Source organism: Solanum pennellii, chromosome 1 (genome assembly GCF_001406875.1).
Source record: "Solanum pennellii chromosome 1, SPENNV200".
NCBI lineage: Eukaryota > Viridiplantae > Streptophyta > Magnoliopsida > Solanales > Solanaceae > Solanum > Solanum pennellii.
The window spans coordinates 38,486,583-38,558,671 of NC_028637.1; the positions used below are offsets into that span (position 1 = coordinate 38,486,583).

Here is a 72,089-nt window from a genome sequence, read left to right on the forward strand (position 1 = left end):
TTAGTGGGACGGGTGTCACGAACCGACACGTAGATGTAGGGGATCGGAGTGTCACGTTCCGACACATAGTAGTAGGGGATCGGAGTGTCACGTATCGACACAAGAGGAATAAAGATAATGAATCTTGAAAAATGCTAATATACTCAATCTAAAGAACATGTATCCCAAATGAGTATGGTATGGAGGCTTGAGTCCTCACAGATATGTTTGGTGATGCTATAAATGATGTTTATACTTGTTGTTATCACATGTTAAGAATATTAGTTGATTTTATGATGTTATCTGAGATATATTGCTTTCTATTTTGAGTTGGCCGATGATACCTACTCAGTAGTTGTGGTTGTACTGACCCCCTACTTTTATGTTTTCTTCTTGTATATTGTGGAATGCAGCAAACGTGCCGTCATCTTCGACTCAATAGTAATTCTAGAAATAAAATTTGCTGCTCAAAACGACTAAACAGGTCGTTACACTAACTCTACTAACTTAACTCTTCAACAATTAACTAAAATTGAAAACTCTACTCACCAAGAAATCAACCCTGCTTATTGTTATTATTATCTCTAACTCACTCTCTCAATTTTAAAAATAACTCCTAAACACTGATTCAAAGATGAAACACTGCAAACTAAACTTCATAAAGAAATCCTAACTCTAGTTATTCTTTCTTTTCCCCTTTTTGATCTCTGAAATTGCTCTGCCTTTGCTAGAAAAATTCTCTTGATTTGTGATTGCAGAAGCCCGTCTTCTCTTCTTTGACTTTGTCTTTTATCGAAGTTGATTAAACCTTGGTAAAATCTTACAAGGAAATCAATTATTTATTCTTAGAAATATAGTCCTTTTCCTCATAGAATTTGTTTGTCTCTTTCCTTTTCCGCAGGGAAGTCACCTGCCATTTTTTTCCCTTGTTTGTCAAGGATTATTGTTTAAAATAGTAGAGAAGTATCTTGAGTGGAGTTGGTTTCTGAAGGCTAGTAGACAAAATTCTCCCAAATGTGTACTACTAAAGGTAGATTTTGCGACTATGATATATGAACAGTGGGTGGAAAGAAACAACAAGAGTTAAAAACAATAGGAGCACAGGGAAGAAGAAGTTGGTGCATAACATTAAACTACCCTTTGTATTAGAGTTAGAGATAATAACAAACTCTTTGATTATATTTGTAAGTTATAATATGCTTGCTATTCAGAATGAGAAGGAGGTAGATAGGTTTTTCATTAGATGAACATTTAAAGGCATATTTTCTTGATCTGTATTTGCTTACTTGGTGATTGATAAAATGTAAAAGTTAATTGCCAACAAAGGATTATTATTTAAAACATCTTTTCCTATTTTAAATCTAAATGAGAAATCTCTTTCCGCCTTTTAATATTACGTCTAGTATATGCTTGGAAATTTGGTTCATGTTGTCATCATCAAAGGTTATTTGAGATTTTGGTCAAGTCATCAATTTCTTCCTTTTTGATGGTGACAAATATACTCCTTTTCCTGCGCCTGTTTCAACAAAACACTCCAAAACACTCTTCCCCTTTTTGACACATGAAAAAGAGAGAAACATTAAAAAAATAGAAGATCATAACAAACTCGAAGCCACATGGGCAACACTCAGCCAAGGAAAACAGATGAACGAATAAAATCTAAAGATATTAGCCATCCAATCAAATTACAAAGAAATAAACCCAGGTAAAGATAGATGATTAACCAAGACATGATGAACAATGTTAAATCTCAGTAGGAGCTCCAAATATCAACTAGACTTCTTGCCACATCTGTGTTTTGGAAGGATGCGGCACACACATGCCTGACGACATTTCTGAAGAGTCTGAGCATCAGAGATTGTATTGTTTTGATTGTTTTCCATGTATATGTGTATGGTGTACAAAGTTATTTGACATACATACGTGCCTGTTAGTGAACTAATTCTACATGTTATGTACTGCCTTTGAGAACATATACCATGTTCGTACTAGCCACACTTCACTAAACAACCAAGCATGGTTTGAACAGTTCAGGAAGAAAACTTCCAACTCTTTCTTGTGATATCAGATTACCCGATTTAACTTCACAATGAATTGATCAATATCCCCTTCACTAAAAAAAGTCATAATATGAAGCACGACGTAGACATATCAACTTCTAGATTTTAAAACGAACTCAGGAAGAAGTATGGAATATTCATATCATTCAATTTCTGTTATGATGTCACAAGACGAAATTGGAGAAAATTAGAAATTAATGGGCTTCCTAAGTGTATAGATGTAGAACAATCAAAGGTAACGGAACTCATTCATATTCTTTTTGTCATTAACGTAAATCCAATGAGTTAAAACAAGCTAGCTTCTCTCAACTCGAGATAAATTCACACATTGCTCTCTGAACTTGTCTCTCTCTATGTAAAAGAATCCCTCTTTGAAATGTTTGCTGCCTTTAATAGACTAGTCATTCGAATGGGAAATAACTGTAAATAAGATAATACCAAGAATTACTATTTTCATCAACTCAGTAGAACTGATGCACAAGATAAATTTTCATTGATCCAAAAATGGGAATTAATGCGTTTTAAGTGCAAAATTGTGCTTTAGCCGCCAGCCTCAATTCCTTAAAGAAATTCAACATTCACAACAAATATACAAGATGAGTTTTGGAGAAAGAGAAGCGTCAATTCCTCAAGAATTAATATTTGAATTTTTTTTCATGGCTTCCTGCTAAGTCGTTAATGCGTTTTAAGTGTGTTTCCCGACTAAGTAATTCAATTGTATCAGAGTCCAATTGTTTGTTAGCATGATGGAAATCTAAATTATTGTATATATTAGTGTTATTAGATAGTGATATAAATTAGCATGATCATATAGATTTGTTGTAGAATTAAAGGAATAAATATTGAGATAGAATAGCGGATTTGGAGGGATTGAATAGCAGATTTGTAAAGATAGAATAGATGATCTTTAGGCATAGAAATCAGATTTTTAGAGATAGAATCGTTGATCTTTAGGGATAGAAATGACGGATCTTTACCGATGTGTATTCTTTATTCTCACTATATTGTGGAAAGACTCTCACTTTGAGAGACATTCAGCAGAAAATTTAGATGGTATCATAGCCTTCTCTTGACTGTCTTGTTTCATAGAGTCTCTGTGGTTCCTTCTAATTATTTATTTTTTGAAAATCTTGGTTTTTGTTGACTTTTTGTGATCAATCAGTCCTACCAACTAGGACTTTTGCTCTTTTTCTTTCTAGTTGCTTTTGTGAGACTCTGTAGTTTTCATAGCTACTCAAAAACATGAATTCACATCACTTTGAATCCTTTAGTGATTGTTTCACTGGAAAAAATTATTTTTCTTCGGAGTTTCAGTTTCAGTTATTTGTCACCGGCAAAGAACTATGGGGACATATAGATGGAAGCGATCCTGCTCCTATTGATACAACAAAACTACGTGAATGGAAGATTAAAGATGCTCGGGTGATGACATGGATTTTAGGGTCAATTGACCCTCTTATTGTTCTTAATCTCACGCCCTATAAGACAGCTAAGACCATGTGGGATTACATAGAAAAGGTTTATTACCAAGATAATAGCGCAAGACGCTTTTAGTTAGAGTATGAAATTGCTAATTACTCTCAAGAAGGTCTTTCTGTTCAAGATTATTTTTTTGGATTTCAGAACTTATGGGCTGAATTCATGGATATTGTCTATGCCAATATACCTACTGAATCTTTATCACTGATTCAGGGAGTTAATGAGCAAAGCAAGCTAGACCAATTTATGATGAAATTATGCTCTGACATTGAGATTGTTCGCTCTAACTTGATGAATCATAACCCGTCTCCCTCTTTCGATATTTTCTTTAGGGAATTACTTCGTGAAAAGCAACGTCTTGTCACACAAAATGGTTTCAAGAAGGAAAATGACGTCACTGTTGCATTTGCTGCTCAAGTTAAAGGAAAGGGCAGGGATATGAGTAGAACTTAATGCTGCAGTTGGAAGGAATATGGGCATATTGCTAGCAATTGTAACAAGAAGTTCTATAATTATTGTAAACAACAAGGACACATTATCAAAGAGTGTCCCATGCTCCCGCAAAATCGTCCGATCAACACTTTTCAAGCTGGGATAAATGGTTCCACTAGTGATAACTCATCTTCAGGACAAGTTCTTACTTGAAATGTTTTAACAAATGATTGTGTCGGCCTTTTAATCATTGGGATTACAAGGTAATGATGTTACACCTAATTTTTGGATTGTTGATTCAGGTGCTTCGAATCATATGAACAACTCAACGAGCATCCTAAAAAATGTTCGTAAGTATCAAGGTCCATCACAAATACAGATTGCCAATGGTAGTAATTTACCCATTACCAAGGTTGGGGATATTACTCCAACTTTCAAGAATGTTTTTGTTTCACCAAAGCTCTCAACTAGTCTTATTTCAGTTGGACAATTGGTAGATAACAATTGTGATATGATTTTTTCTCCTAATGGTTGTCTTGTGTAGGATCAGTGTCCGGGACAATAATCACAAAGGGGGCTAAAGTTGGATTATTGTTTCCTATACACTTTTATATTCGTTCTGCTCTATGTTTTGCTTGTACTTCTACTGCTAGTAAGACTGAGATTTGACATAAGCGTCTAGGACATCCAAATTCTGTTGTGTTGTCTCATTTATCAAATCTGGTTTATTGGGAAACAAAAACGAATTTTCAGTTGCTTCCATTGATGGTTCTACTTTTAAATTAGGCAAAAGTAGAACTCCGCCTTTTTTCAAATTTTGAAAGTCGTGCTACAAAGTGTTTTTATGTCATTCCTAGTGATGTTTGGGGCATCATACCAATTATTTCTCATGCTCATTTCAAATACTTTGTGACATTCATAGATGATTATAGTCAGTTTACGTGGGTGCATATTCTTCGATCCAAATCTGAGGTATTGTCCATGTTCAAGACATTTTTGGCTTACATTGAGACTCAATTTTTTACGTGCATCAAATTATTAAGATCTGATTCTGGTGGAGAATATATGTCTTATTTATTCAAAAAAATATTACTTGACAAAGGAATTGTCTCACAACGCTCCTGTCCATATACACCACAACAAAATGAAGTTGCTGAACCTAAAAATTGCAATCTTTTAGATGTCACTCGTACTCTGTTGATTGAGTCCTCTGTACCATCTAAATATTGGGTGGAAGCTTTGTCTAATGCTGTCTATTTAATTAATAGATTGTCATCTAAAGTGCTAAATCTTGAGTCTCCATATTTTCGTCTTTATAACCAAAATCTTAACTATAATGAGTTTTATGCATTTGGTTGTGTTTGTTTTGTGCATTTGCCACCTTTGCAGCGCAATAAACATTCTTTACAATCTACTAAATGTGCTTTTACGGGTTATAGTACTTCACAAAAAGGTTTTATTTGCTATGATCCATGTTCTCACAAATTTTGTATTTGTAGAAATGTTGTTTTCTTTGAGAATCAGTATTTCTTTCCGAAGATTGTCAATTCATCTTCTACTTCTCCTGTTCTTCCTACTTTAGAAGATACCTGGATTTGTGTATGAACGACGTCGTGCAACTTTATCCTATCCCGACGCTGATCCGCTGCCTGAAACTGTACAACAACTAGAAATTAAGAATTCTTCAAGATCTGGTCCTCTTGAGCCTACTTGTCGCTCTACCAAAGTATCGCGTACTCCCGATTGGTATGGATTTTCCTCTACTTTATCTAACATTTCTGTTCCAATTTGTTACTCACAAGCTTCCAAGCATGACTGTTGGCAGAAAGCGATGGAGGAAGAACTTTTGGCTCTTAAAGAAAATGACACATGGAACATTGTTTCATGTCCTTCAAATGTCCTCCTATTGGATATAAATGGGTTTATTCATTCAAACTCCATTCTGATGGAACTCTTGATTGATACAAAGCTAGATTGGTTGTTCTTGGTAACAAACAAGAGTATGGTGTGGACTATGAGGAGACTTTTGCACCCATAGCAAAAATGACTATGGTGCGAACTGTTATTTCCCTTGCTGCTTCACAAAAATGGTCTCTTTATCAAATGGATGTCAAAAATGTTTTTCTCCATGGTGATCTCAAAGAAGATATTTACATAAAACCTCCACATGGTTTGTTCTTATCGCCTACATTAGATGTATGCAAGTTAAAGCGGTCTTTGTATGGATTAAAACAAGCTCCAATAGCTTGGTTTGATAAGTTCCGATCTACTTTGCTATAGTTTTCTTTTGAGCAGAGCAAATATGACTCATCTTTGTTTCTTCGAAAAGCATCTGCAGGTTGTGTTCTTCATTTGGTGTATGTAGATGATATTATTATCACAGGAACCGATTCTTCACTAATCAATAGCGTCCAACAACAACTTAAAGATTTTTTTCATATGAAAGATCTTGGTACTCTTACATATTTTTTGGGTTTGGAAGTTCATAATGTTGCTTCAGGTGTGTTTCAAAACCATCACAAATATGCTTAGGATTTGATTTCTTTGGCTGGTCTTCAAGATTCCTCCTCCGTACATACTCCATTGGAATTGAGTGTGAAGTATCGTCAGGAGGAAGGCAATATTCTTCCTGATCCAACTATGTTCCGACAATTAGTTGGGAATCTAAAATACGTTACTATTACTCGGCCTGATATCTCTTTTGCAGTTCAACAAGTTAGTAAGCTTATGCAAGATCCCCGTCATCTCCATTTGTTGGCTGTTCGTCGCATCATTCGGTATCTTCTAGGAACATCTTGGATTATTCTTTTCAAGTGGTTCCTCTACTGGTCTTAATGCTTTTAGTGATTCTGAGTGGGCGGGATGTCCTGATACTCGTCATTCAGTCACTGGTTGGTGCGTGTTTCTTGGAGAGTCATTGTATCTTGGAAGAGTAAAAAGCAAGATCGTGTGTCAAAATCTTCAACAGAGGCTGAATATCGATCCATGTCTACTGCTTGCTCTGAGGTTGTATGGCTTCATGGATTACTTGCTGAGATTGGATTTTCTCAATCTCATCCTACTCCTCTCCATGCTGATAATACAAGTTCTATTCAAATTTCTACTTATCTTGTTTTTTATGAGAAGACCAAACACATAGAAGTAGATTGTCATTATATACGAGAAGATGTAGACAGAGGAGTCATTACTCTTTCACATGTATCCAGTGATCTTCAAATAGCTGTTGCGTTTACAAAATCTATGGCACGACAATGCCATCAGATTATAGTAGGCAAATTGATGCTTCTTGATCCACCGGCATCAATTTGAGGGGGGATGTTACAATGATGGAAATCTAAATAATTGTATATATTAATATATTTAGATAGTGATATAAATTAGCATGATTATATATATTTGTTATGGAATCAAAGGAATAAATATTGTGATAGAATAGCGGATTTGGAGGGATTGAATAACAGATTTGTAGAGATAGAATAACTAATCATTAGGGAAAGAAATCAGATTTCTAGAGATATAATATCTGATCTTTAGGGATAGAAATGATGGATCTTTAGGGATGTGTAATATTTATTCTCACTATATAATGGAAAGACTCTCACTTTGAGAGACATTCTGCAAAAAATTGACAGTGGATTTCCATACTTTACTGTTATGCTTCAACTTTCTCGCAATCCAAGGAAAAGTTTGATCAGTGGTATCAGCTGAAATGCTCTTATTGGTTCAAGTAAATATTTGTCGATCCAAAAAAGTAGACAAGATAAGGAAAGTGGAACCCGTTAGACAATCAAACACCAACACTCGTTTCAGTTGTATGCAACTTCTGTGACTCCAAATGATGAAAGTGAGACTAGCAGATTTTTAAGGAGAATGTTGATTCTGTTCTTAGTAATATGGTGATGATGAAGACGATGCAAACTACTTGAAAACAGAGTATTTCTCATTGAGTTATTTCATTGGTTCCATGTGAAGAAGGGAGGCAGAGGCAGAGTGACTTTCTTGCTCAATTACTATTAGTAAGGTAACCAGCTCAAAATAATGCTACAATATGAAAAATATGGGCAAACAGATGGAACGTAATGTTCAAAGCCAAAACACACAATTGAGTAATAGAACTACCACTGATTGAAAATGTAATATATGGTTCCATGTGGAGGGAAAGCCAATGATATTACCTGTTTTCTGTAATATATGACCTCTAATTTAGCCTTCACCTGTATCAACTCGTAAAAGTACATTGACTCATGAGATTCATTCCACAATGCAATAGTTTCGGATATATCAATCAGTTTTTTTAGTTTGAATTGCATTGGTCAAGTTATTGATTTTGTTTCAGATTTTTCAACTATACACCATTAATAAACTGATAGATAACTCCACTAACTGAATCTGTATGGATGGTTTCAATACCTTCTCTATGCACAAATCTTGTTGATCTCAAAAGTTTGTTGTTATGGTTCACTGGTTTTAAATTACAAAGGGAGCATCGTATTTAATTCAGATGCATACGAGGAACTCTATTGTTTTTTCCATAGGGTTGTTATCCAAATCAAAGAAAAGAAACAAACTAGTTAAACATGGAGTAACAATAATGTGAGCTTGAGTGCACAAATGTATGTATAAAGGTATTTGACATAACAACAAAGGTTATGTAGGTGCTTTACCATTTTACACACGAACTCATATATTTATTTCCTGTTAAAGATTCGATATATACCTTCCAACTCTTTCTTTTGACATCATAACACCCGGATTTAAGAGATCAATATATTCATTACTATTCAAATAAGGGGTATATCAATTCTAAATCGCAAAATTGAAGGGTATATTTGGCTTTTACCCTTGTTTAATAGAAATAATTGAAAAATAAGATATATCGATACATGTAGAGACAAATTCCAAAAGGCAAATGGCTCTATCAGCTCGTCTCTCTTATAAAAGAACCCATCTATCAAATGTTGCTGCCTTTAACAAGAATAGTCAGCTCTAATAGGAAATAAAAAAAATACACAATATTTTCACTTCAAAGACTTGCAATATTTAGAATATAATCTCTTATGCCACAACATTGTTTTTTCATAGCATTACTACATGAATGAACAAAATCTTATCGTAAAATGAAACAGTTGTTGAAAGGTCATCAACAAGATATTTGACATACAAACACTCATGAATACCTTCCATTTTCAACAAACATACCCAGAGGGAAAAAGACTTTCAACATAACTATAAATGCCTTTGATGTCTTTTTGCTTAGGAGGCTCCTTGATTTTCAATTTTCTCCAACTCTTTCTTGTGAAATCATAACACAAACAACATAAATCACCTGAGTTCACGACGAATACAATCTCCTCATCGAAGAATGATGCAAATCTAGGCTCTCTAGTGTTCCGTATCGAGGGAAACCCAATAATATGTCTCTCCCGTTCTCTTTTTGTAGTCTTCTTTAAAATCCATAAGTCAAAGTATCCGCTTACCCATTTTCTGTAATCTATGACCCTAGTTTACCCTTCACCTCGATCAATTGGTAATTGTACATGAACTCAATTGCATCCCAGAATGCAATATTTTCAATTTTTTTAGATTTAACATAAAATGCAACTATAGATATATAATCGTCCATATCAAATTGATAGATAACTCCACTAATTCAAACACTGGGAATACAATACGGAATACAAGGAAAAATTTTGTGAGTGTCTCTCCATGATTTTTCTATGCCTAAAGTGAAAACTCAGTACTTTGTGCGCCTTTCTCGAGGATGATATGTTGTCTAGAGAACTTTGTACTTGTTTTCTTTTGACTCAAAACCTAATGAAAATTTATTCAAGCATTTTCCTTCTTCTGGGTTGTGCAGAAATCTTACTTTATCTTACTTGTTTTGTGCTGGGATTGCAAATTGCAGCAGGTTGCATACACATGATTCCCAAGCACAAAATAAACCATTAACATAATTCAAATGAGAATATGCAGGGTTAGAGTTGTAAAGATTGTCAAGTTGATGAACAAAGGCAGAGACTTTTCCATAATGTTGCCGGAAGAACTCATAACGTTGAAGGCTGACTGGCGGCTAAAGTTGTTTTTTCCTTCTAGCCTCTTATGTTCCCTTTGCCTCTCTGTTTCCTGGTAGGACTCTATTTCATTTTATATTCTTTGTAGTACATTACAACTAGGACTGCCTAAAATTTGAAATTTATTTTATTTTAGTTTAAAATTGTAAAAAAAAAATATTATTGCAACGGAACTGAAATTATTATTTTTTAAAAACCCAATTTTAATGCTGCAAAGTCATACGACCGTAGGAACAGTAAGTATGGTAATACAACGGAGCTTGTGTTTTTTGTTCACAATTAATGTAAGTTTGAGTTATATATACTTCTTAAGCCCAAAATTTAATTGAACGATATGTGAGGAAATTCAAGCCCAAAACACAGTCTTGAATTTGTTCACGTCAAAATAATTTGGGAAATCTGCAGTTACCGAGTTTGAAAATATTTTTGTTTAGACTCCTCATGATGGTCTTTCATCAAAAGATGGAAGAAACGAGGAAACCATGGACCAAAGTTACGGTAATCTCGGCCTAATGGATGGTTTGAGAATGCAGCAAAATGGAGTTCAGTCTATACAATAATCTATGCTTGAGTGCACAAATGTATTTGACATAACAGCAGAGGTTATATATACCTGTCTGTCTGTTAATGGACTAATTCTACATGTTATGTAGGTGCTTTACCATTCATATATGTATTTCCGATTAAAGATGAGATATATACTGTTCCCTCCCCTAGCGAGATTTTACTAAATAGCCAATACTTTTTCAATGGCTATGTCTTTTACCTTATTTTTGAGGCAACTGAAGAAGAGTTAGAAAATAGCCAACTGGAAAAGCCAAAACTTGAATCTTTAGATCATTCAATTGAACGATATGTGAAGGAATTGAAGTCTAAAATACAGTCTTGAATTTAATTAAGACAAAATCATTTGCGAAATCTGCAGTTACCGAGTTTGAAAATATTTTTGTACAGGCCATCTGATGGAAGATTCAAGTTTTGGTATCTGAAATGAGGATCTACCGATCCATAACTCAGAAAATCCAGTATCCAACAGGCCCGAACCAACAGGATCATCTGCCAAAACTTTTTTTTCAATGACTGCTCCAGTTTCTCCTTTCTCCTCTGCTTAGGAGAATTTTTGTCCAAGATGGAAGTTTGATCACTAGGGGTCAGTGGTTTCACCTGAACTGCTCTTATTTTCGATCTGAAAATAGTAGGCAGGTTCAAGTAGATACTCTTATTGGTATATGTCAAAAGAGAATGTCACCTTCATGAAACTACATCACTCTTAAAAGGGCCTTCGGATGAATACATTTAAACAAAACAAACTACAGCAGTCTTAAAAGGGCCAAAAATGCCTCTTGACTCTCATAGAAGGTCTCTATTATATCCTTCATTTATGTATTTTGCTAAAAATTGCCCCAAAGTGTACGAAATAAACTGTAGCTCCAAAGCGCATACAAAATCTGTACATGCTGAACAGCTCTCATTGGTTCAGAAAGAGCTTGACCGATTGTTCTATTTTATTGTCAATACAGCAGTGCATATATGCCTCCATCACCTACTTCTGGTTTTGGACGGGGAGTCACTGAAACCAATTTTCTTGCTCTACATCAGTTAAGGTTGAAAAAGTTAATTTTATGATACTGAGGCTAAGGAGACACAAGTTGAGATCAGTGAAGCAGTTGTTGATGGGGAGAGTCCCATGATTACATTTTGTGCTCTCACTCGCTATATATAATGATAAGCAACTAATCCAGATCCTTTTACATGGAGGGTAGATTCACAATTTCATTGATGTGGAGACAGGAGTACCTACTAAGGTCGGATATGTGACTTTGGGTAATAACACCTTAGAAACCACATCTGAAATAGTCAAGGATTTCTTGCCGCATCCGTGTTGGATTCTCCACAATGCACTACTTTTGAAGGATCCGACACATACATTTTTTAAGAGTTCGGGCATTAGAAATTGTCTGGACTTCATAGCTTTCCCCGTGGAGAAGTATGATGTGGTTTTTGAAAACAATATATACAGTTAGCATGGACTTTACTGAGCTTACTAGCACTTTCAACTTCGAAGAAAAGCAACATTTATTAAAGGGGTCTCTGGAGTAGTTCAATTTAGTACTCGTATTTCCATTCTTAGTTGTAATTGTTCAAAGTTATTAATATAAATCAGAATATTGTCCCAAAAAAAGATATTGTTTTATTTTATTCTTAGTTCAGATCTTGATTCGTAGGGTTTACATTAATGGAATTCTTTATAAGTTTGTTATCCATAAAAGAATTGTTGCAGCTTCATTTGATGTTACAACAAAAAATAGAGGTGAAGGGTCAAGTAGCCGTCATTGAATATGAAACAGGACATAGACATATCCACTTATGAATTTTAGAACAAACTCAGGAAGAAGAAGTATAGAATATTTATATCATTCACTTTCCTTCAATATTATCATGCACTTCTTGCGATGGGAAGATTTAATTCATGGTGAACTTAAGGTTGGCTGCTTTATGTTTCTGTGGAGAAAATTAGAAATTAATGGGCTTTGTAAGTGTTAGTTCGAAGGTGAGCTGAACATGTTTGCTCGAATTTTATATGAAGTTTTGATGATTTAACGAACTTATCCATCTAACAAGGAACAATATTCTTGTTATTAGAATTGCCGACAGTGAGATGAATGATAAACTCAGTGTGAGGTATATTTGTGTGCTATCATCAAAAAGGGGGAAAATGTTATATTCTATGTGTTTTGATGATCCTCACAAATGCGGGGACCTGGTCCTTGTTAGAGTGCTCTCGTCCAAATACAAATGGGGTACATCCGTAAAAGCTGTCATGTTAGGTGGTAGGTGAAAAGTGTAATATCCTACACAAATAAGAAGAGCGGACGAGATTGTATGTTTCAGTATTTCACAAATGCAGGGACCCTGTCCCAGGCAAAGTGTCCTCCATCAGATGCATAATTTGTTACAACTGTAAAGTTGTCACGTCAGAGGTTTGTGAGGCGTCAGCGTACCACACCAATCAGAATAGAGCAGAGTGTTTGTCCAACGGGTAATAACTCTTTATGTTTGATATTTTTAGCATGACAAAAATCATATTAAATTAATTTATCTAAAGAAGGAAGTCAGCCAGCAAGCCTTTTAAAGAACTCACAAAGAATTCTTTAAGGGACCTGGTCCCCGTAAGACTGCAACATGAAAATGTGATGAGACAGCTGTCAGAAAAGCTGCTACCTCTGATGCGGCAGGTGCACATCTTTTCTGAACTCCAGGCCTTCATCCAATGGGATTGTCTCAACGATTTTGTGGTGATTTATATTATCTCTTTCCAACGAACACAAATTCAAGATTTGACAAACTAAACTTGGATTTTCTCTCAAAATTCATAAGCATGAAAAGTGAAGGTCATCTTCAAGGAAGAACACTGCTCAACAACAAGGAACCAGATGGAGTGCTAAAGAGTCTTGTTTTATTTAGAGCTTAGTGTCTTATGTGTTTACATTGTAAATTTATTCCTAATCTATAAAGGATTCAGATATTTGTTTCGAGTTTGTAAGATTCTAAATCAGTCAAGGTTAAGTGATTTAGTGGGCAACATTGTTTTGCTTCTTAGTCAAATTCTAAGTCATCTAGAGTTAGGTTATTTAGTGGGCGGTGTGGTATCCGCTTAGCAAATTCTATGTTATCTAGGGGTATAGCTTAGTGGGTGGTGTTGTATCCGCGTATGCAACAAGTCGTGGTTCTACTCCCTTGAGCGAGGAGGTTTCCACGTAAATTGCCTGTGTTGTGTCCTCCGTGTTGTTTGCTCTTCTGCACTATTTTGGATGTGTCAAGGGACCTGGTCCGTTGACTTGTAGTGAGCACACACATTGCAGCAAGTGTTATCAGAGCAGGTGGTCTCTATCTGGTAAACCCCAAGAGAGAAGTTCATGCGAAAAATAGCGTCACTACTTAATAAGCAAAGAAATCAATCTCCCACAAGACCTCCTCTTTTTTATACTAAGCTTTATAAATATTTGAAGATTCAGATGACAGACTATCTCATGACTGAGGAAAGTGAAGTATGGGACGTCATATGTGAATGTCGTTATGTGCCAACTATGGAGGTTAATGATGGAGAGGTCACAAGAGTCATTCCCAAAACTAGAAAATAATATAATGACTCTGACAGACTATTAGTTTAGAAAAATCATAAAGCAAGGAAGCTACTGATGTGTGGCCTTAGTATAAATGAATATGAACTGATTTCATCTTGTGAATAAGCCAAGGAAATCTATGATCTATTGAAAACAACTTATGAGGGCAATGAGGAAATAAGGAAATCTAAGCTAGATATATGTACTGTTTAGTTTGAAGGTTTCACCATGAATGAAGGTGAACTCATTCATGTAATGCGCACCCAATTCTCCAACATCACAGATGAGCTCATGTTCTTTGAAGAACCTATTCCTATTGTCAAGCAAGTCTCTAAGATACTGGAAATTCTTCCTAGATCATGCACAAATGATTTTGTGAATGGAAATAAGACAAGAGAATCTGATGTAATTACGATGCATAAACTATTTGAGCATCTGCAAGTTCAATAGATGCACAGAATAAATGAGGGTCTCTTTCTCAAGGAAAAATACAAAAGGACAGATCTGGTTGATGAGGCCGATCCTAAGAAAGAAAATCATGACAAGGATATAAGCTTAAGTGAAGTGTGTGGCAAGAGTTATCTTCCTAGTCATTACATTGGAAACTTTCTTGTGCATAAAGATGACCCCATGAAATTTGTCAAGACTGCAAAAGGTAAAGACAGAGAGTGGGACCAGGTCCTTCCCAAAATAAGCAGAAGAGGAGTCTTCTTTGGGGCAGTAAATAGGGATATGGATGCATGGGAGAAGTCCTCAAGTGATTCAAATGATTCTGAAAACACAGATAATGGTTTCATGGCAAATTTGGACGAGGAAGATGCTGATGAAAATGTAACCCTATCTTATTTCAAGCAAAACTCGAATACCTTTTCTACTAGCAAGTTGAGAAATCTAGCAGTTGTATTACTTGATTTGATAAGTGAGCTTACAAGTGAGAAGGATCCCATAAAAAACAGTCTAGACATCTCTCAAGATGGAAAAATTGCATTAGTTGCCCAAATATCTTATATTGAAAGTCAAATGGTTGTTCTAGAAGCTGAAAATCTAGAATTGAAGAAAGAGATGAAAGGGGTAACTAATACAGTTTTTAGAGGAAAGAACAAGGCAAGCAGCTTACAGCTGGAGCTTGAGAATAAGTTGCGCACTAGTGAAATGAAGACCAAAATTGCATTAGAAAGGAAACGTGAGTTAGAGAGGGACCTGGTCAATGTAAAAGAGGAACTGGAAAAATCCCTCAAATGGAAAAATTCCTCTAAGTTTCTTACAAATCCAATTGGTCAAGGCAAAAACAGTAGAAGAGGGCTGGTATGATAAGATAGATCCCGCAAACAATCGTCACCAGAAATCTGTTTCTGATGCTGATGATCAGTTGTTTGTGTATGGTGGTCGAGATGGACATCTTAAGAGAGACTGTCCTGTGTTTAAAAACTGTGGAGAAAATTCATCAAACTATTCCAAACTACGGAATAGACAGAAGAAGAAACATGTTCATGCGTATGATCAACAGAAGAAATTGCAAAAGAAGGGACCTGGTAGTACTGGTCAACAGAAAAATTTTCGAATAAGGGACCTGGTCGTGCTTCTGTTCCTAAGTTGAACAAAATCAGTTTACCTCACTGGACAAAGATTTCTCTTATCACTCCTTTAACTGCTTGCTGGGAACTCAAACTAAAGTGGGTTCCCAAAGCTAACAAGTGATATGGTATTCATGTGAGAAGAAGTAGCAGCAATCAGTGTTGGTTCGTGAATAGCGGATGCTCAAATCACGTGACAGGAAACTGAAAACTTCTTCTCTCTCTCAAAGCACTTCAAGGTGGAAGTGTCTCATTCGGCAATGGTAGAAAAGGTGTTTTTTTTGGTAAATTCATGGTTTGAAAATCTATGAGATATACTATTGAGGATGTGTACCACATCAATGGCGGAAGTACAATTTTTAAATGTTTCATTGATTTGTGATGAATGAAATAAAGTTCAGTGCTTGTCGAAAAATGGGTTGTCACAATATTGCTCTTTCGGATGATCTTGATAGAAAAGAGATGCAGAACATGTGTACTGCTTATCAGATTACTATTCATTGTGACACTCTCATTTAACTTGGTGCTGCTGGGGTATGACAAGAGATACATGTTCTGTTTAACGTTTCTCTACTGCATAAACTTGTGTCAAGGGACCTGGTACCCAATATGCACAAAATGAAATTTGCAGATGCCTAAGGTTGTGGTGTTGGTGTTAAAGTGAAGCACATCAGGCCATCCTTCAAGTAGAATAAGCAGGCTCTTAGTCTTCCAAATATCTTCCGACAAAAGTCTTGAATACTACATGTTTTGTGACAAAAAATGATGATATTAAGAAGTTTGATCTTAATATTGATGAAAGAATAATTGTGGTACACTCTTCCTCAAGCAAGGTTTATCAAGGGTGTAAAAAAAATATATGGTCATGTGTTTGTGGATGAGTGTGGAAGAGTTTAGAATTTGCAACAAAAATAAGATTTTAAGATGGAAGGGTTGCTTCGGGATAGAGAGATGGTCTATATAGTGAGCTTGCTGAAGAACATTCTCTTCATTAATCCAGCAATCTCAAGGAAGCTGATGCAGATTATGAACCAGGATGCAGTTCAAACTAATAATGTGAATTCTGAAGGTTAGAATAAAAAAGCAGATCAAGCTTGGTTTGAAAGATTCAAAGTATGACAGTCGGTTCTCAGACAAGCTGATCGCTTGTACAAGTTGCTCCTCAATAATAGCTTCACCATAGTGAGTGTTAAAATGAGAATGATGGAAGAATCAAATCTCTTCTTGGAGTTATAGATCAAGAAAACCTCAAAAGGTACCTTTGGTTGTCATGAAAAGAACATTTCTGAGCTACTCAATTGGCTTAACATGCTTAAAGTCAAGATAATGAGAAAGAAGGATGATGCCATCTTGAAGTTTTCTAAAATGAAAGATCAAGTGGATGATATATTCACTAATGCCCTAATCTAGGACAAATTTTATACTCGAATGGGAACCTAGCTACAGGGAAGAAGATGACATAACGTTCATGGTAATTGACGTCTGATCGAAGTCGGGGACCTAGTACCAATTCAGAGAAGCTGAAGCAACTGAAAAAAGTTTCATGTTATGACTGCCTAAAATAATTCTACTCTCATAGCAACTAACTTGGAGCTAGATGTTGATGAACCTGGTTTAGAGATTCTATTCTTGTACAAAGGAATTACATTTGAAAGCTGATGAGAAAATCTTGAGACATTTGAAGAAAACAGGGACCTGGTTCCATTTTGTGCATCAGGCGACTTTTTGATTTAAAGTACATGGTGATGCTTATTATGCTGGGTATCAAATTAATGAAGAAGTACCTCAGGAGTAGCTGATATTACAACAAGTGAAGCTTGATGGACTCAACTTTTGCAGACAAACCAGCAACCTGAAGCTCTTAGAAATCTTGCTGAAATAATCAAGCTGATGATGGAAATGCTAGAACTTTCTTGAATGGATCCTACCTGAAGCAATCAACTCTTTCATGACTATGCAAAGGGAGCAGGTATCCTTGCTTTTCAGTTATTTATGTTTTAGCAAGTTCAATTTCATACCTTTTGTAGGTATACATACATGGAAAAAGGGCTGAAGAAATAGAGAGGTCAGGACAGACCTAGGCAATGACATTCATACTACAGAGAGGGAGCTGGTCCTCTCTTGAAGGTTAGCACTCTTAACATGGGCTGAAGAAATAGAGAGGTCAGGACAGACCTAGGCAATGACATTCATACTACAGAGAGGGAGTTGGTCCTCTCTTGAAGGTTAGCACTCTTAACATTGCAGTTTGAGTTATGCATGAGAACCTTGAAATTGCCACATGTCTGTCAGTCAGGTATCTGATTGTTGTCCCATCTTTTGAGTGCCAAAATGCTACCTCATTTTCTACTTCTTTATATTCCATATTTCTTTTTATTTCCAAAAAAAATCAAGTTACCTTCCAAATATTAGGGTGTTTCAAAATTCTCTTTTTTCTTCTTTCTAAACACACATCAAATTGTTAACCACTTTATTCTTGCTGGAGAATTCTCTGATGAAAATGTTTTAAGTGTGAAAAGGGATCTGGTCCTCTATGAAAAATGACGAAGTGGAAAAGATGATGTTCAAAAAAAGGAGAAGTTGATACTCTGAGAACTCAAAGTTTTCTGAAGAGGTTCATCTCGGAGGCCTTGAGTTGTTTGTTTTACAAATCTTTCTATTATGAGAAACTCAGGCTGGTGTTGGAAGCTTCGACAGTTCTTCGTGTTAATTAGAATACTGAAATGGGTTGTCTAAAAGTCCAACTTCTGAAAGAACACTATCAGAGGGACTAGGTGCTAAAAAAAAGGAAAATTGGCAGCACTGAAGGTTCAACATACAGGTTGAGCTACAGAGTATGTTGTACGTTAAGAGAAGCTTCTTGACATCTTATGCTAAGGGATATGAACTATTAATTATATTCTTTCAATCCCTTGACTCTAAGTAATCCCTTTTCTTCCTATCTCTCTATGTTAGTCCTTATTACTCGTTTTGGGCATTGTTCTGGTTTTCATTTGTAATCATATTTGGAATGCTTTGATGGCTGATCTTTTGTTTATGGATGAAAAATGTCTAGTTTCTACTGAGTTGTCTCATTATTTTATGCCATTTCACTCATGCTCAGTGTTGTCCAAGAGGCCATGAATTTGCTTGAACTGTATTTCTGTCAACTTGGTTTACTGCTTTAACCATTTTTTATGATGTCAAAAATGGGAAAGTTGTTAAGGTAAGGTATAAGATAATTGGTTTTATAACTTCTTGAAGAAGTATGAAATCAATGGTGTTACCACTGTTGGATGAAGACATGGGTCATTCCGATAGGGGGAATTAATGCTAGCTACTTGAAGAGGAAATGGTTTTGCCAACAGGGGAATCAATGCTAGCTACCTGAAGAGTTCTAGCTACCTGAAGAGTACCTGGTCCTTTCTTCAGGGGGAAGAAGTTGAACAAGTTTGTCATCATCAAAAAGGGGGAAAACGCTATGTTGTTGTTTTGATTAGTTGACAAACTTTGGGATGATTCGACTCCAGTTACCCTAAGAATTCTTTTTGATAGGGGAAGGCGGTGAATAAGTATGCCATCATCAAAAAGGGAGAAAATGCTATGTTGATGTTTTGATGATTTGATAAACTTTTTGGATGATTCAACTCCAGTTACACCAAGAATTATTGTTGATAGGGGGAACTGGTGAGTAAGTATGTTATCATCAAAAAGGGGGGAAATATTAGTTCGAAGTTGAGTTGAAGATGTTAGATCGAACATGGCATGATGTTTTGATGATTTAACAAACTTATCAATCTAACAAGGAACCATATCCTTGTTATTGGAACTGCTGACAGTTTGATGAATGATAAACTCAATGTGAGGTATATTTGTGTGCTATCATCAAAAAGGGGGGAAATGTTATATTCTATGTGTTTTTATGATCCTCACAAATGCGGGGACCTGGTCCCTGTCAGAGTGCTCTTGTCCAAATACAAACAGGGTACAACCGTAAAAGCTGTCATGTTAGGTGGTAGGTCAAAAGTGCGGTGTCCTATACCAATAGGAAGAGCGGACGAGATTGTATGTTTCAGTATCTCACAAATGCAGGGACCTGGTCCTAGGTAGAGTTTCCTCCATCAGATGCATAATTGGTTACAATTGTAAAGCTGTCACGCCAAAGGTTGGTGAGGCGTTAGCGTACTACAGAAGTAAGAATGGAGCAGGGTGTTTGTCCAACGGGTAATAACTCTTTATGTTTGATATTTTTAGCATGAAAAACACCATATTAATTCACTAATCTAAAGAAGGAAGTCAGCCAACAAGACTTTTCAAGAACTCACAAAGAAGTCTTTAAGGGACTTGGTCCCCGCAAGACTGCAACGTGAAAAGGTGATGAGACAGCTACCAAAAGCTCTCACCTCTGATGCGGCAGGTGCACAATTTTTCTGAACTCCAGGCCTTTAGCCTATGGGATTGTCTCAATGAATTTGTGGTGATTAATATTATCACTTTCCAACAAACACAAATTCAAAATCTGGCAAACTAAACTTGGATTTTCTCTCAAAATTCATAAGCTTTAAAGTGAAGGTCATCTTCAAGGAAGAATACTGCTCATCAACAAGGAACCAGATGGAGTGCTAAAGAGTCTTGTTGTATTTAGACCTTAGTGTGTTATGTGCTTACATTGTAAATATGTTTATAATCTATAAAGGATACACATATTTGTTTCGAGTTTATAAAATTCTAAATCAGTTAAGGTTAACTAATTTAGTGGGCAACATTGTTTTGTTGCTTAGTCAAATTCTAAGTAATCTAGAGTTAGGTGGTTTAGTGGACGGTGTGGTATCCGCTTAGTAAATTCTAAGTTATCTAGGAGTGATAGCTTTGTGGGCGGTGTTGTATCCGCGTAGGCTCTTCAAGTAATACGTAGATTACTTGATCGTGAGATTAATAACCTTTTCTCACATTGGTTGTAACCGGGTTTCACTTTTGCTTGAGAAGATTAGTGAAGACGGTTGAAAATCCTGTGCAACAGGTCGTAATTTTACTCCTTTTAGCAAGGAGGTTTCCACGTAAACTGCCTGTGCATGTTCTCCGTGTTGTTTACTCTTCTGCACTGTTTTTGCTGTGTCAAGGGACCATGTCCGTTGACTAGTAGTGGACGCACATATTTCAACACGAATTGTATAGATATAAAACAATCAAAAGGTAACAGGACTCATTCATATGCTTTTTGTCTTTAACTGAAATCCAATGAGTTAAAATAAGCTAATTTGTCTCAACTCGAGAAAAATCTTCTCATTGCTCTCTCAACTCGTCTCTTTCAATATTAAAAGAAAAAATCCCTATTTCAAATGTTTGCTGCCTTTAACAAGACTAATCAGTTCGAATGAGAAACATAAGTAAATAAGACAATACCAAGAACTGCTATTTTTATCAACTCTATAGAACTGATGCACAATACATATATATTTGCATTGATCCAAATTTGGGAATTAATGTTTTACATGTACAATAAACTAAAATAGTAATTAATTTAAAGAGCATGACTTGGAGAGGGCATATTAGACAAAATATATTAATTTTTCATTAGTAATAAGTATAATAAAATAGTTACAAAAAGATTAAAATAAGAAAGGTAGCCTATATTTTGTGTGTAGTGTTTTTAAATGAACTCTAGCCGCCAGCCTCAATTCCTCAAAGAAATTCAACATTCACAACAAGATGAGTTTTGGACAAAGAGAATCGTCAATTCCTCAAGAGTTAATATTTGAAATTTTCTCATGGCTTCCTGCTAAGTCGTTAGTGTGTTTCAAATGCATTTCCCGATTAAGTAATTCAATTGTATCCCAGTCAGATTTTGTGGATATCCATAGTTGTCGTCCGGTGGAACAAAGTTCTTTCTCCACTGAATGCATTTTACGCGGTTAAGCAAAAGAAACATGGAAATATCTTTAACTCCCTTTTTCAAACGGAGAGATTTGATGGACTCTATAGTTGTTTATATTCTTTGTTGGATTTAGTTAATGGTTTATTTTGTATTTGGGAACCATCATTTATGCAACTTGCTGCCATTTTAAATCCCATGACAAGGAACACAAGATTTCTTTCCTACCCAAATAAATATATTTCTTGGTATAAGTATTCATTAGGTTTTGAGCCACAAAAGAAGAAACACAAAGTGTTTGTCAGCAACACTACCACAAGGGTATAGAAAATAATGGGTTTTAACTTTAGGCACACATGAATCATGGAGAGAGACTCAAAGCATTCCTCCTTCTGCTCTGCATTCTATGCGTATGTTTGCATTAGCGGAGTTATCTATCAGTTTGTTATCATGCTGCAATTGATGTCAAATATGAAAATTTCGAAATTATTATATTGTGGATGGATTTCACTGTGTGCTTACTTAAGAGTTGCTAGAGGTGAGTGGTAAATTAGGGGTTATAGATTATGGGTACTGGGTAGATGGATTCATTGACTTATAGATTTTCAAGAAGACTCCCAAAAAAGAATGGCATAAACATATGATTCAATTTCCTTTAATATGGAAAAACATAGTTTTTGGACCTATATCATCCTTCATGTCCCGTGATGCGGAGATCCTATTCATACTTAACTTAAATTCAGGTGCTTTATGTTCGTGTTATGATGTCAATACAAAGATGTGGAGAGAATTAGGAATGAAGGGGTTTCCGGAGAAGACCAATATCAAAGGCATCTATAGTTATGAAGAAAGAATAGTAACATACGATAGAAAACATGACTCTCTTTGGGTAATTGTCATTGGAATGATTTCCATGTCTCAATTCTGAATTTAATGCATTTTTAGTTCATACTCTCGAATCGCTATTGCTAATTTAAACGTTTCCATCCTAAAATCTTGTTTTGTTTTCTGATAAAGCAAATGAACTTTTTCATTAATAGGAAGGTATGTAACACTTAATCAATCTTTAGTAGATGACATATTTTTATTATGCAATTACACTTTCCTCTTGCACATCATCCTGTGAATCTCGAAATGTTGTTTGAGATGGAAGTTTGATCAGTGGTATCAGCTCAGCTGCTTTTATTGGTTCATGTAAATATTTGTCGATTTAAAGAAAGTAGACAGGATGAGGAAAATGGAACACTGTTCGCATATGTGTATGGTGTACACTGCGACACTTCATATATGTGTATGGTGTATAGAGAGATTTGATATAACAGTAAAATCAGATTTATAGAGACGCTAATTTAAAACTAAATGATAAATATTATTGGCTTGACATTAATATGAAATAAGAAGAACATACTGAAGGTGCCGTTGTGATAACTATGGTGTTCGGACAAACATGCGCATACTTAGCCTTATTACACGAGATATATTAAAACAATGCAGTAAAGTAACCACTTTAGTTCTTACTCGTCTACCTTAGTTTATTGACGGGAAATAGGACTTGTGCCCATCTGATAGTAGCCAAGAACAAACTTTTTAAATTATGTGGGAGTCATACTTATTTGTCCTTTGAAAGCAGTTTTTTATCATATAATGTTGTTTCATTACACATTTGAGTTCAATCTTGTGCTACTACTTCATGGTATGTGAGAGAATTCAAGTCCAATTATACGACTTTGATGTTTAGATCATTCAATTGGACAATGTCAGGGAATTCAAGTCCGAAACACTGTCTTGGATGTATTCAAGGCAACATTATTTGTATAAAGAAATTTGTAGTATGGTCTTTCATAAAAAAAATGGATGAAGTAATCTACTATCTTAACTTTTTCAATTGAACTGCTACCAACATATCATGAGAAAGAGACTATTTGTGGTATCGTCCGATCCGTAACTCAGAAAATCTGTTTGTGTTCCATGTTATAATGTCTATCCAAATTAGACTTGAGATGTCACCAGTGAGTTGCCTCGTGCAAGAACAGTACTCAATTTGATATTCGTATTGATGTGGTGAATTTGGATTTCTTTTTGTAATTTCCATTTTAGTCAAGTGTCTTTATTGACTTTGCCAGCACTTGAGACAATTGTGGATCCATGTTTTCTTGAATAACAAGTCTCTAATATCCTAGCATTTAGTCTCATATACTGGTAGTAATAATTAAGATATATGATTGTGATTTCCAGTTTATTGGATTCGTTTATTTGCAGTCCATTGGTGTAGAAATTAAGAAGTTAAAGAGAATATTTTTTTATCGCTTTAGCGAGAAATATTAAAAGCAGCTAACGTAAGTTTGAGGGTAAGAAAAAAGGGAAATGGTCAACTTAACATTTTGTCAACTAGACCCTTGAACTCGTTAAAACACTATATTTTAAACTCTTTTCTCATAAGATCTTTGTGTCTGTAATCCAATCTCTTACCCATGTAATTCCAAGTCATTTTTCAGTGACATGTCTTGAATTAAATCTTAATAAAATAAAAAACTCAAATATTTAACTTTTGTAAATTTTGAATTTTTATAAATAGACATGTTCTTCAATCTTCATATTTGTTTACAATTTGAGCATCAAATTCATGTCAAATAGATGAAATTCGTCTTTATTTGACTTTAAATTTCAACTAAGTTAACTAACACAAATCCATGAGCCACAATTACAAATTTAAGTAATTTAACAAATTCATAAGACCCATTTGTTGTTTTTCAAGCTTATTAATGGAGTTTTCAACCTTTTTCAATACCCACCATTACCCTTTACATTAATACATATCATACTTCCTCTTTGAATCTAACTAACAAACAATGGTTTCAACTTTTAAAATAAAAAAGACTAAGAATTTACAAAAATTGAGGTTGAAAATAAATAAATAATGGTGTATTTTGATTTGTTGTAAACAAGAAAGTGGATTGAAGAAGAAAAACCACGTGCATGATGGGTGATTTCAAAGAAAAGAAAAGAATAGGTATGGTGGGTGATTTTGTTGAAGAAGAAGAGAAATTGGAGTAGGGTGGAGTGGAGGTGGGCTGGGCTAGGAATCGATTAATGAAGAAATAAGTTTTTGTAAAAAGAAATAATATTTTTAGATAAAATATAGTGTATTTATGCGCCTGAAAACGAGTATAGTCACACATTTTTGCAACTCAACAATATTTATGCCACATAAATTAGGTCAATGATCAGAGGGGCTTCAAATGTCGTATTTTAATAAGTTTAAGGGTACATTTGATAAATTAAAGAGTAAAAGGGTTCACAATACAAAGAAATACAAGTACAGAGATCTATCAAACCATTTCGTCGTAAGAAAAACACCTACTTGTTTATTTTGGACACACAAAAATACAAGTCCTTAACTCATTAAAAAAATGTGTCCACCTTGACAAATCAACACATAAATAAATGTTCTATAAGAGCTTTTAAAGCTTCCAACTTCTGTACAAAAAGATGAATCCATTAATTCCTGAAAAAGTACTCATTCAAATATTCACATGGCTTCCTGTCAAATCACTAATGCGTTTCAAGTGCGTCACTAAATTCTTTAATTCTCTTGTTTCTGAATCATATTTTACGGAGTTCCATATATCTCATTCTATGATCCGTCAGGGTGGAACCAGATACTTCTTGGACGGAAGCGAATCTTATTGCACCACTGATCATTAAAAGGAAGATGGAAAAAGCTTTGCTTCCAGCCTTGTTCAAATTATGTGTTTTGATGAAGTCCCCTTCTATATCCCTGTAGGTAGGTTTTGAAGTCAGTTGCGTTGAACAGTTTATTTTGCATTCAGAAACATGCTGCAATTTTAAACCTCAGTACATGAGAAGTAAGATATCTTCCCAAACTAAATGATCGGTCTTGTTACATTCTAGGTGTTTTGATGATCCTCACAAATACAGGGGACCCGATCTTTACAGAGTGCTCTTCCACATTCAAAATGGGGTACAACTGAAAAGCAATCTTGTCGGGTTGGTTGGTGAAAAGTGCAGTGCACTTCACCAATAGGAAGAGCGGACGAGGTTGTTTGTTTTGATGGTAAAAACTCTTCTTGGTGATTGATATGTACAACACAAACAAACAACATTATTAATTCAATAAAGAGAGAGCTAGCAAGTCTTTTCAAGAACTCACAAAGAAAACACCTCAAGAGAAGTTTATGTCCATTGGATATAGTCTCTTCTCACAAGACTCAAACTCAAGATTTGACAAACAAAAACCGATAAGCTTACAAAGAGAAGGTCATCTTTAAAGAAAAACTCAAGCACAGCAGAACAGATACAACAAAGAACCTGATAGATCAAGAAGAGTAATCTTTATCCGCTAGTGTTGTTGTTGAGTGCTTGTAATGTGCTTAAGTTGTAGGATTAGTTTCATTGTATTTTTATCATTATTGTTCAGGTGTTCCAACATTTAAGGCATACAAAAAATGGGTTCCATTTCAAGTAAGTAAAAGTTGTCCATCAGAAGAAAGGGAAAATCATAAAGAATGGGGAAATTATGATGTTACCCCTACTCCTCTGACTTTGTTTTATTTTTTATCTAAAAAAGTTGGTGCGTTTTAAATTAAGTAAAATGTGTCCGATCCATCAAAAGAACGAGAATATATTATGAAATGGCGAACAAAATGGATAAATTATGATGTTACACCTACTCCTCTGACTTTATACAAAAATTTCATAGAAAGAATTGGCAAAGAGCTGAGGAGCTTTATATTGTAATACTTGTAAATACCAAGTTCAAATCTTTCTGTATTGATATCATTTTAATCTTGTGAAAGGTACTTCCAAGTGAAAATCTCTGTGTCGATGATATCTTGAGTATTCGATGGCAGCTTATACAGCGGTAATTTCTCTTCTTCAAACACTTGAGCAGTTTCAGCAGAGACATCCAGAACTCGTTCAAGGTTAACGTATAAAACGCTCAAATCCCTTCATGTTACTGCTGAATATTTTCAAAATGTTGTTAAAGAAGTTAGTAAAAGTAGATTTGATCTGGAAAAAATCAAATCTTTGGAGGAAGTAATAAGAGTAGCTTCTAGTTATGCAGAAGATGCTATTGAGATGAGCTGGACATGTGGAAATGCATCTGAAAGTTCACCAAACAAGAATTTTCTACCTGTTGTTTAATGAATCAATACAATAAACAAGGAAGTGATGGAAATTATCTCTGATTTTAGCACTAGCAGTCATGATATTGATGATGATCAAATTCTTGAATCTGCTGGAAATTCATTGACTGGCACTTCTGTTGAATGCCTTGAATCGGACCCGTTACAAACAGAAAGGACGGGGGTCTCGCTGTTAATTATCTGTCAATTCTGTATGTTGGGCCCAAGCCTGTTAGGGCGTAGCTTAGCACTATATATAGACGCTATGGCAAACCCTATTCTGTAATTCTGTTTTTGCCTCTCCATAATAAAACTGCTCTCCCTCTTCCCGTGGACGTAGCCAATTTATTGGTGAACCACGTAAATCTGATGTCTTGTTTTTCGCGTTTATATTTTCTCGTATTATCTCGAATTCCGCATAACAAGGTGGTATCAGAGCCTCTCGGTTAATCGGTGTTCTTGGAGAATTCTAGATGTCTGCTTTGAACGTGAAAATCGACAAATTCACAGGGAGGAACAGTTTCAGTTTATGGCAGATCAAGATGCGGGCTTTGTTGAAACAGCAAGGTTTCTGGGCGCCGTTGTCGAAAGACAAGAACGCCGTCGTTACTCCTGAGATGGCGATTCTGGAGGAAAAGGCGCATTCGACGATCATGCTGTGTCTCGCGGATGACGTCATCACGGAGGTCTCGGATGAAGAGACTGCTGCTGGTCTGTGGTTGAAGCTGGAGAGTTTGTACATGACAAAATCTCTAACCAACAAGCTGCTTCTGAAACAACGTCTATTCGGTTTACGAATGGCTGAAGGTACACAACTCAGGGAACATTTAGAGCAATTGAATACTTTGTTATTAGAATTGCGTAATATCGATGTGAAGATCGAGGATGAAGATGCTGCCCTAATTCTGTTAGTATCTCTCCCAATGTCGTTTGAGAATTTTGTTCAATCGTTCATTGTTGGGAAAGATACTGTGTCGCTGGAAGAAGTCAGATCGGCCCTTCATAGCAGGGAATTACGGCATAAGGCTAACGGCACAAGTACGGACATACAGCCTTCCGGTCTGTTCACCAGTAGCGGAAAGGGAAGGAAAAACGGCGGAAAGAAAAATAAGCCGATGTCGAAGGGTGCAAAGCCAGATGATGTTTGTAATTACTGCAAGGAGAAGGGACATTGGAAATTTGATTGTCCGAAGAAGAAGAAGCAATCGGAAAAACAATCAGTTTCTGCTGCTGTTGCTGAAGAAGACACCAATTCTGAAGAAGACATTGCCCTAGTTGCGGATGAGCACACTCATCATTCAGATGTGTGGGTTCTCGATTCTGGGGCATCCTATCACATCTGTCCTAGGAGAGAGTGGTTCACGACTTATGAGCAGATAGACGGAGGCAGCATCTCGATGGCCAACAGTTCTGTCTGCAAGGTGGTTGGGACAGGCTCGATCAAGATAAGGACACATGACGGTAGCTTCTGCACATTGAACGAGGTCAGGCACGTTCCATTGATGACGAAAAATCTGATATCTCTCAGTTCTTTGGACAGCAAGGGATTCAGCTGGTCGGGAAAAGATGGAGTCTTGCGGGTCTGGAAGGGTTCAAATCTGATTCTGAAAGGTGTCATGCGTGGTACTTTGTATTTTCTACAAGGTTCCACGGTTACAGGTTCAGCCCATGTTGCATCGTCAGAAGTTCACCAGGAGGATATGACTAAGTTATGGCACATGAGACTTGGTCATATGGGTGAAAGAGGGATGCAAATTCTGTCAAAGGAGGATCTTCTTGCTGGTCATAAGGTTAAAAGCCTAGAGTTTTGTGAACATTGTGTCTTTGGAAAACTACATCGCAACAAGTTTCCAAAGGCCATTCACAGAACAAAAGGCACTCTTGATTATATCCATTCTGATTGCTGGGGTCCATGCCGTGTTGAGTCTTTGGGAGGCTGCAGATTTTTTGTGTCCATTATTGATGACTACTCAAGGATGACTTGGGTGTACATGATGAAGCATAAAAGTGAAGCTTTCCAGAAGTTCAAGGAGTGGAAAATTTTGATGGAAAATCAAACAGGGAAGAAGATCAAGAGGTTGCGAACTGATAATGGGCTGGAATTCTGCTGGTCTGAATTTGATCAATTCTGTAAGGATGAAGGGATTGCTCGACATCGTACAGTCAGAAATACACCACAGCAGAACGGTGTAGCTGAGCGGATGAATCAAACACTTCTGGAGAGAGCAAGGTGCATGCTCTCTAATGCTGGGCTAGATAGAAGATTCTGGGCAGAAGCGGTTAGTACAGCTTGCTACTTGATTAACCGCGGACCACATACAGGCATACAGTGCAAAACACCTATGGAGATGTGGTCAGGAAAAGTTGCTGATTATTCAAATCTGAAAGCTTTTGGTTGTACGGCTTACTATCACGTCAGTGAAGGTAAGTTAGAACCAAGAGCTAAAAAGGGAGTATTTGTGGGCTACGGAGATGGAGTGAAAGGTTTCAGAATCTGGTCTCCAGCAGAAAAGAGGGTTATTATGAGCAGGAACGTTGTCTTTGATGAAAGTTCTCTGCTTAGAACCATTGTGAAGCCTACAACTACGTCAGAAACTGGGAGTCTTGATAAACAGGTGGAGTTTCAAGTCATTCAGAACGAGAGCGATTTGAAAGAACCTGAAGAGGAGGATCAAGAGCCACAGACAGAAACTGATATTCCAGAATCTATGCCATCAGATATCCATCGGAGTATAGCTCAAGATCGGCCAAGGAGGGTTGGAGTTCGGCCACCTACGAGGTATGGTTTTGAGGACATGGTGGGTTATGCACTGCAGGTTGCTGAAGAGGTAGATACATCTGAGCCGTCTACTTACAAAGAAGCCATTTTAAGTTCTGATTCTGAAAAATGGTTTGCCGCTATGGGAGATGAGATGGAGTCCCTACACAAGAATCAGACATGGGATCTGGTCATACAGCCTTCGGGGAGAAAGATTATTACTTGCAAATGGGTTTTCAAGAAGAAGGAAGGGATATCACCAGCAGAAGGAGTCAAGTATAAAGCCAGGGTTGTTGCCAGAGGTTTCAACCAAAGAGAGGGAGTGGACTACAATGAGATCTTCTCACCAGTGGTCAGACATACTTCCATCCGAGTGTTACTAGCGATTGTTACACATCAGAATCTGGAGCTTGAACAACTTGATGTGAAGACAGCGTTTCTACATGGAGAGTTGGAGGAAGAGATATACATGACTCAGCCGGATGGTTTCCAAGTTCCAGGGAAGGAAAATCACGTCTGCAAGTTGAAGAAGTCCTTATATGGACTTAAGCAGTCTCCAAGGCAGTGGTACAAAAGGTTTGACAGCTATATGGTGAAGTTGGGCTATACTCGGAGCTCATATGATTGTTGTGTCTACTACAATAGGCTCAAGGATGATTCATTCATCTATCTGGTGCTTTATGTAGATGATATGCTGATAGCTGCAAAGAAGAAGTATGACATTCAGAAGCTGAAGGGTTTACTTAGTGCTGAGTTTGAGATGAAGGATCTGGGAGCCGCTCGGAAGATTCTAGGGATGGAGATCATTAGAGACAGAGAGAGAAGGAAACTTTTCTTGTCACAGAGAAGCTACATTCAGAAGGTCTTGGCGAGGTTTGGCATGTCTTCATCTAAGCCTATTGATACCCCCAGTGCTGCCAATATCCATCTCACTGCCATGTTCGCTCCACAGTCAGAAGAAGAGAAGGAGTATATGTCACGAGTCCCTTATGCCAGTGCCGTAGGAAGTTTGATGTATGCTATGGTCTGTACAAGGCCAGATTTAGCACATGCAGTCAGTGTAGTGAGCAGATTCATGGGACAACCAGGGAGAGAACATTGGCAGGCTGTGAAGAGAATTTTCCGGTACCTTAGAGGTACATCTGACGTTGGTCTCATTTATGGAGGTGATACTCAGTGCTTGGTTACTGGCTATTCTGATTCTGACTATGCTGGAGATGTTGACACAAGAAGATCGATGACTGGCTATGTGTTTACCCTTGGAGGATCTGTCGTCAGTTGGAAGGCAACTTTGCAACCTACAGTGACTTTGTCTACTACGGAAGCGGAGTACATGGCCTTGACAGAGGCTGCAAAAGAAGGGATTTGGCTGAAAGGGCTGGTTAGTGATCTTGGTCTGCATCATGATCAGGCTACGGTGTATTGTGACAGTTTGAGCGCAATTTGTCTAGCCAAGGATCAAGTCCATCATGAGAGAACCAAGCATATTGACGTAAGGTATCATTTTCTGAGAAGTGAGAAGAGAATCAAGGTGAAGAAAGTAGGAACTGCTGATAATCCTGCTGATATGTTCACAAAGCCGGTTCCACAGAGCAAGTTTCAACACTGTTTGGACTTGCTCAACATCAGAAGCTGGTAATTGCCCTGCGGGGCAACTCTGAGGAAGAGGGGGAGGCCTGGCACTATCATAGTGCGTCTGAAGAATCTGTTTGGAGAATTCAAGTCAAGGTGGAGATTTGTTGAATGCCTTGAATCGAACCCGTTACAAACAGAAAGGACGGGGGTCTCCCTCTTCCCGTGGACGTAGCCAATTTATTGGTGAACCACGTAAATCTGTTGTCTTGTTTTTCGCGTTTATATTTTCTCGTATTATCTCGAATTCCGCATAACAACTTCTTCTAGAAGTAATCGGATGCTTCAATATTTGGAAGATGATATCGTGCACAGACTTGATGATGACTTGGAGATAATAGTTGAATGATTGAAAGGATCGTTGTTGGATCTAGATATTATCACAATATCAGGCATGGGTGGCATTGGCAAAACAACACTCGCTAGAAAAGCTCATGATGATCTAACAATCAGGTATCATTTTGACATTCGTGTTTGGATTACAATATCTCAAGAATATGGAAGTAGAAATGTGTTGTTAGAAGCTTGGCATTACATTTCAAAGCAAACAAATATTGAAATCAGAAAAGATAGTTATGATAAGAAGGATGAAAATGAGTAAGCCAATTTGGTGCAAAAATTGAAAGGTCCAGGATACGTTGTTGTCGTTGATGATATTTGTAGTACGGATGTTTCGGATAGCACAAGAGGAATATTTCATGATTGCAACAATAGGAGTCGAATCTTATTGACTACTAGGGAAACAAATGAAGCAATGTATGCAAATCCTATTAGCCCTCATAAAATGAACCTCTTGAATTTAGAAAATAGTTGGAAGTTACATTGTGATAAGATCTTTGGACCAAAACATGATTGTCCTCTCGAGTTGAAAGAAATTGGAAAGAAAATAGTACAAAAATGTCAAGGACTACTCTTAACAATTTTAGTGATTGCGGGACATCTCTTAAAAGTGGCCGGGACAGTAGGAAGTTGGATGGATGTTGCCCGAACCTTAGGTGAAATTATTGATTTTAATCCAGATAAATGCTTAGGTGTGCTCGATTTGAGTAATCACCATTTGCCTAATAACCTTAAACCCTGCTTTCTTTCTATTGGTGGTTTCGGGAGGATTATCAGGTTGAGACTTGGAGATTGATTCGATTATGGATTGCTGAAGGTTTTATTAGGAGGATGGGAAGCGATAAAAGTTTAGTGGAAGTGGAAGACGATTATTTGGAGGATCTTATCAGCAGAAACTTGATAATGGTTAGAAAAAAAGATTCAACGGTGAGATAAAAGGATGTGGAATGTATGATCTACTCCATTAATTCTGTTTGACTGAAGTTGAAAGAACAAAGTTTACGCATGTTGAGATAAGTGACATAGTCCCTAGTACTCTTTCCTCACAAAAGCATAATAATTATCGTTGCTAAATTTTTCAAATTCACGGTTACTTAGGTGATCACTGTTTCGAGATATTACCTTCCGTTGCCAGATCTATCTATTTATATCCAAAAAATCAACATTTTGCAAATCTTAATGTTTTCTCCCGTTTCCATCATCCTAGGGTATTGGCCATTTTCCCTGAATATGGAAGTTTTTTTTTTCATTTCCACAAGATATTACAAAGTTATTTCATTTGAGATATCTCCAAGTTTGATCTTATGATAGTCTTCCTGAATCAATCTCAGAGCTTGAGAATTTGCAAACTCTAATTTTTGAGGGGCATGATTATGAATATAGAATTTAACCCCAGAACATATGGATGATGACTAATTTGAGGCATATACATATTAGGGGAACCTGCTATTTACCAAGTACTAGTAGGAAAAGTATCTGAAATGTAGAGGAACTTTCTAATCTATGTTTCTCCAGTTGTACAAATGAAATTCTTTCTAGCATTCCCAATCTAAAGATATTGATGGTCCATCATTCAGCTTTATTAGTCAATCACATCATTGATATGTCCAACTTGAAAAAACTCAAAGCATTGAAGTGTTTTAGTAAGGACTTAATGTGTTTTAAGCTATTGATCTCCCTTAAGCGGTCTTTTTTCCCACAACCACTTAAGAGGTTTGTTATTTTTAGTTTTGATGATTTGACAAACACAGGGACCTTGTGAAGGTACCTGGTTCTCAGCTCAATATGCTTTTTGCTGCCAGCTGGAGAAAGTACAAGAAGCTGGTGCACAGTCTCCAACAGTGGCGGAAACGGCAGATACGTTAGAAACCTAAACCAATGGTATGACTTTAAGGTTTTTGACCTTTCTACAAAGCATAATAACTCTACATTCAAAAGTAGTTTTTGCAACTTGAAAAAGGCAAATCAAGAACTCTTGCAAAAGCTGAGAAAATCAAAGAGAAGAAATATTTCAAACGATTCAAGCAGAAGTGAAGATACCGTGTGTGTGTTTTAGAAGTATTTCTTCAGATATGATATTGTAAACTGATCCTAAAACTTATATAGGATTCAGAATGGTCTTAGCTTGAAATCCTAAGTTAGTTAAGTTCTACTAATTTAGTGGGCAACCTGTGTGTTGCTTAGAAAATCCTAAATTATTAGTAGGTTAATTGTTTAGTGGGCAGTATGTAAGATCGCTTAGAAAATTCTAAGTTGCCTAGAGGTGAAAGCTTAGTGGGCAGAGTAATATCTGCTTAGGCTCATCAAGTAATAGAGTTATTGCTTGATAGTGAGATTAATAACTTTTTCTGACATTTGTTGTAACCGGTTTACTTTTGCTCTTAAAGATTAGTGAAACGGTTTGAAATTCCTATGTGACAGGTCGTGGTTTTACACCCTTGAGCAAGGAGGTTTCCACGTAAACTCACTGTGTCATTAATCTGCATTTTTTACAGTTGTTATCATTTCAGTGTGTCAAGGGACCTGGTCCATTGATTAGTAGTGGACGCACAGATTCTAACAAGGGGTATCAAGAAGGTTCTCTCTATTTGGTTAACACCAAGAGAGTGATTCGTGTTCTAGAACGGTTGCTCCACTTAATCTAGAAGAAGGTCAATCTTCAACTCGACCTCCTCAATTCAATGGCAAGTACTATAGCTGGTGAAAAACAAGGATGCATGATTTACTTATGGCTGAAGATAGTGAGCTATGTGATATTGTTTTGGATGGACCATTTATTCAAATGTCTGAAGTAAAAGATGGTGAGATCACTTGAGTTATTCCAAAGAGTCTGCAATATTACAGTGAAGCTGATAGGAAAAAGATTGAAAAAGTCTACAAAGCAAAGAAGTTGCTTGTTTGTGGTATAGGTGCTGAAGAATTTAATTGTGTCTCCTCGTGTGAATCAACAAAGGAGATTTAGGATTGCTTAAGAACTGCTCTTGAAGGTACTGAACTAGTTGAGGAGTCAAAGATAGACATGCTTACCTATTAATATGAAAACTTCAAAATGAGAGAAAGAGAAACTATTCATGACATGTATACCAAACTCTCGTCCATCACAAATGAGCTGTGAAGTCTTGGAGAACCCATCAGTATGAGCGAGCAATTTAGGAAAGTTCTTAAAATTCTTCCTAAGTCCTGGAAATCAAGGTAGATGTTATAACTGAAGCAAAGGATCTGAAGGTTTTAACCATGGATGCTCTATAGAAAATCTCAAGACACATGACTTGAATAGAAATCATGATTTGTCAAAAAGAGAAGCCAAGAAGGACAAATCTCTAATGCTAAAATTCCAGCCTGAAAAAGAATCTAGTGAAGATGATGATATGGCTTACCTTACAAAGAGATTTCAGAAGATTGTAAGAAAAAACAAAGGCTTGAGAAAAACAGGAAATTTTCCTAGAGCTGCAACTGCCAATGACATTTGTCACAAGTGTGAAAAGGCTGGACATTTCATAAGGGATCGTCCACTACTCAAGGCTGAAAACAAAGAAGATCAAAGGTCAAGAGCTGAAAAGGACAAGCGTAGGGACCTGGTACTTGACAAAAATTACCGGAAGGTTGCAGCTGATTATGTAGTAAAGAAAGCTCTTGCTGCATGGGGTGATTCTTCAAGTGAATCAGAAGATTTTGAAGAACCTAGAGATGCATCAATGGTGGTAATTCAAGATGAGTAAAATGTATTCAATGAAATGGTTTCTTTCATGGCTCAGTCAGATGATGAAGATAAGGTAACTCTTATTGACTCTAAGCAAAATTTGAATACTTACTCTCTTAAAAGATTGAGAAGATTATCAAATGTTTTGATTTATTCTGTGATAGAGTTAACTTCTGAGAGAGATTCCATGAAAGCTGAATTTGAAAGTTTGAGTGAGAATACAGAGCAAATGGGTATGGAAATGTCAGTCATTGAAAACCAAATGGTTGTTCTAGATTCTGAAAAACTAGACTCAAAAACCAATTGGACTTAATGATTGAGAAATCGGGAAAAAGGAAAGGAGAGTCTCCCAGTTTACAAATTGAATTGGAATAAAACCTGAAAACTACTGAGACTAAACTTGCTTTAGCATTGGAAAGGAATAGTGACTTAGAAAGGGACCTGGTCAGCCTAAGAAAAACTCACTAATTTCCTAAATGGAAAAAATTTTCAAAATGACTTTCCAATGTAACAAATCCAAGAAACTACAACAAAAAGGGTCTAGGAAGCTTGAATATTACTCCCCATAAAATCCCCACAGTAAATACGTGTATGTTTCTGATAATTTGTTGTGTCTTCATTGTGGTAGAAATGGGCATTTAAAAGGGGAATGTAAAGCTTGGAAAGAATCAGAAGAAACATTTTTGATTTATATAAGACAAAAAAAAATTCAAAGAAGAGGATCTAGTCCTGTTCGAATGTCAGTGATAAAATAAGACCTAAAATTACCTCACTGGGCAAGAAACACTTTGATCATCCCTTAATCTGCTTTCTCGGAACTCAAGTTGAAATGGGTTCCCAAATCTAACAAGTGATACTTGATGCAGGTGAGCAAGAGGAGTAGAAGTCAATGTTGGTACATAGATAGTGGATTCTCCAAACACATGATTGGAAATATAAAAAACCTCCTCTCGCTCAAGGCACTTAAAGGTGGAGGTGTCTCTTTTCGTGATGGAAAGAAGGGGTATATTTTAAGTGTTGGCAGAGTTGGCAAATCAGTTGAAAAATCCATTGAAAATGTTAATCATGTGAGTGGATTAAAGTACAGTCTTCTTACCGTATCTCAGATCCGTGACAACGGAAATGAAGGAAGTTTTACCTCTGAGAAGTGCACTATTATCAATCTGATTACAAAAAAAGTGGTTCTCACTGCTCAAAGATGTAAAAACATGTATGTGGCAAACCTAGAAACTTCTCATGGAGACGATCTGACATGTCTAAGTGCTCAAGGTGATAACGTTGATCTATGGCATTGAAGACTAGGTCAAGTGAGCTCGTCTTTACTGAATAAATTGGTTTCTAGGGACCTGGTCCTGGGTCTGCAAAATTGAAATTTAGCGAAAGTAAAGTGTGTGAAGCTTGTGTGAAAGGAAAGCCAATGAGATCATCCTTCAAGTCAAAGAAGCAAGTGAGTTCTTCAAGAACATTAGAAATGTTGCACATGGATCTGTGTGGACTTCTACAAGTTGAAAGCAGAAGCAGAAAGAGATACATTTTGGTGATTTTTGATGATTATTTAAGGTTCACATGGACGAGGTTCTTATGTTCAAAAGATGAGATATCTGATGTGCTGATTGTGTTTTTCAAAATGATTCAACCAGATTGAATTTTGATAGCTGGCATTAGGTCTGATCATGGAACTGAGTTTGAAAATTCAAAAGTTGAAGAATTCCATTTAGAAAAGGGTATAAATCACAACATTTCAGCTCCAAGAACTCCTCAGCAAAACGGAGTGGTGGAGAGAAAGAATAGAACTTTGGTGAATATTGCCAGAACCATACTTATTGAGTCAAATCTTCCTCAAATTTTCTGGACTGAAGCTGTCAACACAGCATGTTATGTTACAAACAGGTGCTTGATAAGGTCGCTTTTGAACAAAACTCTCTATAAACTACTCAACAACAAGGAACCTAAGTTGAGTTATTTAAGGGCTTTTGGCTGCAAGTGTATTGTTTTGAATAATGGTAAAGATGATCTTGGAAAGTTTGATCCTCAAAGTGACAAAGGATTATTTGTGGGATATTTATCATCAAGTAAGGTTTACAAAGTATTCAACAAAAGAACTCAATGCATTGAAGAGAGTATTCATGTGGTTTTTGATGAATATGGTAATCTGAAAAGGACAAAATCAAATGATGAAGATGAATGAGTTGTTTCAAGTTCAGAAAAGTGAAGCAAGTAAGGTTAAATCTAGTGAAAATTTGGAGACTGATAATGCTGATCCAGATTCATCTGAAAAGACAGAAGAAACTGATAAATCTGAAGGACCTGGTCCCATGCAGAATGAAAATCAAGAAATAACTCATCTCCAGAAAATGAGGATTCTGAAGATGAAGAGGATGATACTCATCAACGTCAACCCTTGGCATCAAGGCCTACTTGGAAGCACAATTCATCTCATCCGCTTGATAATCTCATTTAACCATTGAATTCTGGAGTACATGCTTGATCAAAAACAAGAAATCTAGTTGCATTTTCAGCTTTATATCAACAATGGAGACTAAAAATTTAAAAGAGGCTTTGTGTGATGCAGACTGGGTTAACTCAATGTAAGAAGAATTGCATTACTTTGAGAGAAGCAAGGTATGGTACCTGGTCCCAAGACCTGTTGACTAAACAATTATAGGGACTAGGTAGGTATTTAGAAATAAGCTTGATGAGAGTGGTCTGATTACAAAGAACAAATACATATTGGTTGTTCAAGGATATAATCAGGAAGATGGCATAGACTATGATGAGATATTTGAGCCAGTGGCTAGAATGTAGTCTATCACAATTCTTATAGCCTTTGTTGCTTTTATGGGATTCAAACTGTATCAAATAGATTTCAAAAGGGCTTTCTTAAATGGGGATGAAGAAAGAGGTGTTTGTTAAACAACCTCCTGGTTTTGAAGATGCTAAGCTACCAAATCATGTGTTCAAGTTGAATAAGACCTTGTACGGGTTAAAACAAGCTCCCAAATCTTGGTATGAGAGATTGTCCAAATTCCTGTTAAAGAATGGTTTAAAACAGAGGAAAATTGATAATACCTTATTTCTGATGAAAAAAGAACAAGAACTTCTCATTTTACAGGTATACGTGGATTATATCATTTTTTGAATTACATTTGAGCATTTGTGTGAAGAATTTGATGGTTTAATGGGAAACGAGTTCGACGTGAGGATGATGGGTGAACTAACTTTCTTTTTGGGGCTGCAAATCAAGCAATCATCAGAGGTACTTCAATCACTCAAGAGAAGTACACGAAGGAGCTGCTGAAGTAGTTCAACATGATTGATTCCAAACCTATAGATACTCCTATTGGAACAAATTCCAAACTTGTAGCAGATGAAGCTGATCCTCTTGTGAATAAAACCATGTATAGGGGGATTATTGGGTCGTTGTTGTATCTAACTGCTAGTAGACCTAACATTGTGTACAGTGTTGAAATATGTGCTAGATTTCAAGCATGTCCCCGAGATTCACATTTAAAAGCTGCCAAATGGATACTAAGATATTTGAAGAAAACAGGGGACCTGGTCCTATTTTATCCTGTTCGTGATTCTTTTAATCTAGTCAGGTTTCTTGATGCTGATTTTGCAGGCTATCAAGTAGACGGGAAGAGTACTTCAAGCATGGCATATTTTCTTGGGTCTTCTCTTATTTCCTGGGGAACGAAGAAACAAAATTATTTTGCTCTCTCAACGGTTGAAGCTGAATATGTAGCTGCAACTTCTTGTTGTTCTCAGCTTTTGTGGATTAACAACACTTAGAAGATTTTGGAGTGTGCATAAAGTCAATTCCTCTTATGTGTGACAACACCAGTTCTCTCAATATGGGGAAGAATCCAGTTCAACCTAAGAGAACAAAACATATTGATGTGAGACATCTCTTCTTGAGAGATAATGTTGAAAAGGGAAATATTATTTTGATGTATTGCAGAAACGATGATCACATTGCAGACATCTTTGCAGATACCAAAGCTCTCAGCAAGGACCAGTTTGAGAGTAACAAGATGAAGTTGGGAATATTGAATCCAAATTGATCTAAAGTCATTCAAAAGCATGAAATTTCCTTGGTGGCTGAAATGTGCAGTCCAGGTATCCTCTTTACTAATAATAATTGTCTAAGTAAGGTCAATGTTGTACCTATTGCAGGTATACATTCATAAAAGAAGTACCAAAACAAAGCATGGTCAGAACCATTCAGGAATCGAGTTTCACTTGCAGTTAGGGACCTGGTCCTTGCAGAAGTTAGTTTTCTTTACAATATTTTTAAAATTGTTTAGAAAGGGACCGTTGAAAGGGCCACGTGTCAGTCATCAGTCATTCTGACCATTTTCCCCATCGCTTAACTTTGAGAGACACATCCAATCTGAGGATGTGGCATCGTTTCTCTTCTTTTTAGACATCCTCCTCTTCTCACTTAATATTCATACTTGTTTCTGGACTTTCTCTTGAAAACCATAAAATACTCTTCTTCTTCATCTCTTCTTTGTTGCTTATTCTGTCTCTCTTGGAAACATGTCTGAACCATCATCTTCATCGAAGAAAATGCTTGCGTCCTTAAGTGAAATTGACCCTGTATCATTTTACACTCCTTCATCTACTGGTATAAATCCAAAGTGTTGACTACTTCTCCATTCAACAGTGCTTCAAATAGTCCTCAAAATCCATCCCATACCATCGATTTAAATAACCCAGTTCTCTCCCCTCAATCTGGTCATCAGTTAGAAGTGTTGTCCGACCATCTATTTGAGGGAGATCTACCAGAGAGTAAGACGTCTGAGTAACCCATCTTGGCCGCTAGTGAAAGCATGGTTATTGAAAGTCTTACATTGATGTGAGAAGAAGCCTTACTGGAAGAAAATGAAAATTTTATGGATGAAGAAGTCAGAGAAACTCAACATGTGTTCGACAAAACCCTAGATTTTGGAAGATATCCATCTTCAGATTCTACAGACACGTGACAATCGCCCCATTCAATGACTACTAAAGAAGAGAGAAGTAACTTTCTCAAGAAAGGGGAAATAAAAGGTTGTTGAAGTTGAGTTTAGGAGAAGACCTTTTACCAGATCTAACTCCAAGAAGATGTTGGCTGATGCAGAATCTACTACCAAAAATTAAAGGAAGAGAATTTTTAAAGTGTCTAAATTCCAAGTATCGTTGTGTGATATGGTGGAGGTATCTGGGGCGGACTCTGAAGGGGTACCTGATACGAAAATTATGGTTGATTTGAGACGAAATGTAACAAAGAAAGGTGACAACATGAAACCCAAAGGAGCAACTAAAGCTGGTGGTGCTAAGGAAGAAGGAAAAGGGAAGATAAAAACTTCTGAAGTGGAACCTGAACAATCTGAACAGGGACCTGGTCCACAAGTCCATGTGGATGACTCAAATGTCAACAGACAAACAATTGTTGACAATCTAAGTAAGTGTCCTGGAAGGCAGAGTGTTGGACATGAATATTGTTACACAACTTGGGATGGATACTCTACATGACATTGTGGTCATTCAATAATGGATACATCTATTTGACACCAAGTCTCCTGTTCTTAATGAGGAAGAAGTACGTGAGTGCTATTACAACATTGAGTTTCAGGAAGATGGCAACATTAAGACAAGAGTAAGGAACATCGATGAAGACTTATTGGGAAATATTTTGGGAGTACCTCGAGAAAGTATCAGGTTTGTGGTTGGAGAAACTTGTTCTGTGGATTTGTTGAGGTTTGTTCCAAGTTTCCAACAACTCTATGTGCTTGATTGCTCAAGAAATCAATGAAGAGTGAATATCAACTGATCTTTGAATTTGACAATAAGGTTCTTCTTCCCAGAACTGAGAAGAGAACTTCTGCCACTTCTGCTGATCTGTTTCTTATGGAATCTTTGTGCAAATTTGAATCACTGGACCTTTCATCACTCATGCTTGAGAACATGTACAAAATTATAATTAAGCGAAAAGGGAAACATGGAATGAGTTATTAATACATCTTGACAAAATTATTCAAGTAAATAAACATTCCCCTTGGAGTCGGCAAAGTAGGGACCGCCAAGCAATCATTCGCTGAAACTACTCTAGTTGAATGCGAATGCATAGAATGAAAGGGAAATCCTAAGAGTAAAGTGTCTCAGTTGAATGAAGAGCAGGATCAGTTGAAGCATTAATTGGAAGAGATGACTGTAAGCATGAGTAGCAAGGATGCTGAAATTGCAATTCTTAAGGCTGAACTACTCAAGGAGCAAACTGGGGGACCTGGTACCTCCATTGTTCAAGAACTACATAAAGAGAATGCAGAATTGAGGGCCAATATTGTTGCTTTGAAAGAGAAAGCAATCAAGGACAATGATGACGCTAATGCTAGACTTACCCTTATCATTCATTCCCTTTCCCTTCAGCCTCCCCCCTCATAATCCGTCTTGTCAACTCCCTGTGTTTTTTTTGTGTGGCTCATTTGCAAGGTCCCTTGAATCCTAGTTCAATTTTAATGTATTGAATGCTATTTCTGGTTTGCAATGAATCTTATTCCTATTTTGTTCTAGCTAATGTCTATTGCTTGTTGTTTTCTCTAATGCTTGATTGCCAAAAGGCTATGATCTTACTTGGCTGTATTATTGGTATTGTTGGTTTACTGTATCTCTTTTTTATGATGCCAAAAGGGGGAATTTTATGCTTTGGGATGCGTATGTCAGGGGAAAAAAAGTCATGGGAACAAATTGTATGGCAGAAGGAACAAATGTATGGTTGTAGGCTTTGGGGGTTTTGGGGCATGCAAGTCAGGGAGAACAATGAATAGTTTTCTGTAAGTGATGTACCGTGGTTTCACGGTACTTTCAATGTTTTTTCCTTAAGTTTAGTGTGTGTCGAGGGCCTTTTTGTAGTAATTTTAGTGTGTTTTTATCTGTGTTTTGCAGGAAAGTTGTCCAAAATGGAAATGCAGAAGATTGTGCAGAAAAGGTGACCCAGAAAGCCATCGACGGCCCATCGTCCCATCGACGGTCCGTAGGTGGTGATCGTCGATTGGAGGTCCAAGCATATGGAAGCAACTAGGGGAATTCTGACCAAGTGTGGGGCTACAGAAGGATCTGCGGTCCGTCGACTAATTGCCGCACTGTCCTGGCAAACCGTCGATCAGATCAGTGATTAGTCCCAGTACCTGATGTTGAAGAAATAACTAAGTATGGAATGATGAAGGCATCGACGGACTGTAAGTGTATTGACAGACCGTGTTGTTGGTCCGTCGATTGGATCAGAGAAATTGCAAGGATGAAGGATGAAGAAGATGTTAAGTATGGACCGACGCGGGCAGTTGACAGTCCGTCGTTCCATCGATGGACAGTCAGTGGAGTCGTCGATTGAAGACACGTTTCTGGAAAAACATTCCTTATTTTGAACTCCTTTTAATTTAGGACTTTGTTATTATAAATAGGGTTAAAACCTCGTTTTTGGGGTTAGACTTTTTATTATTTCTCATACTCTTGTTATTGGAGATTTAACTTTTGGATTTTGGGAATTATTTCAAGTTTCCGGAATCGATTCTCAAGATATTTTTGCTAATTCAAGTGGTATTTGTGGATTTTCTTTAAACTTTTTAAAGTAAGTACATGAGTTATTGTTTAACAACCATGAATTACGTATTTCTAGGCATGGGTAACTAAATCCACAACTAGGGTAGTGGGAACCATGATGATAAACAGGGTAAAACTAGCTTAATAAGAATTCTAGAATAGGTTCTTGCATGCATTGATAATTCTTTCGTTTAGAAGTGTTTTTAACGAGTGCACGCATTAAAACTTGCCCTATTTCTACTTGCGGACCAAAGAGGTAGTAAATAGAAAAAGAATGACAAACATACATTTAGTATACACTATCTAATAGGCTAGTTTCAATTGGTGCGAAGTAGTAACTTAGCCATACATTGAATATCATGCTTAATATGAGGTAAATGTAAGATTCAGTAATTTAGACACACGTATCCGAACCAACGTATGGGGTGAAATTCTCTAGTTGTCGGACCAAGGAATCAGAGAACATAACTTACCAATTTGCATGCAAGACACTAGGAAAGAATTGTTATAGCTAGGATTATCGCGTTATGAACCTATTGGGAAGAATTACACCCTAGTTTCTCTCGTCACTTGATAAACACCCAAGTTTTAATCTTGCTACTTGTTTACTAAGAAATAATTGAACACTTTTGTTTCACAAAACCCCCCCTTTAACTAACTATTTTCGGAAAGGACTTGACTAAATAGACATAATCGTAGACTAAAGTTAAGTCTAAACCATTTTCCTTTTGTGATTTATCCCAACCTAACAATTGGGTTCTTTACATGATACGACCGCTTATACTTCTTTAGGGAATTATACTTTGAGCGTATCAAATTTTATGTAAGTCAGGAGGAAAATATTTGGAAATTGCTCAAGTTACTCAAGATGTGATCATGGAGAGTTAGAGTTTGTTTTAAGATTAGTTCATGGTTTGTCATCATCAAAAAGGGGGGAAATGTTATTTGTAGTTTTGATGATTTGACAAACACAAGGACCTTGTGAAGGTACCTGGTTCTCAGCTCAATATGCTTTTTCCTACCAGCTGGAGAAAGTACAAAAAGTTGGTCCACAGCCTCCAACAGTGACAGAAATGACAGTTACGTCAAAAACCTAAACCAATGGTATGGCTTTATGGTTTGTTACCTACAAATCATAACAACTCTACATTCAAAAAGTCGTTTTTGCAACTTGAAAAAGACAAATCAAGAACTCTTGCAAAGGCTGAGAAAATCAAAGAGAAGATATATTTCAAACCATTCAAGCTAAGGTAAAGATAGAGTGTGTGTGTGTTTTAGAAGTATTTCTTCTGATCTGGTATTGTAAACTGATCCTAAAACTGATAAAGGATTCAGTGTGGTCTGAGCTAGAAATTCTAAGTTAGTTAAGTTCTACTAATTTAGTGGACAACTTGTGTGTTGCTTAGATTATCCTGAGTCATTAGTAGATTGATGGTTTAGTGGACAGTTTGTAAGATTGCCTAGAAAATTATATGTTGTCTAGAGGTGATAGCTTAGTGGATAGAGTATTATCTGCTTAGGCTCATCAAGCAATAGAGTTATTGCTTGATAGTGAGATTAATAACTTTTTCTCACATTTGTTGTAATTAATATACTTTTGCTCTTGAATATTAGTGAAATGGTTTGAAAATCCTGTGTGACAGGTCATGGTTTTACTCCCTTGAGCAAGGAGGTTTCCACGTAAACTCAATGTGTCATTAATCTTCATTTATTTACAGTTGTTATCATTTTAGTGTGTCAAGGGACCTGGTCCAATGACTGGTAGTTGACGCACAGATTCTAACAAGTGGTATCAGAGGTGTCTGGGTTTTTTTCCTTGGGAAGATATGTCAACTCTTGTCATGTTGCCGAATCTCGAAGAGCTCAAGCTTAAATATTATGCAGCTTATGGTCAAGTATGGGCATTGAGTGATGTAGATTAATTCGAAAGACTTAAGTTTTTGTTATTTTATGACCTAGATCTTGAGCATGGGGAAGCTATTAGCGATAACTTCCCAAATCTAAGACACCTTGTCCTGAAGACATGCAACTACCTTAATGAAATTCCAACAGATTTTGGAGAAATTTGTACTTAGAGTCGATTAAGTTATATCACTGCCGCATTGGTGTTGAGGATTCTGCAAGAAAGATTGAACAAGAGCAAGAGGAAATGGGAAACAATTGCCTTAAGGTCTAAATCCATATATAGTACTCAATGTATGTTTTTTGAACAATTCATTGTTCTATTTACCTACCTAACTATCAACTTTTTGCGAGTTTCATACCTTAATTATCATTCTCCTTCGATGCTTAATTGACATGCATGATCTGTTGTCGATTGGGAAAAACTATTTGGTCAACTCAACATCAATGTGTGTTATTCTAATACAAAGGGAGTGATAGTTGAGTTGTTAAGGTTTGAAACTCGCAAAAAAGGTACTATAGTTTAGATGTGCTTCTCACCATTAACTCTATTTATAATCACTTTGTCTTTGCTACATTTTACCTTATTGAAATTAAGATGATATATTCTACTTTTTATCTTGCATATATATGCAGAACCTTTTGATTTAGATTTTGAAAAGTAAACTCTCTTTTTATGTTAAATTCTTGTTTTAGGAATATCCATGTTTAGTCAAGTCTTTGCCAATCTGTGATTTAGTATTTTAATTATAAACCATAGATTTTGTTGTACTATAACTGGAGTATTTATCTGGTGTTATGTGATAGTTTAAAATGAATAAGGTTTTTATGATGCATGTCCAAGGTTTCACAATACTAAGGTCTGTGGGGTTTATTAGGAAAGAGATAAGATTAGAAATGAAGATATACAAAGCAACGTGGAAGTTACCTTTTGGGATGGACAAGATACATGAAGCGAGATTGAAAAGATCGGACATGTGAAACGGAGCAACACAAATGCACTAGTTAGGAGGTGCAAGAGGTTTATAGTGATAGATTAAAGGAGATGTGAATCACGATTGCGGCTAGCGGAACCTGAAATGTCAGTCTGTTGTTGCTACTGCAATACGGTGTTTTCAAGTTTAAAGAAGAAAAATGGACTAGTCATATCATTCTTCTCTACAATGTGGAAGGATGTAAGAAATTGAAACAATGATTTGCAGAAATTTTCCGCTGTTGTATTCATCTTCCTCCTCTACATTTATACAAGTTGTGTGTAAAGAAAATAGAAAAGAAATACACCTGTCCTACTGCAGTACTGTTTTAGTACTATTGTATATCAGAATCTTATTCCTCCACTATGTGCATTAATTATCGTAATTTGTCTTATTAGCAGCATCAGACGGTGTGTATATAATACATCAACAAATATTTATGTATAGTCTGATTCTGCCACGTGTGAATTGAGATTTGACACTTTTCATTATGTCCGACAGAAGTTGTATAATTTGTTGCTCTTGACTCTTCTTCTTCCCTTTCTTCTTCAATTCTTTGATCCTACCATGAACGTTATTCGCGAAATTTGATTCTTCAACAAAGGACGTACGACCTGAAGACGCATCATCATGCATGTCATGAAATAAGGAGATTTTATTCGTCGCAAATTTAAAGTTGGTATTGAAATTTAAAAGGTGTGAACAAAAATTTCTTTCAATTTTCTCTACTGATTTTAGTTTTCTAATATTGAAAACTCTTTAAATATTTTTGTTTCTTATCAAGTTTTTCAAAATTTTTGCTAAGTATCAAAGAATACATGATAAACAACAGTCGGTACTTTATATTTGTGTTAAATTCTAATATATATATATATATATATATATATATATATATATATTACTGAAAATGGAAACCTTCAAAATCCAAAGTTGAATTACCATATCCCTATACTCATTAATTAGTTTTAAAATATTAGTTTATCATATTATTATATAATTCTTATTTTGGAATAAATTATACAATAAGAACCAAATGGATCTTTGCAAGTGCAAATTTATCGTCATTATTTTAAAAAGGTAAACATGCATTGGAACAATCTGGAAAAAAAATGTGAATTGGAATAAATTAAATAATAAAAAAAATAGAGCAATAATGATTTGGCCTTTTAAGTTACCTACTTTTATTATGCTCTTTAAAAAAACTCATATTAAGGGGTTAGGTTAAAGAAACTAAAAGGTCACCTCTTGGACCACTTAATTTGTAACCTTTTTTTTTTTTCTTCCATCAATTTCCTATTTTATATATTCTCCTTTCTCATGTAATCATGTTATCTCCATTATTTTTTATATATGAGTTTATTATGCTCAATGTTTGTTTATCTTTATTTAAACACATCTAAATTATTGAACATGTCAATATATTTTGTTAAACTTGATTTTTTTAATGCAAATTAATACAACTAGAAAATGGTGCTAATATTTCATAGTGATGATGAAGTAAGTGAAGCAACGCAAATTAAACTTTTTCAAGTTGTATCAATTTTCAGATAATAAATCATTGTTCTTTACATGTAATAATATGTCTAAGCAAGTTGATATATTCATAATAAAATTGTGGTCTAATGTGTAAACAAAATCATTTTATAGAAGTTGACATGTTACAATAACTGGATTCTCTTAAAGAAAAGGTCTTTGGCATAAGTACTTATTCGCGAAATTTGATTCTTCAACAAAGGACGTACGACCTGAAGACGCATCATCATGCATGTCATGAAATAAGGAGATTTTATTCGTCGCAAATTTAAAGTTGGTATTGAAATTTAAAAGGTGTGAACAAAAATTTCTTTCAATTTTCTCTACTGATTTTAGTTTTCTAATATTGAAAACTCTTTAAATATTTTTGTTTCTTATCAAGTTTTTCAAAATTTTTGCTAAGTATCAAAGAATACATGATAAACAACAGTCGGTACTTTATATTTGTGTTAAATTCTAATATATATATATATATATATATATATATATATATATATTACTGAAAATGGAAACCTTCAAAATCCAAAGTTGAATTACCATATCCCTATACTCATTAATTAGTTTTAAAATATTAGTTTATCATATTATTATATTATTCTTATTTTGGAATAAATTATACAATAAGAACCAAATGGATCTTTGCAAGTGCAAATTTATCGTCATTATTTTAAAAAGGTAAACATGCATTGGAACAATCTGGAAAAAAAATGTGAATTGGAATAAATTAAATAATAAAAAAAATAGAGCAATAATGATTTGGCCTTTTAAGTTACCTACTTTTATTATGCTCTTTAAAAAAACTCATATTAAGGGGTTAGGTTAAAGAAACTAAAAGGTCACCTCTTGGACCACTTAATTTGTAACCTTTTTTTTTTATCTTCCATCAATTTCCTATATTATATATTCTCCTTTCTCATGTAATCATGTTATCTCCATTATTTTTTATATATGAGTTTATTATGCTCAATGTTTGTTTATCTTTATTTAAACACATCTAAATTATTGAACATGTCAATATATTTTGTTAAACTTGATTTTTTTAATGCAAATTAATACAACTAGAAAATGGTGCTAATATTTCATAGTGATGATGAAGTAAGTGAAGCAACGCAAATTAAACTTTTTCAAGTTGTATCAATTTTCAGATAATAAATCATTGTTCTTTACATGTAATAATATGTCTAAGCAAGTTGATATATTCATAATAAAATTGTGGTCTAATGTGTAAACAAAATCATTTTATAGAAGTTGACATGTTACAATAACTGGATTCTCTTAAAGAAAAGGTCTTTGGCATAAGTACTTATTCGCGAAATTTGATTCTTCAACAAAGGACGTACGACCTGAAGACGCATCATCATGCATGTCATGAAATAAGGAGATTTTATTCGTCGCAAATTTAAAGTTGGTATTGAAATTTAAAAGGTGTGAACAAAAATTTCTTTCAATTTTCTCTACTGATTTTAGTTTTCTAATATTGAAAACTCTTTAAATATTTTTGTTTCTTATCAAGTTTTTCAAAATTTTTGCTAAGTATCAAAGANAAGAAGACTTCCAGCTTTTCATTACATTCATAACAATCAATGAATATCCTATAAGGAAAAAAGAGAATGTGAATCTAATGTACAATCTAAAATTTATCATAATATAATATAAATTTTTAATAAAATATTAGAAAAAGTGTGCAACATACGAAAAAAATATTAGAAAAAGCGTGCAACATACGAAGTTATAAATTAAATATCTATTAATCAAAATATTATAAAGTCTTTTTACCTCCTAGATTTGTTACAAGCTAAAGTTTAAAGCGAAAGAGTATCCTAAACAAATTATACATTGATTTAAGAAGTAATACATTAATTAACTATTAATTTAATTAATATGTAATTAATAAATTTATAAAGAAATTAGAAAGAAAAGTCAATTTATAGCAAACTAGATTTTAAATACTTTTTCTTTTTATGTGACATGAAATCTTTCAACCTTCAATTACTTGTGATGAAATAACAAAAGTTACTATTTTAATTATTCAAATTATTAATGATTTCAAATAAAGCTGAAAAAGAATATTATGAGTCACTATACCTATTAGTATAAATATATACTTGTCATGCTTCTTTCTCCTTCCACAGGCCATATATTCCTCATTTGCATCTCAATTTTTTTACATTATCGATATTTTTTTTTGTGATTATGAATTTGACATTATATTTTTTTTATTATTTGTAATAATTATTTATACATTCATTTCTTTTTAATTTTTTACCGCATATTCATGTTTAATCAAAGCAAGATTATCATGACTTCTGACCACAATTGAGTTGATCATGATGATATTCAACATATGTATCACTTTAGTTTTTATTTTACATGTATAACAGTTTTTTTTTCATGGAAGAGAGAATTTTTCTTCTATTCAGGTGTGTCTTACATGAAGAGTGATATCTCTATTTAAAAGTAGAGAAATCACTTCAAAAGCCACTTTGATAAATTTCATAATAGATACATCATTATCCCAAAAAAGATTCATATCACCTATGGAACACACATACATGAATATTGGTTCATGAATAACTAAATGGGAAATCCACTTGTTCAATAGATTTATAGCACTCCCCCTTAGATGTCCATAGATAATGTGTCTCCTTAAGATCTTACTAGGAAAAACCCTGTGAAAAAAATTCCAGTCAAGAAAAAAAAGTACACATATCTGTTAATACACATTATTTGTTGTCTTATTAAAAACCTTGTCAGGAAAACCCACTGGTACAAAACCTAGATCAAGGAAAAAAGAGTGCAACACGTATTATACTCCCCTTCATTAAAACATCACTTAATTTCTTCTGATGTTGTCTTCAATATTGCTCATTGACTTCTCAAATATTGATAGTAACAATGTCTTTGTGATCAAATTGCATTCACGAAGATATTGCACCGTTAAACTCATCGTGATATATGATTTCTTAATTTAATGAATATGACGAGACTTTAAGCTTAGCCGAATACATTTTGAATATCATTATGTTCTTCATGAACTCGTTGTTGCAATTAAATTGCTCATTCAACTTGTTAATAACAACAACCATCTTGTGGACACTTTCACTTGAAGTTGATTATCTTCGTACATTATGATATATTATTTTTCAAATAAAAACCACACATTTCCTGAATATGTTGTGTCATTAATTTCAACTAGACGCTCTCTCAACTTGTTCATGGAGGAGTTTTATTTCTGCATGGTTTGAAGGATTGATTACCAACATCTTCTTCATCGATTGCAAAAATATTATTGTGCCTCTACATGCAAACAAATAATGTGCTTGAGATCGAGTTCTATACAGATAACATAAATATTCTGCATCTATGTAACGAATCAATTCAGTCGTAGATTCCTTGGAATAGAATAAACCTATAACTATGATCCTTCGAGGATATTCAAGCATGTGTTCATCACCATTTCAATGTCCTTTTATTAGGGAGGAACTTAATCTTGCCCTGCAAAACAAATATGTGGTCGAGTCTTGTAGCAAGATGCACTGATTGCAGTAAGATATCAACTTTCATCACAAAGAAGCTCTTTCATCCTTCTTTTTAGAACAAACTGAATTTTTATTTATGTCAAACAATCTCATAATCATAGAGGTACTCAATGAATGTGATTTATCCATAAAATTGCGTCAAAACCTTTTTGTATATATTGACTGATCAAATTATGAATCAGTAAGTCAAGACAAAATTCTCTCTTACCAAAACCTTTTCACCTTTTCAAACACTCATCAATATTTGAAAACTCTTTAAGAGTCCTAATGATGTTCAAGTCATCAACATACAAAAATATTATAAGAAATTAAAATCTTGTTATTTTCATAAAAATGCAAGGACAATTAGGGTCATTCCTTTTGTACCTTTTTCTTCCTTGATTACACCTAGATTTATTAAAAGATTTTCATAAAACCTTCTATTTACATCCATACTCTATTCAAATAAGGAGAAACGTCGTGGTGACTAGAAAAATAAACAATTGATTCAATTGTAATGAATTTTAAAGGAGTTGCCACCTAATTTTAGAAAAATATAAAACCAAATTAAAGTGATCTACGAAACCTAGAAATTCTAGGTAAGGGTTCAGGTCTTCCGAAAGGAAGGTGTTAGGCACCCCTAGAAATCCACAAATGTGAGTCCCAACTGAATTCATTTTTTCAAATTGAGGAGGAAATAAAACTATAAATTTGTATTTCCACACAGATGTCACGCCCGGAGCCTACACCCTGAATGTGGCCGGCATACGAATACCATTGTTGTACCCTAATCAAACCCTTGGCCTGACTTACTTAACTTAGGGGAAGACTCAACTAACATCAATCAAGAAATATAGCATGTTTTAAAGAAATACTTAATATAGCAATCTGGACAAAATGAGACTTAAGTTTCAATACTTGAACACATGAAATATAAGATAAATTCGACTAAAAAACTGAACTACTAACTGTCTACGACAACATTCTAATGAACTAAGCTAGAAAAGAATTAAAAGGGAATGTCCTCCGGAATGCAATAAGGCTCAATAAGTAATTGTGAAGTGCTCAAAGGGATCAACAGTGCGTTGTGTGCAGATCCTGGTTACCTGCATCTGCATCATGAAATGATGCAGGCCAACTGACATTAGTACATTGAATGTACGAGTACGCGAGTTGGAAAGCTAAACGACGACTTAAGCTTGAGGGAATTAAGATGATCTTACCTTGGTTCTGATCAACTCAAGAGTATACTTAACTCAAAGTATGTATATAAAGAAATTTAAAACACATACGATATATATAAATCTTGTAAAACAACTTAGTTCGTTAAAAAAATGCAATAACAAACTCAAGTTACTTATATATGAAAATAATATAACTTTTGTGGGAGATTCTCTAACCCACAACCATAACTTTGACCCTAAGTTATGATACAAGGTTTTACCTCATGTTGCCCAAGGACCATCCAATACCTTATCGATATAGGACCTTACTTAGCTTAGTGGATCCACTAGATAACAATATATGATCATCTAAAAGGTATGACCCGTTAACTCCCATGATGACTTCATGGTTACATGGAGACTTGAGTTAATATGAACTCTCGTCCCCACATCGCTTATCAAAACTACTCACATACTTTAGATCATACTATTAATAAAACTTCTTTCATTTGGGTTGAGATAATTTACTGAACCTTTTAGCTTTAAAAAGCCTCGTTTTGGAGTCAGTGTTCCCCTTTTAGTTAAAAACTCTTTTGGAACTCTAAGTTTCCTTTTAACTTAAATGTGAAACATTTATAAACCTTTAGGGAATACTTAGTTACCTTATAGCTTTTGAAAAATGAACTCAACTCTTGCTCTTTACTTAACTTGAAACTTAATTATTAGGGAATACTTAGTCCCCTCATAGATTTTGAGAATTTAACTCAACACTTTACTATTTTCTCAACTTGTAACTTGAGCCTTAAACCAAAGTTAAAATGATTGATTAAGACTCTTTGAAAACTTTAAGAACTTACTTTGACTTGCTTCTTACTTTTAAACTTGACTGCTAACTTCTTTGACTTTGATCTTAACTTTTCTTTAATTGGATTATGGATTCAAAGATCATGAGCTCATGTTTAATTTCATGATGTTTAGATGTACTTTAGAGTGTTGAAATCAACTAGGAAAGATAGGTACATCACATAGAAACTAGTACGAAAAGATAGGGAAAGAATGGGGCCTGCAGGGGGTCTTGGCGCTCTGAGAGGCGCGGAGCGCCAGAGCCCGACGGAAAGACAATATCCTCAGGCACTCTGGCTGGCGCGGAGGGCCGGAGACAGACGAACAGAGTCTGTCCTGAGGTGCTCTGGTAGGCGCAGCGACCCAGGGCCTATCAAACGCGCTTTCCGACTTTTCTTCTATTATTTCAAAATTTTAGACCTCCCAATTTTCCATGGATCCATCCCCAGACACTTAGGATCTCCAAATACTTTATAACCCAACATATTAGACCCAAAAACCGTCCAGAAACATGAACCAAATCTACTTGGGATACACTACAATTCAACCAATAAGAATTAAACAAATTTCATCAAGAACTCTCATATTCATCATTCCATATACTCTAAATGCTGAGTTGAAACAAATTGGGTGTGGGAAAAAGTACCTAACACCGAATTATCTCACATACCTCAATAGGGATCACCCCCGACGAAATCAACGCAATGATCTTGGCGTTCTTGGACAATTCTTGATCTTCTCTGTTCTTTTCTCTTTTCTCCCAAGCCCTAAGCGTTCTTAGTTTTTCTAAAACTCATTTCGGACTTTGTTTTACCCCTAATATAACTTAAAAATGAATTAGGAAATACTAGAGTGAAAAATAAATTTTACCCTTACTAAAATCCAAATTGGATTTTTCCTCAGCTCAACAACCCAACTTTTGAAAGGCATATCTTCGTCAAACAACATCGGATTTTAGCAAACTCAGTGGCGTTGGAAATATCTCCCCAAGGCTTTCCAAACATATAAAGAAATCATCCAAACTTTTCCTGAGCTGGAAGTATGACCATTTGAAAATGACCAAAACTCACTCTTCAAAGCCAGAAAATTTCAAGATGTCCCTACTTATTTCCAACAATGATTATTTTTTGTTTCTTAACTTATTCTTAGTTAATTAAAGTTACGAGATGTTAGAATATCTCCCCCTTGGAAACATTCATCCTCGAAAGAGAATTTTTTCACTAAGATAAGGGTAGTAACATCACTTCAGTACTCAACAACAAAATCAAGTAATAACATGCTTACACATAGTCTAATAAAGTTCTAGGACAAGAATTTAGTACATTGATTCACATTCTCTTCGGATTCAAAGAGTTGTGGATATATCTTCTTCATATCGTCCTCAGCTTCCCAAGTCGCTTCCTTAATGAACTGGTTCCTCCAAAGGGCCTTGATTAAAGCAACTTCCTTTGTCCTCAACTTGCGAACTTGACAATCTAAAATCTTAACCGAAACTTCTTCATAGGATAAGTTATCCTTAATACGACATTCTCATTTGGTACTACCAATGAAGGATCACCTAAGCACTTCTTCAACATAGAAATGTGGAATACCGGATGAATCAATCCTAAGTCTTGGGGTAACTCAAACTCATAAGCCACATTGCCCACTTTCTTGAAGATTCAATAAGGTCCAATATATCGAGGACTAAGTTCCCCCTTCTTGACAAACCTCATAACACCTTTCATGGGTGAAACTTTCAGATATACCCAATCATCCACTTCAAACTCTAATGGCCTTCTTCAAACATCTGTGTAGGACTTTTGGCAAATCTTTGTTGTCTTCAATCTTTCTTGAATCACTTTCACCTTCTTCATATCTTGGTGAACTAGATTTGGTGCTATAAACCTTGTTTCACCAACTTCAAACCACCCAATAGGAGATCTGCATCTTCTTTTATAAATATCTTCATAGGGAGCCATTTGGATGCTCAAATGATAACTGTTGCTGTAAGCGAATTCATTGAGAGGTATGTGATCATCCAAATTTCCTTTGAAATAGATCACACAAACTCTCAACATATCCTACAAAGTTTGTATAGTACATTCTACTTGTCAATGCTTCTATGGATAAAAATAGTGCTTAAGTTCACCTTTGAACCCAAACCTTTCTGGAAAGATTTCTAGAAGTGTGCAGTAAATTGTGCACCTCTATCTGAAATAATGGAGACTGGAACTCCATGGAGTCTTACCACTTATTTAAGGTACAACTTAGCATAATCCTCTACCGAATAGGTAGTCTTTACCGGCAAGAAATGGGCTGGTTTTGTTGTTTTATCAACAATCACCGAAATAGAATCATGCTGTCTTCGAGACCTTGGCAACCTATGATGAAGTACATATTAATCATTTCCCATTTCCATTTATGAAGTTATATGTTTTGAGTTAAACCTCCATTCCCTTTGTGTTCTACTTTCACTATTTGGGCACTTGGCAACAAACTCAGCAGTATCTTTTGTCATGCCTTCCCACTAATATACCTCTCTCAAGTCGCGGTACATCTTGGTGGAACCCAGATGGTTGGAGTATGTTGAGCTATGATATTCCTCCATTATCCTTTCTTGGAGTCCATCCACCCTTGGTGGACATAATATACCTTGATACTTCAACACATCATTTCCCCCTTGTTCCAAAATTAATACTCTTTGCTTATGAACATTCAACTTTAAGTCAAACTGAATGGGGTCTTGGTCTTGCTTCTCTTTCACCTCTGATACTAACGATGACTATTCCCCATTGGTCACAATTATGCCTCCTTTTGTGGAGTTTATGACTGTACTCCCAAACGTGCAAGTATGTGCACATATTTTGCTAACTCCATCTTTCCTTCTTCAACATGGGAAATACTTCTCATAGACAACCTGCTTAAGGCATCAGCAACTATATTAGCCTTACTGGGTGGTATAGCATACTCATGTCATAATCTTTGAGTAATTCCAACCACCTGCTCTCTCTGGGATTGAGTTTTTTCTGAGTGAATACATATTGGAGGCTCTTGTGGTCAGTGAATATGTCAACATGCACATCATACAAGTAGTGGCGCCACATCTTCAAATTGAACACTATGCATCCGATTCCAAGTCATGAGTTGGATAATTCTTCTCATGAACCTTCGACTGTCTAGAGGCATAAGCTATAACATTTCCATTCTGCATTAGTACGCATTCCAAACCAACTCTTGATCAATTATAATACACCACAAAAACTTGAGTTCCTTCCGGTCAAGTCAAAACCAGAGCGGTCGTCAATCTCTTTTACTACTCCTGAAAACTTTTGTAACAAGCTTCAAACCATCAAAACTTGGGTGTCTTCTGAGTTAGCTTGGTCAAAGTAGATGAGATATATGACAATCCTTCAACAAATATCCTATAATAGCCAACCAAATCAAAGAAACTCCTTATATCCATTGGAGATGTGGGGCTAGGACAACTCTGAACTAATTCGATCATCTGAGTGTCAAATCTAATCCCTTAACCAAAAATAATGTGACCCAAGAATGACATAGACTTGAGTAAAAACTCACACTTGGAGAACTTGGCATATAACTCGTTATCCTTCTAGGTCTGCATAACAATCCTTAGGTGACTAGCATGATCTTCTTCATTCCTTGAATAAACCATTATGTCATCAATGAAGACGATGACAAACAAATCTAAATAAGGTTTGAAGACTCTATTCATAAGATCCATGAACGTTGCAGGTGCATTTTTCAAACCAATGGACATAACCAAAAATTCATAATGTTCATACCTTGTTCCAAAAGCTATCTTTGGAATATAACATTCCCTTACTTTTAACTGATGATAGCCTGATCTTAGATCAATCTTGGGAAAACAAGAAGCACCCTGAATTTGATTGAAAAGATCGTCTATCCTCAAAAGAGGATATTTATTCTGGATGGTCACCTTATTTGATTGGGGGTAGTCTATACACATCCTAAGGAAACCATTTTTTCTTCCTTACAAACATGACTGGAACGCCCCAAGGCGAGACACTTATCTAGCAAATCTTTCAATTGCTCTTTTAACTCTTTTAACCCTGCTGGTGCCATTATGTATGGTGGAACAGATACAGAACGAGTATTTGGGATGACTTATATACCGAAATCTATCTCTCTTTCGGGAGGGACTTTGGGTAGATTATCAGGAAAAACTTTTGGAAAATCACTGACTATAGGCACTATCTGAAGGGAAGGTACCTCAACACTTGAGTCATTAACTCGAACTAAGTGATAGATACAACCCTTTGAGACTAACTTCATCGTCTTAAGGTATGAAATAAAATGACCCTTAGGCAATGCTGAACTACTAATCCATTCTATGACTGGATCATTAGGTATTTGAAAGTTGACAACTCGAGTTTTGTAGTCTATTGGTGTATAACAGGCATAGAGCCAGTTCACACCTAGAATGACATCAAAATCTACCTAGCTCTATTAAATCAGCAATGATACTCTTTTGATTGATGGAAATAGGACAATCACGATAGACTCTTTCCACTAGAATAGACTCCCTAACTTGCATAGAAACACATAGGGGTTCACAAAGTTTTTAAGGAAGAATCTCCAACTGATTTCAAACATAAGGAGTTACAAATAATAAAATTTCTCTTGGGCCTAACAAAGCATAAAAATCAAAAGTAAAGACTTTGATCATACCCGTTATAACATCTGGAGAGTTCTCTTGCTCTTGGCGACTAGTGGTTGCATAGAGACGGTTTGCCCCTCTGCCAGTAACAGAAGTGGCTCCTCTAGGTGCAGCCCTATATGGTGGAGAAATTGACCAAGATTGAGCTCTATTGCCCGGATTTCCACCACGTTGCTTATTCTTAAGCTACTCCCTCATAAAGTGATCCTCTTGACCATAGTCAAAACAACCTATCTGGCCATCATGACATTTACCCGGGTGTGTTCTACCATATTTACCACATGCAGAAATACCACTACCTCCTTTTGACATACTACCTTGGGATTGGGCTTGTATAGCCTTGAAGTTCTGTGAATTCTGGTCATTATACCACTTTTCTACTGCCCAAAATAACTCCCAGTCTTCGCTTTCTTATTTCTGTATTCCTCTCTGTCCTTCAACTTCTCCTTTTAAACTTGTTTCACATAAACCATAAGTCTTGATATGTCCATGTCACCAATCAACATTACATCCCTACTTTCTTTGCTTGAAGAACGACCCAACCCGGCGACAAACAAACTCATTTTGCTCCTCATGTCCTTCACCATCTTCGGAGCATAGCGAGGGAGTTGGGTGAACTTCAACCCATTCTCATGAACACTCATGGAGTCCTATTTCAAAGTGAGAAACTCCCATACCTTTTATTCCTTCATTTCTCTAGGAAAGAACCTCCTAAGAAGGGTTCTTCGGAACAATCCAAACTTGGAGGTGGTGTGTCCTCAGCTCTGCCGTCCTTCCATTAGTCAAACTAGGTTCTAGCCACACACTTCGGTTGATATGCAGATAATTCAACCCTATCAGTATTAACCACATACATCACCTTAAACAGTTTCTTCGATTTTTCCACAAAGTTTTTGGGATCCTCAGTAGTGCTTGGTCCGATGAAGCTAGGAGGATTCATTCTAAGAAACTCACAAACCTTAGAGGTGTCATCCCCTTCTTGTCGAGCTCCTCTCTATTGTCCGACTTGGTTGGTTATTACTTGACTTAGAATCTGTATAGCTTCCTAGAACTCAACATTAGTAACCTCTCCTTGGGGTTTCACATCTGGTGCATTTCCTTCATATTTCTCCTAGATGGTCGACCTCTTACTGCTCTTGTGGATGCAGGGTGATCTGAAACACGCGCAAGTACGAATTATAGAGAGACTTTTTTAGAGATAAATTTTGATGTACAAAAAGAATGTGAAGAAGTGAGATGTTCCTAAATGTTGTAGCCTCCTAATCATAGATGTTGCACACTTCACACAGAAGACTAAGAATCTACAAAAACGACTTCATACACTCCCTACGACTCTTCAACTCTGTACTTTTGATACCAAGTTTGTCACGCCCCAAGCCTATTCGAAGACCATTATTGGCCCCCAAGAGAACCCTTGGCCTATATTACTTAACTCAGCAGAAGATTCAACTCAACTCAATCAAGAAATAGAGAATGTTTTAAAGAAATACTTAGTATAGCAAGCTGACCAAAATGTCACTTAAGTCTTAATACTTAAATACATGAAATATAAGATAAATTTGACTCCAAAGCTGAACTACTAACTGTCTATGAAGTCTCTAAATTGATTGAGATGGATGTTGGGATAGACCCACAACATCCTCATGAACTAAGCTAGAAAAAACAATAAAAGGGAATGTCCTCTAGAATACAAGGAGGCTCACCAAGTAACTGTGGAGTGATCAACGGGATCAACGGTGATCTATGTGCTGATCCTGGTTACCTGCATTTGCATTATGAAACTGTGCAAGCTAACTGGCATCAATACATTGAATGTCCGGGTATGCAAGTTGGAAAGCTAAACGACGACTTAAGATTGAGACAATTAAGATGACTTACCTTGGCTCTCCTCTACTCAAGAATATGCATAACTTAAAGTATGAATATAAAGAAATTTAAAACACACGTGATATATATAAAGCTTGTAAAATAATAAAAAAACTTAGTTCGTTACAAATGCAATAACAAATTCAAGTTTACTTATATATGAAAATAATATAACTTTTGTGGGAGATTCTCTAATCGAAAACCATCACTTTGAGGCCAAGTGATGATACAACGTTTTACCTCACGTTGCCCAAGGACCATCTCATACCTTGCCATCGGTATAGGACCTTACATACTTAGTAGATCCACTAGACAAACTTACTTAATCATCTAAAAAGTATGATTGTCAATTCCCATGATGGCTTCATGGTTTACATTGAGACTTGAGTTAATATGAACTCTCATTCCCACATCGGTTCTCAATAATACTCCCAAAACATACTTTAGCTCATACTTTTGATAAAATTTTGTTCCTTTGGGTTGGGATAACTTACTAACTCTTTAGCTTTAAAAAGCCTCTTTTTGGAGTCAATGTTCCCCTTTTAGTTCAAAACTCTTTTGGAACTCTTAATTACTTTCAACTTAAATGTGAAACATATATATACCTTTAAGGAATACTTAGTTCCCTTATAGCTTTTGAGAAATGAACTCAACTCTTGCTCTTTACTTAAATAGAAACTTAACTCTTAGGGAATAATTAGTCCCTTTATAGCTTTCTAAAATTTAACTCAACTCTTTACTCTTTGCCCAACTTGTAACTTGAACCTTAAACTAAACTTAATATTATTCTTTAAGACTCTTTGAAAACTTTAAGAACTTACTTCGACTTGTTTCTTACTTTTAAACTTGACTCCTAACTTCCTTGACTTTGATCTTAACTTTCCTTGAATTAGATTATGGATTAAACAATCATGATCTCATGTTTATTGAGGATTTCATGATGTTTAGATGTACTTTAGAGTGTTGGAATCAACTAGGAATTATAAATACATCACTTAGGAACTAGTACAAAAGATAGGGGAAGAACGGGGTCTCCAGGGGTTCATGGCGCTCTAAGAGGCACGGAGCGCTAGAACCTGATGGACAGGCACTTTCCTCAGGCGCTCTGGCTGGCGCACCGCGCCAGGTCTTGACGGACAGAGTCTGTCTTGAGGCTCTCTAGTAGGCGTGGCTCTTCAGGTATCACACGGGTTTTCAGACTTTTCTTCTACGATTTTCAATTCTAAACCTCCAACTTTTTCATGGATCCCACCCCAAACACTTAGGATATCTAAATACTTCATTACCCAACAAATTAGACCCAAAAACCGTTCAGAAACATGAATCAAATCTACTTGGGATACACTACAATTCAACCAACAAGAATTTAACAAATTTTATTAAGAACTCTCATATTCATCATTCCATATACTCTAACTTGATGATTAAAAGAAGTTGGGTGTGGTTTGAAAGGACCCAACACCGAATACAATCACATACCTCGATAGGGATTACCCCCTACAAAATCCACGCAACGATATTGGCGTTCTTGGACAATTATTGATCTTCTCTCTTCTTTTCTCTTTTCTCACAAGCCCTAAGTGTTCTTAGTATTTCTAAAACTTATTTTGGGCTTGGTTACCCCTAACATAACCTGAAACACATTAGGAAATACTAGGGTGAAAAGACAACTTTATCCTTACTAAAATTCGGATTGAAGTTTTCCTCAACTTAACAGCCCAACTTCCGAAAGGCATATGTCCCTTATACAAAATCGGATTTTCTCAAACTCGGCGGCGTTGGAAAGAACTTCCCAAGATATATCCAACCATATAAAGAACTCATCCAATCTCTTCCTGATCTGGAATTTATGGCCGTTTGAAAGTGATCAAAATTAAGTTTTGAAAGCTGGAAATTTTCCAGATTTCCCTACTTATTCCCAAAAATGATTATTTTTGGTTTCTTAGCTAATTCATAGTTACATCAATAATGTCCACAACCTTATAAGTAAGAATTATTTACTTTGGTTGTCATTACTGTAGTTCACAATAAACATACCATAATATTAATGATGTATAAATGTAGAATACCATTAACCATTTTCGTCAAATAAAATTTATTATTCCTCTCAAACCTCCCGTAGAGGTGAGTTGTGACATATTTCCAATCATACATGAATATGTTCTTATTTATATTTTGACACATTCTCTTTCAAAATGAATTGAACATTCATCATATATAGCACAAGTCACAATCTCTTCATAAGTTGACCATAATCATTTATACATGCCATATCTTTATATTTAACATTTTTACATGACCCACCTCAACATCACTTTGAAATACAAAGAGCACCATCACTTAACAATTTTTCTTTTAATGGAGGATTTATAAACTTATCAAATATTAGGTCAACAACAACCACGCGTTCAATAACCTTTCAAACAATTTTGATGATAAAAATTACCGTCACGTTTTAAAGGACTATTTGGAGAACTCATAATGTTCTTTATTATATAATTATCGCATTATGAATATTATAATTCCATCCCTCTGCGCCCTTATTCATATCGTTTATTATTTGTCATCTTTCAGACTAATCATTCATTGTTACCACATTCATGTGATTGAAGGAGCAAGTCAACATGCGGATTTCAAAGTTATCATATGTTTCTACCATATTCTTTTCAAGGAATCGAGCAAATTCAATAGGATGAATTTCATGGATTTTCATCAAAGTCTTAGTCATCATTATATCATCACCATGGTGCATTGAATCAAAACTCAATGCCTTATCTATTTAAGGCGTGTTAGGCCATAATTGTATGTAACTCGAAACCAATACATTATCATCATAGTTCATAAAAAGTCAAAACTCAAATTGATGTCTTATTCTATTGGTATTATAGAACATGAATCTATTGTATTATCCTCAAATATTATGCACATCCGGACTTTAAGTTGATGTCTTACCCTTTTGATGCGGTGTGATATGAATTGATCGTCTTATTCTTCAACCAATCTAATATAAATAGAACACAAACATGAGCCGTTAAAATTATTATCATTTTATTGTTGTATATAAATAAGTGAATTGAATTTCAACAATACATGAAAGAATTTTTTTTCTTGAATTTCACAAGTTTGTCCCCCCCCCCCCGGCATTTGCACATGAGTATAAATGTATCTTATCTTGCACTTATCGGCGATTCATCTGCACGATTAAACTAACTCAGTGAATAATGTAAAACTTAATATCTAAATGAAATGCACCTTTTAATTCATCATCTTGATAAAACAACACCTAGCTTATGTCCAGATTTAGAGTAACATCATATTTATTGATTTCCTTTTTCTTTGTTTTTGTTGGATTTACTTGACCAACAACTCTTTTCTCGTTCTTTTGATCTTCATCATCAAATCGTTGGCATAAAACTCAACTTGGATGACATGGTGAACAAAATTGAAACTAGAGACGATTCGTGCTAATAAAGTTTTATAAAATCAAGCTCATAATATAATAGAAAAAGAAGAAGGCAAATGAAGTAAGATAGAAGAGAGAATTTTTCTTCTATTCAAGTTTGTCTTACATGAAAATGATATCTCTATCTATAAGTAGAGAAATCACTTTAAAAGCCACTTTGATGAATGTCATAAGATATACATCATTATCCCAAAAGGATTCATATCACCTTGGGAACACATATACATGAATGTTCTTTCATGAATAACTAAATGGACAATCCACTTATTTAATGAATTTATAACATAAATATTGATTTTTTCATTATAAATGAATATCAAACATTGAATCCTACGAAATGAAATATTTTTTAAAAGATTAACTTTGAATATAGAAAGTTGAATGACAACTTGAATGTCAAAATGTATTAAAAGTTAATAATTTGAATTTACATTTCTCAAAATAAGATAAAAGAAAAAAATTTCTGTGTAAATGAAGAAATAATATCATGACTTTTTTCATGAATGGAATAACTTATTATTGGATATTAGAGAATCTCCAAGAGAGGAGGTAATGTGGCTTATGAGTTGGAGCTACCCCAAGAGTTAGCAGCGGTTCATCCGGCATTACGTATTTCCATGTTAAATAAGTGCTTGGGTGATCCTTCATTTATAGTACCAACTGAGAATGTTGATATTAAGGATAACTTATCCTATGAAGAAGTTCGGGATCAGATTTTGGATCGTCAAGTTCGCAAGTTGAGGACAAAGGAAGTTGCTTCAGTCAAAGTCCTTTGGAGGAACAAATTTGTTTAGGAATCGACTTGGGAAGCTGAGGAGGATATTAAAAAGAAATATACACATCTCTTTGAATCCGGAGAGAATGCAAATAAAGGTATTAAATTCTCTTCCTATCACTTTACTAGACTATGTATAAGCATGTTATTACTTGTTTTTGTTTGTTGAGTGTTGAGATGATGTTACTACCCTTAACATAGTGAAAGAGTTCTCATTCGAGGATGAATGTTTCCAAGGGAGAGATATTGTAACATCTCGTAACTCTAATTAACTAGGAATAAGCTATGAAAGAAAGAATAATCAATTTTGGGAATAAGCAGGGAAATCTGGAAAAATTTCAGCTCCCAAAAGTGAGTTTTAGCCATTTTCATATGGACTTAACTTCCAGCTCAGGAGGACTTTGGATGAGTTATTTATATGTCTGGAAATCCCTTGGAAATAACTTTCCAATGCCGCCAAGTTTGCGAAAATCGAATGTCGTATGAGGGAGATATGCTTTTTGGAAGATGGGTTGTTCAGCTGAGGAAAAAGCAATCCAGATTATAATAAGGGTAAAGTTGACAATTCACCCTAGTATTTCCTAATTATTTTTAGGTTATATTAGTGGTAAAACCAAGTCCTAAATCAGCTTTGGAAAAACTAAGAACGCTTAGGGCTAGGGAGAAAAGAGAAAAGAAGAGGAAGATCAATAATTGTCCAAAAATGCCAAGATCATTTCATGGATTTCGTCAGGGGTGATCCCTATCAAGGTATGTGATATCATTGTGTGGTTTCTCCTTTCATCCACACCCCAATTTTATTTAATTCATCAAGTTAGAGTTTATTGAATGATGAACAAGGAAGTTCTTGACGAAAAATTGTGGAATTCTTGTTGGTTGAATTGTAGTTTATGTCTAGTAGAGTTGATTCATGTTTCCGGACTGTTTTTGGGTGTAATCTATTGGGTAATGAGGTATTTAGTGATCCTAACTGTTTGGGGTGGGATCCATGGAAGTCTAGGAGGTTTAGAATTGAAAATTGAAGAAGAAAAGTCAGGAAACTCATCTAATAGCCCCCGGGGCACCGCGCCTGCCAGAGCCCCTCAGGGCAGACTCTGTATGACAGGCCCTGGCATGGCGCGCCAGCCAGAGCGCCTCAGACCAGAGTCTATCTGACATGCTCTGGCGCTCTACGCCTCTCAGAGAGCCAAGACCCCTTGAAGACGCCGTACTTTCCCTATTTTTTCGTACTAGTTCCTAAGTGATGTACCTAACTCTCCTAGTTGATTCCAACACTCTAAAGTACATCTAAATGTCATGAAATCATCCATAAACATGAGATCATGATCCTTGAATCCCTAATTCAATTCAAGGGAAGTTAAGACCAAGGTCAAAGAAGTTAGGAGTCAAGTTTAAAAGTTTAGAAGCATGTCAAAGTGAGTTCTTAAAGTTTCCAAAGACACTTAAACAAACATTTTAACTTTGATTTAAGGTTAAATAAAGAGTGGAGCAAAGAGTAAAAGAGTTGAATTACGTTCTCAAAAGCCATAAGGCAACTAAGTATCCCTAAGAGTTAAGTTTCAAGTTAAGTAAAAAGTAAGAGCTAAGTTCATTTTCTCATAAGTTATAAGGGAACTAAGTACTCCCTAAAAGTTTATAATGTTTTCGAATTTAAGTTGAAGAGGAACTAAGATTTTCAAAAAGAGTTTTGAGAAATAAAAAGGGGAACATTGATTCCAAGAGAGACTTTTTAAAGATAAAAAGGATTGAGCAAATTATCCAACCCAAGAGGAAATGGGATATGTTAAAAGCATGAGCTAAAGCATATTTTGGGAGTAGTGTTGAGCACCAATGTGGGGATGAGAGTTCAATAGTAACTCAAACACTCCATGTAAACCATGTAGACATCATGGGTATTTATGGGTCGTCCTTTTTAGATGATCACGTGAGGTTAGCTATTGGTCCACTAGGTTGAGGATGTTCTATGCGACGGCAAAGTATAGAACAGTACTGGCAGCGTGGGCGAGACGATATATCACCACTTAGGCTCATAGTGGTTGTTGTCCGTTATAGAAACTCCAGAGAACTGTATTACTTTTATATATAAGTAAAGTAGAGTTTGTTATTGCATTCCTTTAACAAAGTAAGTTGTTTTATGGTTTTACAGGCTTTATATATATCGCATGCATTTTAAATTGCTTTATATACATACTTTGAGTTGAGCATATTCTTGAGTTGAGCAGAGTCATGGTAAGTTCATCTTATTCCCTCAAGATTAAGTCATTGTTTAGCATTCCAACTCGCATACTCGTACATTCAATGTACTGAAGCCAGTTGTCCTGCATCATTTTATGATGCAGACGCAAATAACCTGGATCAGCACACAACACTTTGTTGATCAAGTTTGAGCTCCAGAGTCAGTGGTGAGCCTCCTTGCATTCCAGAGGACAACTTTTTCATATGCTTTACTAGTTTATCTCATTAGGATGTTGTGGGGTCTGTCCAAACATCTAACTTAGTCAGTTTAGAGGATTAATAGTCAGTTAGTAGTTAAGTTTTGGAGTCTCCTATACTTTATAATTTCATATGTTCAAATGTTGAGACTTAAGTGACAATTTGGCAAGACATTTATCTAAGTTATTTTAGGAGAATAATTTTAATTCTTTAGTTGAGATGAGTATAGTCTTCTGCTTAGTTATGTAAGTCAGGCCAAGGATTCGCTCAAATACTTTATCCTTAAATACTTCACAGGCTTGTTTGTCTCTTGATGTTATTCACTGTAATATCAATGATATTTATAGATAGTAAATGTAAATTAATTCAATTATATAAAGGTATTTGTAAAGTCAAGAGTTAGATTAAGTACAAACAATGATATAAATTCATGGAAATATTAATAATTTTTTTGGAAGAACGTGAATCCTTTTTTATACATAAATCATATTAAGTTGTTTGACAGTTTTAAAATAACCTTTGATATTCCTAGAAAAGCTCTGTAATTAATTTATTGGTCATTGAAATTTTTTGGTTTTCTGATAATTTAATTACTATCTAATATTAAACTAATTAGAAATTTATAATAATTAATTTAGTGTAGTGAAAAATGGTAATTTAACTTTGCAATTTGCATCTTCCCACTTATAATAATACTAATCTTTGTTATGTGTGTTGCACATATATTCCTATTAATTAAATTTTAATGCAAATTTCTAAAGATAATAAATCTTATATTTTAATATACTTATATTTATAGAGTTGAATATAAACTAAGATAGTTTTGATACTACTAATAATAGCTACTTCAGATAGATATGGATACATGTTAGTGTATGATGTAAAGAATAAAATATTTCTTTAAAATGTGGTTTTTATAGTAGATTTGAGAATAATAAGTTACATGTAAATGCTTCCTTGTCTACTTCCATTTGTTAAATTATGAAAGGCCCTACACCCATGACTATTTTCTCTCCAATTACAATTAATTAATCTATAACTACAAGCTTTAAAAGTCAAACCCCAACCATTCGTTGAAGTTGCTCTTTCAGGTAATCTTCCTATGATAGTCCGTGTTTTATTTTGCTTGTCATACTTCCTATGATAGTTCATGCTTACTGATGATATAATATATATGATTTAGTATAATATAGATTTCATAGACATACCATAGTGGATTCATAATTTGTACCTAAACTTTATATATTTTAAACATTGGTTAGCAGTTAGCAAATTTTAACTTACAAGATGAGGATCAAGATATTCTTAAAAGCTAACAGAACAACATCCCTCTATAAATTCTTCTGTTAGTTATTTCTCATCATCATCAGAGAAAAAATTGAACATTGGAGGATAAATGATGATTATGATAATTGATGGAAAAACTCAAGATTGTTAATGGGATGCAATCACCTTAGTGAAACCCAAAGATGATATGTTAATTGAACCTACCATTAATCTAATTCTATATATATATTTGAACTTTAAATAATAAAAGGCAAGAGTAATCATTCTATCATATCCATTCTTAAAAATGATATACAAATACAAAGAACAAAAAAAAAACTTAAGCAATGCAATTAATTATTTTTTTGCGATCTTGTCTTGATAATGAAAATTATAACAAAATCTAATGGAAAAATCAATATTTTTTTAAAACAAAAAAATCCTAAACTATAAGCAAGTATAAACAAATCGAAAATTCAACTATATAAATAGAGATAAAGACCATGTTTCAGTAATTGAATTTTTATCTATCCTCATGTCTGCATAAGGGAGATTTCACAACTTTCCCCAAAAATCATGACATTATTTCACCAATTTAGAGCTCCTAAGAAACTTTAGCGAAAGATTTAAATTTTTATGACAAAAATTGTAGTATGCGAAAAGTCACATAAAGATTTGAAAGGTCAAATCATGAACAATAACTTTGTAAGATACATATATCTACTTTACTTTCTTGTCTTCGTGAAGTAATTGAATATTTATTTCCTTTTTCTATTTTGTTCAGTTAGGTTTATAATAATTTTAGCTAATAAGTAAATATGTTTATAATGAATAATCACTTTGAAATAAATTTATTATATCATATTAGCAATATGATAATATTTTTATTATATTTTAATATGAATAAGAAATTATAATAGAATGTATATAGTCAAGAGTTATATAATTAAGTGCCAATCATGATATAAATGCATGAGAATATCAACATTTTTCTTGGATAACGTGACAAAACTAATACATGAATCATATCAAATTGCTTGTAACTTTCGAAATAACCTTTGAAATTCCTAAAAACGATCTGTCATTACTTTTTTGTGCATTGAAACATTAATGATTGGGTAATAATTTAGTTTCAAAGCATAAATTATTAGAGGAACAATGTTAAATTGGTGAATGAAAAATGGTCATTTAATTTTTTTAGAAACATTTAAAATTTAGTTAATTAGTTTTTTATTAAAAAAAATAATTTAGTATATATGTGAGTATGTGTGCGATAAAATTAAATATACATACAAATTCTATATGATAAATATTATTAAATTAGATATTTTATTTAGTAATTGATCTAAGAAAGTGCAAAAGTTATTAACATTTTTATTAAAACGATACAATTTAATATAATTAGGAATTAATCTAAGAAAGTGCAAAAGTCATTAATATTTTGATTAAAATAACACAATTTAATATTTAAATTAAATAAGTAAATGTTTTTAGTAACAATTTAATTCATAGAAAGGGTACAACCCTCATTCAATTTTTAATTCTTTTGTGTGTGTGTGCCCGCGCTTGCACGCGTGCGTGTTTGCGTGTGTCTATGTGTGTGCCCGTGCGCGTGGGTGTGTGGGTATGAGTGTATGTTTTTTTTATATTGTCGGAGTTAAAGAAGCTTAATAATTAAGTGGATACATAAGTTACTTTTATATCAATGGACTATGGCCATCTCTTTGCCTTTAACCTCTTTTAAAATCAGTTCAAGTCCAATATAATACTTACATCAACACAATATAAACCAACCGAACGGACCCGACCCCAACCTAATACTCTTCTTCTTCACACGACAGCACATCGTAGCAATGACAAACCCAGAAAAAGCGAGCCTTAATTCCCTGATTTGCAGATTTAATTTTCTTTTTCTCCCTCGAATTCGTACCTTTACGCATGTCTTACACGAGCTCGAGGACAGCTGGAGGTTTCCAAGATGTTCCCAGCAACTTTATTCTCTCAATGTTCCTTTCTTTTTGAAAATTTTCGTTCAAAATGGTACGAATTAGTACCATAACCTTATCTACTGAGGAATTTCTGACTTTTGCATTAGTCCCACATCGTTTTCCCCCTATATTTCAAACTAAAAGTTTCCTATATAAGCCCTTATCTCTTCAGTGTTCAGGGGAAGTTTTGGGTCTTGAGAGTAGTACCCCCTATTAGGTTTGGGAATTCTCAGTTCAAATAGTTTAAAGTTTTTGTGGTTGTTCAAGTGAAAGAAGTGGAGTCGTCTTCTCAACTCGTTGTTTCAGTTTACTGCCCAGAACCAGGTAACACTTAGTTTTATATTTACTGTTTGTTCTTAATGTGATGTTCTTTGTTGTGTTTAGTTCATTTATATCTTAATGTGATTTTCTAGGTACTATTTAGCTCACTTTTAGGAATTATGTATGCCTAATCTAGTTAACTAAATAAAAGTGTATAGATTTATCTTCAATTTTTAGCAGTCTTTGTGAGTTTTAGATGTTGTCTCTTGCTTTAACCTCAATGCTCAAGAATGAAGGCTAGTGTTATCTTAACATCTTATGAATTAGGTGGTGTTTAATTAGTTACATCAGGTTGTGTTGTTTAGTCACTTTACTATCTTTTCCTTTTTAAGGAATAGACTCCTCGATAATCAATGTTAAATCAATCGCGTTGAATTATTCATCTACTGTTAATATGGTCATAATTTGGGTGTGATTCGATTAAGCTTCCTTAAATTGTTTCTGTTCGTTCAAGTCTCTTTGTTTCTACCTTATTTCATTCTATCTCTAGTAGATATTGCATTGACAACTATGTTGAAGCTAGTAGCTGGTTTTCCTCTTTACTGCCTTTAAGATGCTCATGTTGATATTTTAATATAAAGACGTCTTTAGTTCCTACCTTATCTTCTTTAATCCATACTTGTGCATCCCTTTGCAATGAAATAATTACATATCTTTTCGAAAGACATTGGTGATGAACAACTAAAGTAAAATAAAGAATTAATAACAAAATCTATAAACACTTAAAATCAAATCTTTTCGTTTTTAAGATTTAAAAAACATTTCATATTTTCTTTGAATAAAATATTCTTGAAAATTTATCATAGGGTTGTACCCTCTCGAAAACACTTATATTATCAAATGTTCTGAAGTAGATTAATTACATCGTTCCACCATCGCGCCCGTCTATGTGGCGCCACCACATATAAGAATTCCCTAGTAATTTATTTATTTACAAAACTGGTCTTCTACTTTTCATGAAAACTTGTAACTTTGATGAAAAGTTACGACTTTAACGAAGAATTGTGACTTTGATGAAAAACTGTGACTTTTATGAAATATTGCGAGTTGAATGAAGAATTGATACTTTTATGACAAGTTGCGACTTTTATTAAAAGTTGCGACTGTGATGAAGAATTGCGACTTTATGAAAGTTGTGTCCTTTCCAAAGAGTTGCAAATCTTCCAAATAGTTGTAACTTTGTGATAAGGCACAATAAAAAAATTTACACTACCCTTTATTGTCTATAAGTAGAGGGATTTCCTCTCATTTTAAAACAACAAAAGTTCTAAACCTCCTCTCCTTCTTTTTCTCCTTCACCTTCTCCTTCTCCTTCTCCTCCTACTCCTCCTCCACAATTAAATAATATACTTTGCTCCTTTTGAGAGGCTCACTTACACCATTGCTTATGTTACAAATCATGGTATGTATTTTTACAATCATTAATTTATGCTTATGTTATTAAGAATAAATGATTTATGCAATAATTTTTATTTTCCTTTACATTATTAATGTTTGTTACTACGTAATCTTGTATGTAAGATAATTAGTGTATTAATTAAAATACCGGATATGTTTTAAGGAATATTTTGTGAATTTCATGATACAGAATTTCTACGCGAAACACATGTAATTTTACTAGTTTAATATTTAAATAAGAAGCATAAATAAAATTATGAAGCTCTTTTAGAAAAATTGGTTGAATTATTCTAACTTCAGCCAAAATTCACATCCAATTTTAACTCATAAATTAATCCAATTCATGACCCATAAAAGAAATCCAAAACCTTAAACAATTGATCCTCGTAAACTTTGACTCTCGTTATTTTTAACCAGGTGACCCAATATTCCTTTTTTAAGCCCTAATTTATTTTTATTTTCTCCAATCGTCGCCCAACTATCCTATTTCTCTCCCTTACAGCCAAAAGCGCAAACAACTCTTCGAGTCTGTTCACTTGTTCTAATCGTTTCTGAATTCCCTTTTTTATTTTCTTCTTGTTTTTCTCAATTATCCATTTACTATGAAATGTTGAATGAATCTACTTAAATTTGAGAGGATGTTTCCTCAACAATCGTCCAGAAAAGGAATAAAGATGAAGATATCACAAAATATGATTGAAATTATTTAAATAGCGTTTAAATGGGGTAACTCTATTTATTTATTAAATGAATGTTGAATGATTTAATTTTTCTTTGTATGATTTATTTTTACTATATTTTTTAATTGTTATTGAAAAGGAAAATGAGAAAGGAGATTACAATGTGGGGAATTGAACTCTCACCAACAAGTTTTCAGGTAGTCAACCAACTAAACTACTAAAATTTCCCTTAATACCGTATATTTAGTCTTTTCCCATTTTATATGTCTTCGCTTTCTTATTTATTTTTAACAAGCTTTGTGTTTGATCTCAATTCTAAGATTCTTGTTTTAAAATTCGTACTTATACACAAATCATAAATACACAAAGTTATTGAATTGATATTTCATCAGTGTCACATTTAGAATGAAAAAAATAACAATTTTTATCTCTTTTCTATCTACCTTTTTTCCTAACCATTTCTCTGCTACTAATAATACGAAAAAAGTGACTAAATTATAAAGTCATGTTTCGATAAAGTCAATCATCCTTAGAATTGAGTGCTTTAGTTGA

The 72,089-nt window shown here is 35.0% G+C and overlaps 1 pseudogene; it reads left to right on the forward strand.

The window, feature by feature from the left end:
* Positions 1–26,434: 26,434 nt before the first annotated feature.
* On the forward strand, positions 26,435–44,918 carry LOC107032169 (annotated as a pseudogene).
* Positions 44,919–72,089: the final 27,171 nt, after the last annotated feature.